This window comes from Dendrobium catenatum, unplaced genomic scaffold (genome assembly GCF_001605985.2).
Source record: "Dendrobium catenatum unplaced genomic scaffold, ASM160598v2 fragScaff_scaffold_211, whole genome shotgun sequence".
Classification (NCBI taxonomy): Eukaryota; Viridiplantae; Streptophyta; class Magnoliopsida; order Asparagales; family Orchidaceae; genus Dendrobium; species Dendrobium catenatum.
The window spans coordinates 287,161-359,249 of record NW_021318673.1 but is presented as its reverse complement, the minus strand read 5'-3'; the positions used below and the strand labels follow the sequence as shown (position 1 = coordinate 359,249).

The window sequence follows — 72,089 nt, the reverse complement described above, 5'->3', positions numbered from 1 at the left end:
AAAATTTAATATGACATTAGCTTTTACTCCAAACAATTGGTATACTTGGACAAAAACTAAAAAAAATATAGAATTCAATTTGGACAAAAGATTATGGTCTTCTATTAGAAGTTAATGCCACGTATACAATTGAAATTTCATGTAATGGAAACAAATTTAAATTATCACAAATTTGACCAAAGACGATCTCACTTTCAATCATTAAAGAAAACATAGAAGAAGAAAAAGGATAACAAAAAATACATAGATTCACTAGAAAAATAGAACTTATGCTTGAAAAAATTAGCCTCCCCCAAAACTTTTAAGTGTAACATTTGATTAAGGAATTGAATCCTGAAGGTAAACAATTTGCACATCCAAGTAAAAATTCTACTCAGCATTCAATGATTAGTGTACATACCTCAATCTAATATTTGAAATCACACAAATCAGATGTGTTTTTCATCTGACTTATCGTTGTCTTCCATTGTGTTCTACCATGCTATATAGTGTCACAATGTCTTGTGTTGTTAATGAATGTTTCATAAAATCATGTTAAAATTGTTGAAAGACTTGTGATGGTTTAGTGAAAATTTTTGTTGATTGATAAGAGTAGATAGAATGATTGATTGAATGAATATATTATGAATTTTATATAATAATAAAACTGCTATTGTTAAAAAAGTTGAAGCATGCAACAGCAAGTTTCAAGAAAAATCAGGAAAAAACCTATGTTGGAGATCTTGGTGCCCACGCCCTATGCACGCACAACCTCCCGCCCATCCCACACACATCATGCTCTTGGTGGGACCCACATGCCAAACAATCTTGATAGTGATCTTTGAGGATTAAAGGTTCTAACCATTGGATGTATCTCCTCATGGACCTAGGATTGCAATACATTTGCTCCCTCTATTCGTCAGCCCCTCTTTGTTTATTTTTTTCCCTTTTTTCTAATTAGCTAATTAGCTTTGATTTATTTCCAATGTGACTCTTGAAGGGGTATATATATATATATAGACCTTCATACTTGGTATATAAAATAAAAAATCAAAGTAATTTTAACATATTTTCTATTTTTCTGCATAGTAACAAGTGATGTTAAGGCTTCCATCTTCCCATATTTATTCTTTTTTTCTTCTTCCTTCTTGTCGAGATTCTTCCTTATCTTCAAGATATCTAGTTTCTTTTACTTCTCTTCTAAGGAGTCAACCATCATAAATGATGAAAAAAAATAGAACTACAGGGGTTATAAATACATTTTACTATTGCAACGCTTCACCAAACTATTTGAATAGATCCTACTAATGTAATTTTAGTAAATTCAACTATTTAGCTATCAGTTGTATTACATATTTCAAAAAAAACCTTTAGGTTATCTATCAAATCTGAAAATACTACTGAATTATGCTTCCAAGCCAAGGTTTAAAATTGCAATTTGATATTGCGGCATTAAGGGAGGCGAGGCATAAGCCTCGAGGTATTTTGAGATATAAGTTTCAAAATCAACAAATTGCATGAAATAAGAAGTACAGTACACACATCAAAGTATGAAGTAGAAAAGTAACATATCAATATCCTAACCTATTATCATATTAGAAAGTAACTACTAACATCTTAGTATAAGAAGAAGTAACAAACTACAAAAAGTTTCAGTTAACAAATTAACATCCAAGCATCAAGGCGCGAAGTAAGAAGTGTTATATAAACATCAAAGCAAGAGTTCCTTGTGGAGGAAATAGACTTAGCATGTCGTCGACGATAGCTATGATGGAGACGACCAGCGGTGTGAGTGAGAAGCGGAGAAGGAATTGCGTGAGAGAAGAAGCGCTCATATAATGGCAACCACATGAGACCGAATGTCTATGTGGTATTATTTGGGTAAGTGGAAGTGTTTCTTTAAATTTATTTAACTTTATATATATATATATATATATATATATATATATATATATGTATATTCATATAATTGATTGTATTTTATACATGCTATTCCATTTGAAGATAGTTATAGATGAGACAATGTAAATTCTAATACATGCATTAATATCGAAATTATATGAATGAAACGAATGAAATATTATAAGCATGTGGAAATTTATCAATATATGTGAAAGAAAATATATGCAAAGGAAATGGAAAATAATTGAAATGCCTATCTATACATCTAAGAATACTAATACATAAACATTAAAGGAAAATGACATAGTATCAAATGAAACAAAAAAAGGAAAAGGTTATGCATGTAAAGTATACAGGAGTTCACCCCCGTATGATACTGACTGGGGAAGCAACGTACTCGTGCACGTAAAAAGGGAAAAGGTAATGAAAATGGATTAAGGAAATGGAAATGGTTGTACCTTTGAGTACATTTAGACGGTGCTCCTGTATGAATTTAAAAAGGGAAAAGGAATATAGATTAAAAGAAATGTTATGAATGAATATAATGTTATATGATGATATATATATGATTGAGAAATGTTTAAATGAAATTCATGAAAAGAAATGCATAAAGTGAAGCAAAGGTACACTAATGTAAGTGTTGAACTTTATTTTATCTTAGTGATTTTCATGTTTATTAAGTGAAGATGAGAATTATCCACTGAGTTTACTTAGTAAACTCAAACCACGAGTTTAAATGTTTCAGGTAAGTTCCTAAAGAAATAATGGCTGAAAGAGAAGAACATGTTTACAGAAGACGAGGTACAAATGACAACAAGTAAAATATATTTTGTGTTTTTAATGGCTCTTTATCATGAATGATGTAGTATTATGTTTAATGAATTTTATCGTCCAACTTTTCGTACCCGCCTCGTTAGATCGAGCATCCGGGCCGAGTCGTGACAATTAATAAATGAAAACCATAAACCCAAAAAACTCAAGCTATAAAGAAAAAAACTAATATATTAGGAACTAAAATATTATTTTCACTTTTAATGTATATGATTATCTCCAGTCATGTGTGTATGACAACACATGATACATTTTAAGAATGACCATATATTTATATGATTTTAACTAACATTTTTTTAATTATTTTTTTGCAAATAAGCAGCATATTGACCTCCATATATATTCCACAATCAATTGAAGTGTGGAACGAAAATAATGTTTGAACAATAACTCATCACGCAGGTAGCAAGTCCCAATGCCACGACGGTGGCCAACTACCTCAACATTGCCCATATTTAGTTTGAAATGCCTCAACCTCAATAAAAATCACCTAAATGTCATCGGTTTACAAAATGGAATGCATCAACTCGTTCGGAGCACCGAATATACCCAAGGAGCAACTTTCACACACAACTTGATTAAGCAACCACCAAAACAACGAACTACAGGTACAACATTGTGCTCAAAATCATATTAAACATCGTTCATTCATGAGACAGAATGTGTAATTGCATTCAAAATGTCGAATCTGCCAAGGAAGGGCCTTCTGTGCTCAATTCTAGTGAACACGATCAAAAACAATGGTCTACAAATGCAACATTGCTCAAAGTCACCGAACATCTTCTGTTTATGTGACAGACTTCGTCGATGCATCCACGAGTCAAATTAGCTAGAAATAACACCTATACTGCATTGATCGCTACACGAGTTGAAAAATCGAAATTGGCAACACACAAGGCGACGAAATGAAAACTATAATACATGAAAAGCTATGAAAAGTAGGAGGGGTTGATTTACACTTTTTTATGTTATTTTAAATATAATTCCTTATCTAAACCATCATCCCTAAACAATCACCACCCAAATCCTGCTGAACAAGCTTCCATTCCATCACATCTCAATATTTTTTTTTCCCAAAAGCGCACAAAATCCCACTCGCTTATTTTTTTGCAAGCAACAAGCCACAAGTTAGCATCCTTCCTCCTCACAGCCCTTGACCCCAACCCACAAACCCCCACTCTCTGCTCACACACCGGCTCCCGTCATAGCCAAGCCTCATAGCAGCCTTAAGTTGTGCAAGCCACCTGTTTGCACACACCTAGTGTCAGCCACCACTAGCCCCAACTGACATTGTCCAACCACCTACTCCCAATCTAAGACATGACCCTCCTCTCTTCTCGATTTTGCACCAAAAGCTACCTTCCTTGGGCCAATACACCCCCAGCCAACATCAACACACATCCACTCTCCTGAGCACATCATTGCACTATCCATCCCACAATACCCACGCACATCGCATACAAGTCTTCCCATGCCACCGGCCAACCTTTAGATTGTCGCCAACACCTAGCTGCCATGTAACCATGTCGTCGATGCCCTAGCTCGCTGCCGCCAACCACTCAACACCCTCTTTCTTGCACTCTTTATACCTCCCTCTCTCTTCCATCTCTCTCCCTTCCCTCTAGAGAGAGTACATAACATATCCAAAAAAAGTAAAAAAAATGAAAAAGAAAACGAAAAGAAAAAAGAGAAAAGAAAATAGCTTCACAAAAATTTTGCATTTTTGCCATCGATGTAATCTCGTTGTCGCCACCACCTCACACGCAAAGTTATAACCCACAAATTCAAAAAAAAAACTCAAAAAATGTGCAAATACATTGAAATCGTGCCAATACGTTATACAAATGCATCAGAAAGTATATAAGAGAATCGCATGAGCGCACCAAATAGCGCATAAATACAATAGGAATATACGAATATGTTGTGCAAATGCACTAAAAACTGTGTAAGGGCATCATGCAAATGCATCAAAAATCATGTACGCCATTTTGAAAATACATTCAAATTCCCCATGTGTGCTCCAACAAATATGCTAAACACGCAAACACAAAATTCTAAGAATGCTACGCAGGGTTAAAAAGGAGCTAAATTAAATCTCTTTCTCAAATTAAACACCCATATGTGCTCTGACCAGTAAATTAAATTCCTACAAAGCTACAACCAATGTTCAAAATACTATGCGGGTTAAATGTGAACTTAAATTAAAGTCCAATCCTCCTCCTTGATAGAAATAGAGTCAACAAGACTTGAATTAATAAATTAATATACGATCGTAAAATCCATTAACATATTTAATTTATATTCGCATTAGACCTCCAATATATTTTTCAAAAGAAATTTATTACAAAATGTAAACTCTCGAATTCAATACTCGTATAACAATTCACAAAGTTGACATTCAAACCTAATCCTCTACCAACAAGTGGGAAGAGTTGACAAAATTTAAATAATAAAATAAAATTACGCAAAACTCTTGATGATGGTTTTGTTGAAAGTAAATCTCAACCAAAGAAATTAATTCTCAAAATTGAATTTTCTCAATTGATTTTAATATTACCCTGATGATAGTTGCGTTGACAAAAATCTCAACCTGATAGAACTATATGATTTTAAAAAATGCCCACAAATTCTAAATGTTAAGCTCTTGTGACTTAAATTCCAATAAAATCAAAAGAATTTAATAATTATCAAAGTCCAAAAATATTCAAGTGAAATTCATCTCCTAAACTTAAAACAAAATCTATCTGTTCTCCACAACCATTTGTCGGGAGTGAAAAATTTGATAATTTTAATTCAACAAGAGTCAATATCTTATCGAGAACATCATAGATTTATTTTCAAACTATTTCATGTCGATAAGGATATGGCATGCGCCCTCTAACCAATGGTTATGCCAATAAATAGCACCACATGTAAACAATTATGACAACCATATTGTTTTGTCACGACAAGGCAACATTAACTTACAGCCACTAGTAAAGCTCGTACGTTCCCCATTGCCTAAAACCTTAAATAATGAAATATAGAGTACACTTGATAAAGCACAAAACCTTATATTAGCTAAAATCGACCTGAATTTATCCCCTTAAACAAACAAACAACGTGTGTCTACAAAGTAACTTTGGATAAAAAAACTCATGGCTAGCAACAAGAATCCTTCAATGAATACGGGGCCTAAGAACCCGAGATAATAGAACCATGGGATCTTATTCAGGCTCGTCGTCATTCCTCCAACCATCCACTTTAAAGTACAAGGTGGTAAATTTCAAATCATAAATACCAAGTCTGCTACCACTATGCGCTTGATTCTTAGTGTTTATCTAACAATTAGCCTCAATCGAAAGTGTTCTCCTATCATTGTGAGAGGTAATTAATTATAGGGGCTTGAACATATGAGAAGAATGAACCCAAATCCTAAAGTCCTCACAAAATGAAGACAAAATCTCTAGATAATGCCATATCTTTAATTTTTTCTGTCTTCTAAAAAGTTAACTCGGAACATCAAAACTCTCCCAACGTAAACATAGTAGGGTGCAAATTTTCGGAGCCCACACAACATATTTGGTTGTAACTACTACTCTTATTTTGGTATATTAGTTCCAAACATAGGACTTCATGCTTCAGAAAATTGAGAACCGGAACATGTTTATGTTCATCATAAGAATTATCCATTCCTGGAAAAAGAAAGGACAACAAAGACAAAGCAAGCCAAAGAATCAAAAACCATAATCTCGATCATAGTATCAGGGTAAAGTTGCAAACACTAACCAATTTCCATGCATGATGATCAATAGTAAGAGTCCAAGAAGGCCGATTGATCCAACGATCAGATAAAAGACCAGATTCACATGAAAACTTGTTTTTAATCTTTCTTTCATAGTGAAATCTCCAGCATCTTCATAACCCTGAATAGCAGGAACCACAGCCCTGCTTAGAGAGATGAAAACAACTTAAATAATAGGTCACAAAACCAATTTACATGATAAAACAATAACTGCCAGCTGTCTCTACAAGTTATAACATAGACACACTGCAAATCAATCTAAATGTTGAAAGTTGAAACTTCTAAGGTACTAGCATTGACAAAGTAATGTTATTAAAATATGATACAATGCAATGCACAGGCAGATGGGGCAAATCAATCTAAATGTTGAAAGTTGAAACTCCAATCAGTCACGGCATTTCTTGGAGGAAGCATTGGTTCGGCAGAAACTGCAGGAAGCATTGGTTCGGCAGTATTCTTTCTTAGTATTTATCTGATTTCACTGTCTTCATACAAAACTTTCTTTTATACCTTGACCTTTCTTTCTTTTCATTCTTTCCTTATTCCATTGGTCCTTCCTAACCATTGTTTCCCTTTGTTCAATCTTACCTTTCATGCCATACCAATCTTTCAGTCCCTCTTTTTTTCCTATTGCCTCATATAAAAAAAAATTAGGATTCTCGCTAGTTTCATATAAACATAGATCATTGTAAACCCTGCAAATGTTAATATCAAGGAAGCGAAGCCCACTCATAAGCATAGAGCATACCACGTCAGTGCAAAGGTACTCCAATATGACCAGCTCCAGAAGAAAGTGATTCCTGCCTTATCTTGCCGGGCCATTGTCTGTATGAAAGTAGCGAGGAATTAATTGAATCATCGGAAGTGGTCGGCCAAAATGAAAATACTAATTAAATGAAACTGAAAAGCAGTTCAAAACCAGACAAATTATCAAGAAAAAAAAAATGAGTTTAATAGGCAGAGAATTTGAGACGAAGCAACTATTCAACTAAAGCTTATCACAATGTTGTTGCTAACTTATGAAGGTTAAAACACACAGCCCAGCATAAAGAAGAATATGAAAACCATGCTATCAGTCTTTTTATAAAGAATGCAGTTACAATAAAAACAATCACATGGAGTTACAGAAATCACCACCTAACATCGTAATTAAGACTGAAATTAACAAAATTTCATTAGAAAACCATTTACTTTTGATTAATACCAACTCTATAAATAATTCACAAAAAACTCACTATCATGATCTCATTTGACAGCCGAAGGGCCATCTTATATTATGAGAATCCCTTAATATTCTCACAAACTCCTTGAAATAGCATATTTCTGATATATACGAGACGAACTTGAGAAAAACCCCTTTAAACAAAAAATGACTCAGTTAAAAAGTACTAAATTAGTCAACTGCTTTAGTTTTACAAATTAAACAATCCATTTAATATCATCTCCTCATTTTTAACTCTTCTATGGAACCACCTATCACCCCTGTTTGGGTCAATTTCCTCGGCTCCATTTACATTATTTCAACAAATCCAATTTATTCTTCTCAGGCTCTATGTTTGATAAACCTTTGCAAGCGTATATTCCTAAAGCTCATCCGTGAGACCGTCCATGGCTAGAGTTATGGTCAAATCAGTAGACACTAGTCCTCCTACAAAAAGATATGTTGACTGATTCCTTGTCTTGTGGCCATTGGAAAAAGGTATAAATTGAAGGCATTCATTCCTATTGTTCTTCTTGCAATTTTGGAATCAATTTTAGACATTTCAATGGAATCAGAGTCTTATGAGCTTGCCCCAGCTAGTCTCAAGGATATGGGCACCTCATCATCCACAAGCATGAAAATAATGCTAATGCTTCTAATATGTACGCAACTCATCTTTTTCTTATAATTGAAGATGTTAATAACCATTCTAAGAGCAGCATTATAATTATAATAAGAATCTTAAGAGTATTGATGCTCAAATGGATAAGAGATTTCAAGCCTTATTTACCAAATGAGGTAGAAATAAGACAAAATTGACCATCGCTGTCTAAGATTCACCAAGCTACCAACAAGACATTGCAAATGAGAGTTTATGTAATTTTCCTTTTTTTTTGAAGAATTCATCATCCTGTCATCATGTATAACTTTGTTTTGTATTTTCTACTATTACTCTAGAAATACTTCGTAATTGCCTAATATTGCACTCATATAACTAATTGATTATAAAATTATTTTTTTAGAAGAAAAAAAAACCATCACAACTTTTTGGATTGTAGTACAAAAGTAGGTAAGATTAGGACGTCGACACTAAGTAATATGCTATAATTTTATTGTGGCGAAAAGCAATGGTTGATGAAGTCTAAAACTAAGCTTAAATTTGAAGATTTTGAATGAAAAGGCAAAAGAATCAACGGACACAGGGATTAGAAGCATAGTTTAAAATTGCGCAATAAGAGGCGCACCTCTGCGCAATTCGGACCTAAAACGCCTCATAGCCTACGCAATTCTGGTTCCTTATGAGGCGTACGCCTCTTGCACTGTGAGGCGCGCCTCAAGGCGGAATTGCGCAATTATGTCTGAGGCGCACTCCTTTAATAAATGGGACCCACCCACTTAAGTTTAAGTGAAATAAGCCTCTCCCTCCCCTTTCATACACCCTACCCGAAACTAAGCAGGCAAAAAACCCGCACATCCACTCGGCCTCCCCTCTCGCACGCTCGACCTCCCTTCCCGCCGGCGCCGCCTCTCTCCGGCGAACTTGAAGTGTCCGGCCGCCCTCTAGGAGAAGTCCACAAAAGAATTTAGGTTTTTTTTTTTTAAGTTCAACAAAAGATTTTTCAAATGAAAGAAAATCTAGGGTTTTAATTTTTTTGAGATTTTTGTTTTATTTTGCATTTGTGCTTTAGGAAATATGGTTAGGAGCAAGGAAAAGTCTAATACATCATTGAGGCGTGATCCTTCTTGGAAGTACAGTGTAGAAGTTGATGTAGGAGGCGGCGAGAAGACGTATGTTTATTTAAAATGCAATTTTTATGATAAAGTGGTGAAGGGAGGAGTAACTTGCATGAAGGAACACTTATCCTGCTCACATAAGAATGTAGCGCCTTGTGCGAATGTTCCGGATAACGTGAAGGAGAAAATTACAGCTTATATAAAAAAAGTACGACGGCCAAACCTTTACAACATGAGCAATTTGATGAAAGGGTCGAACATGGTGCTGATTTTGGGAGCGAGAGTGGAAATGGCTCTTCCTCCACTATACATAATAGAGGTGCACGAGATCCTATAGACCAATATATGACTACTCCAGGAGAGGATAGAGGACAAGCACAGATGATGCCTGCGGCTGGTACCAGAGAGGGTCGACAGTAGGTTTGCATGGATATTGGCAGATTTTTTTTTTTAAATGTCATACCATTCAATGTTGCAACATCGCCAGCCTACTTCAATATGTTGCGGTCTGTAAGGTTGTATGGGAGAGGGTTGAAGGCACCTTCCATGTACGAGTTGCGAACATGGATTTTAAAAGAGCTGCAGAACACAGAGTATAGCATTGATGAGATTAAACGGACATGGATTGAGACTAGTGTTACTATTATGTCAAATGGGTGGTCTGACATGAAGAGCAGGAGCTTGATTAATATCCTTGTCAACAATTCCTACGGCACTGTGTTTTTACGATCAGTTGAAGCTTCAAATGAGGTTAAAAAAGATGAATTCATTTTCAATTTACTAGATGTGGTTGTTGAAGAGATTGGGGAGCAATTGGTTGTTCAGGTGGTGAGAGAAAGGAGGTTGAGGAACAAGGGGTTGAAGGATGATGAGGACCCATTGGTGTGTGATGATGTGGCATCTGATAATGAGTGGTTCATAGATGTTGAGATAGATTTGTCATTATCAGACCTGCAACTAGAGGATCTAAGTGTGGATGTCTTGAGAGGCGAAGCAGATCAAGTGGGCACATCCACTACTACCACACCACACACATCCACTAGTTCTGCATCACAACATCCAAATAAAGGTATTCAACATCTTCTTATATGCTAGTAATACATTATATTTATATCAATTGGGCAATTAACATGATAATGATCATTCCTATTGAACAAGGAAGAGAAAAGTGAGTCACATTGAAGATGATGAAGATATGACATTAATAGATATAATTGGAGAAGAAGATTCTCTTAAAGACCCATTTAGTGATGGGACATGATTGGATTAATACATCATTGAGGCGTGATCCTTCTTGGAAGTACAGTGTAGAAGTTGATGTAGGAGGCGGCGAGAAGACGTATGTTTATTTAAAATGCAATTTTTATGATAAAGTGGTGAAGGGAGGAGTAACTTGCATGAAGGAACACTTATCCTGCTCATATAAGAATGTAGCGCCTTGTGCGAATGTTCCGGATAACGTGAAGGAGGAAATTACAGCTTATATAAAAAAAGTACGATGGCCAAACATTTACAACATGAGCAATTTGATGAAAGGGTCGAACATGATGCTTATTTTGGGAGCGAGAGTGGAAATGGCTCTTCCTCCACTATACATAATAGAGGTGCACGGGGTCCTATGGACCAATATATGACTACTCCATGAGAGGATAGAGGACAAGCACAGATGATGCCTGCGGCTGATACCAGAGAGGGTCGACAGTAGGTTTGCATGGATATTGACAGATTTTTTTTTAAAATGTCATACCATTCAATGTTGCAACATCGCCAGCCTACTTCAATATGTTGCGGTTTGTAAGGTTGTATGGGAGAGGGTTGAAGGCACCTTCCATGTACGAGTTGCGAACATGGATTTTAAAAGAGCTGCAGAACACATAGTATAGCATTGATGAGATTAAACGGACATGGATTGAGACTAGTGTTACTATTATGTCAAATGGGTGGTCAGGAGCTTGATGAATATCCTTGTCAACAATCCCTACGGCACTGTGTTTTTACGATTAGTTGAAGCTTCAGATGAGGTTAAAAATGTTGAATTCATTTTCAATTTACTAGATGGGGTTGTTAAAGAGATTGGGGAGCAATTGGTTATTCAGGTGGTGAGAGAAAGGAGGTTGAGGAACAAGGGGTTGAAGGATGATGAGGACTCATTGGTGTGTGATGATGTGGCATCTGATAATGAGTGGTTCATAGATGCTGAGACAGATTTGTCATTATCAGACCTGCAACTAGAGGATCTAAGTGTGGATGTCTTGAGAGGCGAAGCAGATCAAGTGGGCACATCCACTACTACCACACCACACACATCCACTAGTTCTGCATCACAACATCCAAATAAAGGTATTCCACATCTTCTTATATGCTAGTAATACATTATATTTATATCAATTAGGCAATTAACATGATAATGATCATTCCTATTGAACAAGGAAGAGAAAAGTGAGTCACATTGAAGATGATGAAGATATGACATTAATAGATATAATTGGAGAAGAAGATTCTCTTAAAGACCCATTTAGTGATGGGACATGATTGGATTTTATATGTTATTTGTACTTTGGGAGTTTTGTTAAACTAATATTTTGTGGTTTTGTACTTTGGGACATGATTTTATTGCATCTATTTTCTAATTTTCCACTAATTTCACATATCATTTAGATGTTTTTATTGTATAATAGAATCTTGTTATTATTTACCTGCTAAAATCCTTAAATTCTTATTTACGCAATTCTGCATCCGTGAGGCTTACGCCTCACACCGTCTCGAGGCTTACACTTCGCCTCACGGACGAAAAACGTCTCGAGGCTTATTTACGTAATTTTAAACATTGATTAGAAGGACAAAAATTTATTGACTCTAGAAATGAAAGAAAAAAGAAAATTTTATGGGTATTTAGAAGGATTATAGGTGTTGCATGTTGGAAAGGTGAAAAATTGGAATAGCGTAGGAATAATAAAGGATAAATAGTTGAAAGCTAAAATTGATAAGGTGAATAGACTTAGTAACAGAGGATAAATAGTTGAAAGCTAAAATTGATAGGGTGAATAGACTTAGTAATACTGTAATAGAGTGACTGTTATTAACATAATTATTGTCAAAGTTTTATAAAGGTGGTTAATACTTATGCTCCTAAAGTTGAACTAAATCTTTTTTTTTTTAATAATAAACTTTCTTTTTACTTGGAAGGACAAAAAAAAAATCTTCTCATAAAAATTATAAGGTGATTCAAGGAGAAAGTTTAACCATATAATATGTAGTAATAAATAGTTATAAATTTATATCATTTTGTTTTTCTTTTTTATAGTAATAATTATGGTTGCATGTCTTAAGAATATTTAGAAATAATAAATATAAATAATTATCCTAGGAGAAGGCAGAGGAATTTGAAAAGTGAGAAACTTATAATCTTTTAAAATAAAGTAGCTAAGATTGGCAAATTGAAAATTTTTAATAGAGCCAAATTTGATGCAGAATTAGATAGCTAGTTCCATAAAAAAATGTCAGAGAAATTTTAGTAGAGTCTGGAACTAGATCGTACACTGATAAAGAAAGTACAAAAGGTTCAAAAAGAAAATAATATGCTATTAAAGAGTGACAAAAAACTGAATACTATGTGTCGAGACTGATAATGTTTATAAGAAAACTATAAATCTTTCAAAAAAGTATAGTGAGCAACAAAAAAGTTACAAGTACTGATAATCTATATAATAAGCTTCGTAGTAAAAAAAGTGAAAAAAAAGATATATATCACAAATAATGTAAGAGAAGAGAGTTCTAGAGACTTTGATCACATCAAATGCATTAAAGGCAACCATAATAGTATGGGTGTCAATATTTGACACGGCACGAAAATCCGACCCAAACCCGACCTAAAAATTTTGGGTTATGGTCAACCAGTTTGTCAAAAGGGTCGGGTTTGGGTTCAGAAAACCGACCCGTTTCAAAAAAGGGATCTGGAAACCCAAGCTTGACCCGGACCAACCCAAAACAATTCATGCCTGCACGCGGCACTCGCGACTCAACCAGGCCTGAAAGACCTCGCCGTCCGCCTGTCCCCCCCCCCCCTCTCCCACCGGCCTTGCCGCCGGGCCGTCCGCCCGCCCCATCGATCACCATCCCGCGGCCCCGCCGTCCCTTCGAGTCTCCGACGACGTTTCTTCCTAGGCTAAACCCTAAGGGCTAGGCTCTCCCCGCAGACCGTCGTCCCTTCGAGTCTCCGACCGCCTCGCCGGCTCTCCCCACCATTTCGCTAGCTCCGCCGACTTCGCCTGAGTCGTCGCTTAACCCGTGAACCGAGTCTGGTCGGGTCAACCTGAAAACTGGACGAGTCGGTTCGAGTCATGTCAAACAGTAGCGGACCAATGTCGGGTTTGACCCGAACCCGACCCGTAACCCGATTTTGACACCCCTAGATAATAAAAATGTGGTTAAAGATGAATACCAATGAAAAATAAAATACTACTTTAAGAAAATATATTTAACAAGATTTTCAAGAAAAAAATTGTGGAATAGCATAATGAAAAATTTAAAGAAATACATTATTTACTGAACAAAAAAGTAAAGCAAAATTAACCTTAAAAAAGATGCATAAAAATAAGGCTTTAAGTCCAATAATTACATTAATTGTTTTACCAATTTTTAAGAACAAATGGGATACCTAAGATTGTTCTAAGTTCTAACTAAGAATCTCACATATGAGTCAAGCAATACAACCATAAGAGAAAAAAAAAGGAAACATACTCTAAACTTTAAAAAAAAATTGAAGGATCAATTTAATTTCATGGCGATAAGATCCACTATAAAAGAGATATTTGGTATAATAAAAGTAATTTAAAAAAAAAAAAGTAAGTATAGAGTAGAAATGGTCTTCATATAATTTTTATTGATCTTAAGAAGGCATATAATTAAGTACCATAACTTGGTTCAAGACAATTTTTATTGGTTTTTTTAATACTGAAAAGGCATATACTATAATCTTTATAAGAATAATTTCACCATGTTATGGATTGAATTGACTTGAACCAAGGGATTGATAAGAATATAATTTGTATTGTGATATGCCTTGGTATCAAAAATAGCCAAGGAACAAGGACAAATTCAAGAAGCAGCTGATTTTTATTGATAAACCCAAAAATATGTAAAAACAAGATATAGTGTCCCTCTTTCGAGAGGATGACCTTCTCTTCCAAACCCTAGACACCGCTAAGATCCCTCACAAAAATAGTAGACAGCAATCACTAACAAAATTTTGCATACAAAACATAATATAAACCCTACTACTTAAAGCAAATAATAAACAACAAATTTCATAACATCCCTCCCCAATTCCCTATCAAATCAGCCCCCAAATATGCCCTCTCCAATTAGAGAACATCTCCTAATTAATCCCCTCCAAATTAGCCCCCAAATCAGCTCTCTTTCCCTAAATAAAAAATTCCTAATTCCCTCCCAAATATGAATTCAAATTAGCCCTCTTTCCCTAAATAAATATTTCTTAATTCCCTCTCAAATCTGAATTCTATGGTAAGTAATTAAAGGTGGAATTATTCCCCTTGAGCCCGTTTCTCTTCTTGCCTGCCGCCCACACTAGTGGAGCCTAGTAGCTCAACCAGTCCATCAATACTCACCTTCTAAAGTGTCATTTTTTCCTCAAGGTAGAATGAAGGAAACTGTTGTTGAAGCACTGGACTAATAGCATTGAACTGAAAAATGGTCTGACATTGGGTGAAATGATCCTTGGCTCCAGTATCCCTCTGATCAATCTCTCAATCTCATACCTCTGGATTTGGAGATAATGGTATAGACAAACACTGACAAATGAGACTTCTTCCTTCAAGATGATAGCATGTTCTTGTTCCTGCAAAAGAGGCAACCCTTGAACTAGCTGGAATGCCTCTCGATACTATTGTAGGAGTGGTTGAATCATATATGATTCTTCTATCTTCTCTCCATCCTCTTCTCTTTTCAAACCTTACAGCTCCACCAAAAATACCTCTCTTTCACCCTTTCCCCTTAGAAATGGCTCCAAATGTGGCATCTCCTCTTCTTCCACTAAAATTTTCACCTCCTGATCCTCCCTCATCGTCCGTATATTAGGGTTTCGGGTTTCCCCCACTTCCTTGTCCAGCCAATGGTTCCCTTGCCTTGGATTATGTATTCTCGGCTTGAAACTCTAACATCATTTTCATCATCTCTCCCAGATTTGAAAGTCTGCCCTCAATTACTGAAATTAGCTCTCTGAATTCAAATTTCCAACTTCCTCATCAAGCCTATTCTCACATGCATTAACCTTCTTAGCCTCCATAGGTCCCAAAAAAATGCGCTCTGATATCAATTTGATATGCCTTGGTATCAAAAAATAGCCAACGAATAAGAACAAATTTAAGAAACAGCATATTTTTATTGATAAACCCAGAAATATGCAAAAATAATATACAATGGTCATCTTTCGAGAGGAGGACCTTCTTTCCCAAATCCTAGACGTTGATTGAATCCCTCACAAAAATAATAGACAACAATCACTCACAAAATTCTGCATACAAAACATAACATAAACCCTACTACTAATAGAAAACAATAAAAAACAAATTCCAAAACAGCCCTCCCCCCATTCCCTCTCAAATCAACCCTCAAATATGTCCTCTCCAATTAGGAAACATCTCATAATTAATCCCCTCCAAATCAGCTACCAAATCAGCCATCTTTTCCTAAATAAAAATGTTCTAATTCCCTCCCAAATTTGAATTCAAATATGTCATATTTTCCTACATAAATCTTTCTTAATTTCCTCCCAAATCTAAATTCTATGATAAGTAATTAAAGGTGAAATTATTTCCCTTTGAGCCCCTCTCTCTTCTTGCCCGCCGCCCACACTAGTGGGGCCCACAAGCTCAGCCGGTCCATCATATTGATCTTGAGAAGGCATATACTTCAAAAAGTTATAGATTCCTTCATCCTAGGTGGTCCCAAATAGACAAGGGTAAAAACATGTGCCAAGGGCACGCACTTTGTGGAAAAATTGAGTTTACTAACATAGAGCGTTAGCTAGACCAATCGGCCAAAATCATGTCCAACACCATTGCATGCCTTAAAATGACATGAGTGAACCCTAATGTACCCCAAAAATGGTTTCAGTTTGATATCATAATGGTGCAAATGTACTGAGCTAAGTATCTCCTTGCATATCAAGATTCGCATGTTGGCATGTTCAGAATGAATGCGTTTAGATAGTTCAGCACAATTATATAGGATTTTAATTTGAAAGAGTTAGTGCTCCGCCTTACTGAATACTTTGACAATTGGTGTTGCCAGTTTAATGCTCATAGGTATGAAGTCCTTCAATAAAATTTGTCATAATTTTATGTTATGTTATGTTTACCAATAGATTTAGATTGAAGAAAAGAATTTCGCATTTACATTTCTGAAAATATTAAACCCTATCCACTGCAGAGGATAATGTTTGCATTCAGGCCAATTCATCTACCTTGGATCAAACCTAGCTCAGAATTCAACTGAAACCAAAGAAATGATCCCTAGATCATCCAAACTTCAAAAAAAAAAAAAAAAACGTGTAGAACATAAAAATAACTGGCCTCCCACCCATTTTGAAACCCATCCACCACCTTCAAGTACCAAAAGCCAACATTCACCGCCAACTTCTTAAACCCAACCAAATCCCTCGTGAAACCCACTAATCCCATTATGGAAAAAAGAAAATTGCACGGAATTTCACAGCTAACTACTTTGAATAAGCAGTTGAAAAAGAAAGAGAGAGAGAGAGAGAGAGAGAGCGAAAATATCGTACCGTCCAGATATCGGCAGGGACAAGGATAATGAAGGAGAGAGAGCAGAACCAGGTGTATCCGACGGTGAAGAGGACGTAACGTGGGACATCTGGCCCCGCGAAATACCCTAGCGTCACCATGACCATGCCAAGGGTTAGCGGCAAAGATATCAAATAAAATACCCACATTTTTCCTTCTCCTTTCCTTCAATTCTCTTCTCCGATTCAAATCGATCGCAGAAGAACCGAGAAAGGGCAATCGGAAATTCGCCGAGCAGCTAGAAGAGGGTGGACAGATTCGACGCCGGTCAAGGTTGGTGGTAGTCAGGAGAGAAGAAAGTTCAGAACCACGCGGTTCACCTGTAACCCGGAACCCGTGAACCTGAAGGAAGTTAACGATTTGAAAAATAGAAAAAGAAATACGAGTAGCAATGTAAGCGCGTGACATGCACGTGAGCTCGCATTGAGCTTTTATATGGGTTAAATGGGCCTAATCATAGGCCTGAACCATTGGGCTAACTTTACTGTTTAGACATATGGGCTTCAAAACAAATGACTCCACCCTGGGCGCTATCGGTTTTCTTTATAACCTCTTGTATTAAGGGGACCGTTTGGTCCTTGTTGAAAAGATGATAAAAAATAAATGGAATTTATTGAAGGTTTGATTTCTAAAAAATTTGTAAACAAAAGATGGGCATAAATTAATTTTATCTAATTTTATTAAGGGTCTGTTCGGAACGACCGTAACATTTTATAAATTTGAATGTGAAATTTTTTTGATAAAAATTTACTCTAATTAAAAATAAATAAATTTTCAACATATTAATTTTTAAAAAATAATGAGGAAACAACAAAAAAAAGCTAAATTAAAGTGTTTTATTTAAAATACTTATCTTGTGATTGTTCCAAAGTAAATTTTACTCATTATTTTCATTAAATATTATTTTACTGATACGGACTGAATGAATCCAAAAATGACACTACCTAAATTCAACCATTTGTGATTTAATCAATTATTTCTATTATTATAAAAAATTCACTTATAATTCTTCTCATATTAAATCCTAAAATTTCAATTTCTAAGTTGATAAATTGAAATATTATGAGTTCAATTATAACAAAAAGCCTTATTCTAAATCATTAATATCCAATTCTTGATAAATTAGCTAATATATATATATACACGTTAGGCTTACATTTTTTACTTATATTTTGTTATTATTGTTTTTTTTTTTTTTTCTGCATAGAAATAGTTAATTGTTGTTGTCTTTTACATGAGAAATTATTTTGTGCGGAGGCTGGACGCAGCTCTACGTTCGGAGACGAATTAGGTGCAACCACATCAGCGGTACCAAGCAGTACCGAGCTGCAGTTGGGGGTGTCAATATTTGACCCGACCTGAAAACCCGACCCGAACCAGACCCGAAAATTTCGAGTCTGGGTTGACCAAAACCCGAATCGAGTCTGGTTCGGGTTGATCCGGGAACCCGGAAATGACCCTGAATGACCCGTCTACCCGCTCTGCCCGTGTCATTCTGCCCGCATGCATCCACCCGCTGTCCGATAGTGCCACGCGTGACGTGCGATCCAGCCGCTGTGGCGCTGCCCAGAGCAGTAGTGCGCCAGATGCCAGTGCCCCATGACTCGCGTCTGCCCAGGTGCCCAGGCCTAGCCGTTGTCACAGACTACTCACGGACACATTCGACGTCCACACATAATAATTAATCCGTCTGCATACGATCTATCATTGCTATCAAATTTTAGTGTGTCACAGTGTTCAGGTTGGCATGATCAATTGTTAGGGTCTTCAAATAATTATTTCCAAGAAAATGGATGAGCCTTACGCACCAATTTTCAACCAACATTTATAGTAAGGACTTAGGACCCAACAACTACGAGCACCTAATACTTTATTAAGCACTTCTTCGATTGGTGGGTTTCTGTTAATTTAATTGATGCAGTTAGGCAACCGTTTTTGCAGCTCAACTGTTAACAGTTTATTAACTCAATATCATATATTTGTCTAAGGAAAAGTTTAGTCATCTCTGTAAATTCTGCTATTAATGAAGGTAGACTTCTCTAACAAAACCTAGACTTGGTGGTGATCAATGACGATTCAAGCAAGGAATAATATTTCTTCATGTTTAAAGCCTTCTTATTTTTAGCCAGCCATTTTTTTTTTTAGTAAGTGGATAACATGCATGGAATTATGGGAGGAAAAAAAATGGATAAGCATAAAGCCATCGATGTTACAGCATTTTTTTTATTTTTTTAATATTTTAATTATTAAAATGATATCACTAATGTTTTTAGGGTTTAGATAAACAATTTGGAAGTATACTACACATCTCCTAATCTTTATTATATAGTTTTTTAGGTCATTTATCCTCATCCATCTATTTTTTAGTATTTATTACAAGGATTTTTAGGCAATTGCCCCACTAAAATTTTTAAAATACTTTGATCTTTAAGCAATTGCTCCAGGTCAAACCACGCAAGGGGCACTGCTCCGTTGGACCCCCTGAGAGTTACTTATAAGTTTGCCCCCTTGAAAATTAAGGCTATTTCAGTCCTTGAAGTATATAATTTCAGAATAATCAGAAATATTAAGGAGCTGTTTAATTTGATAAAAAAGAAATGTTGAGTAAAAATAATATTGTATAAAATAAAAGTGATGTATTAAAATATTTTTGAGTTGTTTGGTTGAGTACGCTACAAATATGGGATTTTACTTATTTTATTTCGTTGAAGTAAGGGATTGGAAAGCAAATTGAAGTGCATTTGGAATAATAGTTGATAAGAGGTGGCCGATAGTGACGGCGGCAAACGATGAGTGGTGGTAGTGGCGAGCAGAGCCATACAGGGATTTGCTACAGACGGCAGATCGAGGCAACAACCAATGAATGTGTGGTGGCTACAATGGTGGGCAATAGAGGCAGCCTCAAAATTATCCCCGATATAATTTTGCTTGGTAGATCAATTCCATATAAGCTCAAAATGACGAGACAACCCTTAGATAAGTTATATCATATCATATCGAGTATATGGATGATCAAACTTTTTAAATGGGGGCTTAAAAAGTCTTTATCCATGCAAGGTCGTCATCTTCTCTACGTATGAGCACTTTGCTCATACATGGATTAGCTGTATATTGGGCCTATTGGCCCCACCATTGTTGAACCTATATATAGCCCCCTCCCTTCATATTTTCCCAACAAGGCATACTTTGACAACCTCTCACTGTCTCGGAAATTTATTACGTATGGCGTCCGGATTTATTCGGAGGTGAATCCAGACGCGCCACGTCACCCAGACAGCAGTGCATCTGGGTGGGTCCGGGTGACATGGCGCGTCCGGATTCGCCTCTGGACGGTTCGGACGCTGGATATATGTAATAATTTGCCTTCCACATTGCACTCATCTTTCAGCAGTTCGTTCATGAATGTTCAAAATTATCTAAGTTTTTGTTTGGGATTGCTATCTTACAGCTTCTTAAAGTTTTTAGTACAATTTTTTTTATTTTATACTAAAAATTTGCATTAAGAAGCAGTGACAAAGCCGCCCCAAACGAATCCAAAATCACATCCTTTCACCATCAAATTTTTCAGTCATTCATCTTCAAAGATGATCCCTTAAAAAAGTAAAATATTACCAATTAGTTCTATAAATGAGTTCAAGAGGTGTTGAAAGATTTTTCACAATCATAATAGCTAATCAAACGTGTTAACCTTCAGTACTATGGCGTGTTCAAATTTATGATCCCAGGCATCTTTGATGGTAAAGATGTAGCTTAATATGGGACGTACATTCTAGTCGAACAAAGGTACTCACCTTCAAATTAACTCTTCGTTTGGAATGATTTTCTTACGGCTTTCTAAAACAGCTTCCTAGCATAAAAAATTTCTAGTCCAAGAATTTTTTTTACTAGAAAGCCGCTTTAGAAAGCAATTAAAAAGCTGTCCCAAACAAAATCTAAATTTTGAACATGAAAGATGTATCTAACATGTATCTCATAACCAACTCCGTGGCTTCTCTCACAAACCCTAAGTTAACTATCATAATTAATGCTAAATAAACATTTTTCGTTTATGTCAAGGCATCATTCATCACAGTTGCCAAGATGGCCTCCCTTATCAATGTCAAAGTTTGAATACACTAAATTGGTTGACATGATACAATTTAATAAAATAGCTAGCTCCTTCATTATATGGAAGATTCCAAGCCGTCATAATTAGCTCAAAAACTTTGATTATTTGTGACATATTTGTAATTGTTAAAAGGAGGGGAAGACTTATAATCACACATTACTCCTAATGAAAGGCAATTATTTGAATTTAGCTATGTAATTTTACTTCTATGAATTTGAGTTATATATTTAAAATACATTAAAAATATGAGTATTTATAAATGTTCTGCATCATTTTTTCCTAAATTTTATGATTAAAAATTTAAAATAACACTTCTAAAATAAAGAGTGGCTAATGCTTAGGCAACTAAAATTTTATTCATAAACGCTATGATGATATCAATATGGACATTCTTTTGATGGATTGAACGAGTGTCTGAACCCAACGCCAAACTACTCAAAGCATGACACGTCAAGAGGAATCCACTACCCATTTGCATTCATTCATTTGATTAATATTTTGTTTGGGATAGCTTTCTTACTATTTTCTAAAATAATTTTCTTTATATACATTTTTTCATAAAAGTAGATTGTCAAAAGTTGTCCCAAACGAAATTTAAATCATCAAGATTAAGACAAAGTCTAGACATCTCAAAGCATTACTTGGACACATATGAATGACCTGAGAAGAATATTAGTCAATAGTGATCTTGATTATATAATGCAATGCCAAAATTATAGAATCTAATATAAATAAAATAAAATAAAAAACTATCAGAATTAAAGCATATCATTTTCTATTTCATAAGGAATTCAATCAAATAAATGTTTTAAGCCATAAAGGTGAGACAATTATGACTATTATAAAAAAGTTTTATACTTAAGAAACTAAATTGCTTAATTTGTTTGAACAATCCAACTTAACAATATGCTTGGTTAAGCCTCCTCTCTAATGTCATCTTTATTATTTGTCAACACTTTACATGGAGATATTAACAATAAATTGAGATATATTAAGTAGACGATTGGTCCGTATAAAGTCCAAGGTGAGACTTGGCATTCAAGTATTTGTGTTTTACATATGGTTATTATTGATAAAGGTGCTTAAATAGAGGGTTTTGGTGTCCCTATACTTAAATAATCATCAGTAATTAGCTTATTAGTAAGCGACAATGGTTTCTCACAATTGGAATTAAACTATTTAGTGTTCTAAATAATCTCAAGCTGGTTAAGATCATTGATGGGTATTATCTTGAGAGTGAGTTTCACTTCATAAACACTTGTAATTAAGAAAAGGCGAGTTTGCCATCCATGGATGATTCCCTATGAAAATAGAGCTCCAACATATAAATGAATGAGCTAAGCGAAGAACGTTAAATAAATCATTAATACAATCTAATTATAGGGTGATTTTATCTTTCCAACATTTATTGGTTATTTATAAGATTTCATATTAATGGCACTTCGGTACATTTATGAGGTATAAAATAGATTTATCAGCCCAGCCATTTCAAACCAAAATGTCCCTCTATTAATCTTATGGTCAATAAATGGATAGAGAATAATGATATGTTATCTATATGATTTATGTTAGACTATTGTTCCCTTGATAATGATAAATAGTTTGATAGAGGCACCGGACCTAAATATTTGTTTCATTGATAATCTAAATCGGTCAAATTAAAATCGTGTGATTAATGTTGACTGATATGTATATCATCATGTCAATCAAATAGTTGGCATTAATCATATTTTGACCTAGCAGTGTAAGAGCTAGAAGCCCCCTCTTTTTTTCTTGTTTTTACCCTTATTATGAGGATCATGGAACATATATAAATCTTAGTTTTATTTGAATGATTAGAAACTTGGGATGGTTATTAGAGTCATATCAATTTTTAAGCATAATTATTTTTTGCCATATATAATGAATTTTATGTATATACTAAACATAAATGTAATCACATTTTAACAAAATATATGTTAATATGATATTTAGTCACACTAATTTAAAAAATAAAATCTAGCATTAAATTCTAATAATGATTTTTTCCTTCTAAAATTTCATGTAAAAATATTCTGCTTCTATCGCTATTTATGCGTATAATATTCCAAAATTAAAATAAGCATAATATTGTTTCACTATTACACCAGTATAAATGTTACTGGCATGCTTCAAGGTTTATATATATTTTAATTTTTTGAAAAAAAAAATGAACATAACATCTTGATTAAATTTTTAACTATAATTAATCTTAATGATATTAAATTGTTTTTGACAGTGTAATACAAACTTTGATTTAATATATTATAATTTGTTTTTTGTGATGATTTGTGTACAGGGCCACTTTATACCAACTTGATGTCTGGATGAGTTATGGGAAACTAGTAGCCTCACATAAGCATTGGAGATCACTGATCAGATTGCCTCAAAGGAGCTAGACTTAGAGGAGCACTCAATTAGGAGATGGATTAAGAGAGAAACTAAATCCAAAAGCATTCTGCTCTATGATAGGTGAACTCTGAAGAACTCACGATCATGAGGGATTATTTGTCAAAGGTGCTCACTATCAGTAGGAGATGCTCACCTTTTCCAACTGAAAAGTGGCGACAAAATCTACTTACTCACACCTCAAACTAAGGAGCTATTATTCTATGCGGACACCGGATGGTTCTTCCGTCCGGTTATGCGCTCGGTATAGAGCGGTACCGAGTATAGGTACCGAATATACCGCTCTGCAATGAACTCGATACCTAGCGCGATACATTTTTGGGTGATGTGGCGTATTTTTATTGGTCTACAGACTCCGCACAGAATAATAAATCCAACCTAAGGGATTATTTGCTAGAAGCGCACACTATAAGCAATTGCTAGGGTACACGCCAAAGGAATTTGCCAAAGGCTCCCTAAGCCACTTCACAAAATTGTTTTAAGAAGTAGAAAGAAACATATCTTAAACGAATTCTAAATTTATCAAAATGAACACATCAAAAAGCTTATAAATAAAGCACTTCTTTCAGAAAGGGAGGTTCAAGTGCTAAGAGAACTAAAGAATTATCTTGTGTTCTTGACTTTTACTGCCAACGAGTATCACCATCTCCAAACTCCTATCAACATTTAACTTTGTTATTGGATTTTAACTATCAACTTGTGGGCACCAGATTTGTGTAAAGCATATAAGAGAAATCTAATGATTGTACTATAATTAATCCATCTTCTTCAATATGAGGAAAAGAGGATTATTGTATCTTCTACTACATAGTAGATTATTGTAACTAGACAAGCTCCACAATTTTTCTCTTTCAAAATTTTTCACATAAACAAATTGTTGACCTCCACAACTGTTTATATATATGCTTTCAAGCTAAAATATTAAACACAAACTCTATAGTCTTAAATCTTCTATCACATAACAAATACTAATTTATTTAAAATAAAATATATTGTTCATGCATATATTTTAATAATTTAGATATTAAAATAATGTATAAAATTTTAAAAAATAAATATTAAATACATAATATCTTTGTAAATCCCCTCTTTAATAATATAATACTGGCGGATCCGTCGCACTCGACCAGTCTCGACGTGAATCCCTCTATGGACTTCCGATACGTAAGCAATTCCGCAGAGCCTTCCTAATCGCTCTTAAGAGAACGCAATTTAACATAAATTTCAATGGAAAACCGCGTTCTAGCCTTCTTGGTCAATTGGACTGACTGGTCAACATCCTGATTCCCACAAGCTGCATAATGACATAATAGCTCAGGTATGTGATTTTGATTGCACGAAAGATCACCGACACGGACGTTCACTGCATTTTTGGCTTTTGTTAACCTCTTTATTTGTTTATTTATTTTTCGTGTAAGAGGATTCAGATGTGCCGCATTGCAGCCTATTATTATAAACCAAAAGGCAATATAATTCATGTTGTTATTTAGCTTGAAAAATTATTAAATGGGCATTTAATTTGCTGAAGAGAATGCAAGGCAGAATATGTTTAATAATTAAAATATTTTTCTCGAAAAAACTTCAATGATCTTAATTAGGAAGTTTCTTTGTTCACTTGTTATTATTATTCTTTTGATTTCTAGGTGGGTGTGACCTTTTGGTTTGGCCTGAGCTTTCTCTTTTGGTGCTTTTGTTGGCTAATGGGTGTGGCTTGTTGATTTTGGTAGTTTAGTGGTGTTAGCGCTGTTGTGTAGGTGCTTATGCTGAATGGTGGGTGTGGCCTGTTTGTTTTGGTAGCTGAGTGGTGTTGGTTGTGTTGAGTATTTTTTGGAGTTTCTTTTTGGCTTTGTGCTTTAGGTCTCTGTGCTGATTGGCTTGGGTCTTGTTGGAGTTTTGGACTTCGTGTTGTCTCTATTTTGGTGGTGGGCTATAGTGGATGTTGTTGTTCTCAGGCCTGATTTTTACTGCCTGATAGGTTTCCTTTCATTTGCTTTGCAAATTCGAGGCTAGTGGACCATGATGAATGATGGACATCTCATATTTAGCTCCGTCCTCCCGTGTGACTTTCACGGAAATCAATCTAGTCTCTATTCGTGGAAGGCCTTTGGGTTACCAAGGGAACCATTGCCAATTTCATTTATGGGGATCCCCATCTCTGGAGCATTATGAGTATTTTTTTTTTTGGCCACCTTCTTGCTTACCTGTCTTTTTGTCCTACACTTTGTAGGTTCTTTTTAGCTTTGATATACATATGTGCATACTTTCTTTCTTGTGATATACACTTGGGTATACTTGAGGCATTTCTTTTCTTCATAGTTTGTAATTATTTTACATAGTGAAATGAATTTGGTCTTTTCCCTCTTCTTACCCAATATATATATACTTGAATTATTTGGATGGTATAGAATAAATGAAAGTAATTATTAATTTTTTTTATTTTGTTTGAAGTAAAATGAATGTGATATGAAATTTAATAATGTTGGTGATGAGGGCCGGTGATTGAGGACAGCGGTGATGGTTGGATTTTTTTTCTATATAGTTTCTTTAATATAATATTTGTTTTCTGCCTAAAAAAACTAGTGTAAAAAGCATGATGGATAAACATTATAAATTTTCTTTTATGGCATTTAAAATTCATTAATTTGAGGGATGTGAAGGAAATTTTGTAAAATATTCCTCCATCCTTATCAATGGCATGGTTTTTCGCGAGATGAGCTCAAGTCAATTTAGACTGTGCCTGTTGTTGAAGGTGTGTCGGTAAATGATGTTGTGGTTGGACCGAATGTGCTTGGGGCGGAAAATGTTGTTGTTGTTCCGTGTGGGGAGTTGGTTGTTAATCCTCCTGTTGATATGAATTTGGAACCTATTCAGGATGGCAATATGATGCTTGATGTTGGTACTAAGGGTGTGGCTGAGATTTTGATGTCTCCTATTGCGATACCTTTTTTTCCTTCGTGTGTTCCTACTGGGCAGACGGCTGAGTTGGGGGGTAGCCCGATTGTTGCTTTGGTGACGGATGTTAACGAGAGGTTGAATTCTATTCCTATTGGGGTTGTATCAACGCCTGTTGTGGATGTTGGGTTGCTGCAAGGTGATCCGTCTGTGCTGGGTATTGTGGAAGGTTCGGATAAATGTCAGTCTTCTATTAGGAAAGTTCAATCATCAGTGGGGGGCCAGGTGGATATTTCTAATGTGCAAGGCAGTTTGATTAATGTTCCTGTTAAATTATTGGCATCCCAAACTATGGTGGGTTCAAAATCTGGAATGGATGTTAGATCACATGGTGATTGGTTGAAAAACTCGTCTGATATTGGATCTGAATCTGATTCTTTTTCAGATCCTGGTTCTGATTTTGAAATGGTTCCTGAAAGGCATCTTAGGGCTGGCTTGCGTGGGAAATTGTGGAAGCGAGGTGGGAGAAAAAGATAATTTGTTTTTTCTTTGCTTGCGTTTGGCGCTATCATCGATTTGCTTATCGAAGGTTTTTTTTTTTTTGCAGGGCTATGATGTGCTGGGGCTCGCATCCTCGTCATCGTTCTTGTGGCAATCGTTGTCTTCTGGATGGTCCTTGAGTGGTCTCGACGTGCTGGTAGTCTCGGTGTTCTACTGAGCCCTCTTTTGGGTAGTTTGGTTCGTCGTTTAAAAATCTCGAGGGTGTTTTGTCAAGTCTTTTATTATGTAACTCGTTTTATTTTTTTTCGAAGACTGTTTTAACCTTTTCATTATTTAATATATTTCTTTTTGTTAAAAAAAATGACGGTACAGAATAGCCAGGTCAAAGGTAAAAAATGTGCACTATCCTAAAATAGTAAAATTTGTTAAGAAAATTCTAATTAGATACAACTTTAATGCATGGCCTACTATTTTGTTTACTGTAATATGAATATATTTGGTAATATTTTTTATTAATTTCTTTTATTAAAGACATGTTTTATTTTTTAGGTAATTTTTTTAATAACACAAAAATTATTATTATTTATAGAACTAACATTCAAATACTTTTCTTGATAAGAATACGGTTTAAATTTTACAGATGACATAAAATTCAAATCAATATTTATTATTTTTATTAAATTCTTACTAATTTGATTATAGCACACAATAGTGAAACTAGAGGGCTGGGGGAGGCTATCGCCCTCTTATATTTGACAAATTCCTACATATTTATGTATATATGAAAAATTTTATTTTTAAATTCTCTTGTAATTATATATTGATACAAACCTCTAATTTTAAGTTATCAACAAATTCACTTGAAATCTTAGTCTTTGTTTGAGACGATTTTTTTTTCTTCTTCTTAAAATAATTATTTAGTTCAAAAATTATAATTTTTTATTAAAAAGTTGCTTTGAGAAATAATAAGAAGTCGTCTTAAATAAAGTCTTAGGCTTCGTTTAGGACGACTTTTTGTTGCTTATTAAAGCAGTTTTCTAGTACAAATTTTTTTTACTAGAAAGCTGCTTTAAAGCTTTGTTTGGGACGACTTTTTTGTCACTTCTTAAAGTAATTTTTATTACAAAAAATTAAAAAAATTTATACTAGAAAACGGCCTTAAGAAGCAACAAGAAAATCATCGATCCCAAACAAAGCCTAAGAAATAGTAAAAATATTATCCCAACCAAAACCTTAATTTCAACATTGATAGATGTATACATAAATACACAACTTCTATAGCCCATTTTACAATATGGATGCTAATTAATTTTATCAAGCATAAATTGTCCATTTAGACAAATAATAATATTGATATTGTCAAACAAAATTTAAATTTAATTAAATATTGCTTTACGCTAATAACTAGAGATCAGGCATGGCTAATGCACATGTAACCAAGACAAATGATAAAGTTTGTCGATGAAGCTTCTCTTAAGAATGCGAATCCAGTCACTGCATTGTTGACTGCTTTCCTTAGCCTTGCACTGACTCTCATGTTAAGCGCACATGCGCTTAATGAACTCGGTAGTCGGTTCACAGTAACACCGTAACCGTGAGTTCGGGAGTACTGCACACTCATCGAAAAATTTGGGAAAAAAATTATGCGGATCTTATATATGATAATGAATTAAAAATTTATGTATATCTTATGTATTGAAATGGCTCAGATCCCTATCTCTCTTAAAGCTCAGAAAAAATCATCAGCGTTATTATTTTTTTATGTGGGAATGATAATATATAATTAATTACAAATTTCGCCTGATCTACTTATCCTCCACTGCCTTAACCATGGATAGAGGTGATCTCGGGCTTCCATCAATTGACACTCTTGGCACTCTTTCTGAAGTTTAAATTATTTGGAGATTCTACAACACTTAAGCCTCCTTTTTAAGAATGGTGTCGAAAGGCCTATGGGTTGACTCTCAGAGGGATCGTAGTTGAGCGACAATGGTCGGAAGGACCGTAGTCGGGCGATGATGGTGGGAAGGACCGTAATTAGGCGATGGTGGTTGGATGGACCGTAGTCGGGCGATAGTGGTCGGAGGGACTGTAGTCGGGCGACAATAGTAAAAAAGAAAGAAGTCTGTGGGCAACGGTGGTCAGAAGGATTGTAAACGAAAGATGGTGGTCGGAAAGACCGTAGTCGGACGACATTGGTGGTTAGAAGGACTGTAGTCGTGCGACGGTGGTTGGAAGGAACGTCAATGCCTACTAGATGGGGATCCGATGGCAATGATCGAGTGGAGATTTAACAACGGCAGGCTAGTGACGCGGATTTCCCAGAGTGGAGCTTCATAATTCTCTAAGCCCAAAAGCCTTTTTCTCGTCTCCCTCCTCCCACCATGTAAGAAATGAAGGGTTTAATTATTATTTTATAGGAGTGGCATGCCTCATAAATAAAAAGAATATCAATGACATGTTGGAAGTGCTCCAACGGACGACTCATGTTGATCCCCTTGATAGTAGAGTGTTTATCAAGCATTTATGTGCCCAAATGATGTCAGAGTTAGAATCGTCTCGTTAAGCCTCTTGATTTGACTTAAGCATGCTATATTTTGGATATCATTTGATCATCCAATTTATGATTTGAAGTTTCCATTTGTATTTCGCGCCCATAATTTCGACCTATTTAGGCTTAGATTGGATCGATTTTGGTTTCATTGGGTTAGTCTCTTCGAGATGTTTAGTTTGATTATAAATTTGCTGAAATCAGAGTTCAAATTGCCCCAGATTTAATTTAGAAAATTTTCGATTCATATTTACTTCAAGATTCGTACTTGATTAAGATAATTTTTTTATAACATATCAATAATATTTCATATTGATGGTTGGGGAAAGATTCTTTCTTTAACAAAAAGCTTATTACAATATTAACCAGGCTATTAATTCCTAGGTTTCTTTTTAAGCATAAACACACATGGTTTAAAGACATGATTAGCCTATCAACCATGCTTTTCTTGTTTGAAAAATCATTAGGGGATCTTTCCAAAAGAGGAATTATTATTGATGAAACCTGCGGACTTTGTGCCCATTTCAAAGAAAGTCATCATCACCTATTCTTTGACGGACAGTGTTAAGTTTGCCATGAAACATTCAATTCAGTGCTTGTCGAGAAACATTCAACTGTTGTATTTCTCTTAAGCAGTATTTCGTTCCAACTGCGTTGTAATTGTTTGTTTTCATTCCATCTATGACGCTCCTATTTCGGTCAATTAAGTCATATTCATACACACATCATATATATAAAGTCAAATCTAAGACATATTTGTTGATAGCCAAAACTTTCAACCAACAAACTAATATGAGACTCATGAAAGGCAATTATCAGTGATATTGATTTTTTTGATGTGACTTTGTGGGTTAGTCTGAGCCTTATAAGTTTGGTTTTTGAGCATCTTTTTCTTTCTTTTTGATCTACTAACATGCTATCTTTCTTGTTTGGTTAGCCACTTTTAGTGATATGTTATTCATGTTGTAATTGTTGTTAATTATTTAATGAATGATGGGCATGACCTCGCCCAAACATTTTACAACGGTAGAGTTTATATTTAATATCTATGTTTTGAACAAAATTCTAATATGCGTAAAAAAACTATAAGAAATTAAAAGCTTGTTATATGCAAAACCCAAGAATGGGAAAAATCATAGGGCCTCTTGGTTGCAATAAGTTCGGCTTGTCAAGACTTAGGTTCCGTTTGGGACGGCTTTCTTACTGCTTCTTAAAACAGCTTTTTAGTACAAAAATTAAAATTTTTGCACTAGAAAGCTGCTTTAAGAAGCAATAAGAAAGTCATCCCAAACAAAACCTTAATCTTCGATTGGAACAACTTTCTTATTCCTTATTAAAGCAGTTTTTTAGTACAAAAATTTGTACTAAAGAGCTACTTCAAATTTTTGTACTAATAAATTGCTTTAATAAGCAATAAGAAAGTTGTCCCAAAGAAGCCTAAATTTGTTAAAATCATAGTTTTTTTATCATAGAGTTAATTATTAAAGTTTTCAATTCAAATATCACATCTAGGTTCGTGCTAACCAAAAAAATTATATAGAGATGAATTAAATATTATATATATACATATATTATTTATAATATAAATTTTAAAATAATTAATAACTTTTAAAGTTATCCTGAGTTAAATAATATCAAGATATCCTCAATTTTCTTAAAAAAATATCTAAAGAAAAATTTTAGTTGGGATTTTATTTTATTTAAATGATTCAATTAAAAATAATAATAAATGGTCGGATAAATTAAGAAATAAGTGGTTGGATCATATAATTTTGAATAATGCTATATTCCTCCAATCTCTAATAAAAATATCTTTGATGTACTGAAACATATGAATAAAGCTATCGTTATATTATTAAAACTATTTTTTTATTATTCTTTTTTTTAATCTTATCATATGAGCACTATGCAAATTATCAGAAAATTTAAAATTTATTTTGAATTTTGAGTAAGCTTTGTAGATTTTTATTTTTATTTTGGTGAATTTGACTTCTCAGCATTAACTTTTAAGTTCGGCACAGCCAGCTAAAATTTAGATTTTTTTTTTCTTTGAAAAGCATGTAAACCAACAAGGCAACATGCAAATTTTTTTTTTTTCTGCATTTATGTTGTGGGCCGAAGTATAATTACTTTTATTTGTATATGTCTTTATTTGAATTTAATTATTGCCTTCTAAAATAAGATCCTAATTAAGCACCAACAATTAGGTCATCAGGAAGAGAACTCTAACAGGAATTTTGTTTGGGAAAAAACTTGTATAATAACAAAACTTCCTGATTAAAAAATATGCATATAAAAGAAATGGTACGTTTAATGAACAATTCGACTCATTCGTATATCAATATTATTGGTAATGTTATGAGGCAAAGTCGTGTGGCAGTGATCAGATAATGATAGTCAAGTGATAATGGTTTGATAATAGTAGTTAGAGAATTATGATCGGGTGATGTTGTTAGTTGATGATGATAATGATTGACATGCAATTGTGGTTAGATGATAATGGTTAGTAAATTGTAGCTAAGTGACGATGGTTAGCAAGATAATTGTGATCAGATAATTTGTTAGATGATTGTAGTCGCACAATTATAGTTAAGTTTACTTTAATTTTCACTTCTGAATAATATTTGAGTCAAAGTATTTTGATTAAATATTTGGGAGAATTACATGCATGACATCTAAAATTTATTTATTTATAAACTAGCACAAAAATTATTATGTTTCACTATTAAACTCATATATTTATATATAAACTCATATATTTATATATGTTATGATCAAATTATTAGAAATTTGATAAAAGTGAAAATAATAATTGGACTTTATTGTAATTTAAATGTTTGATAATTTGAGAAAAGAATGCTTGTGAGTGTTAATATTGTAAGCAACTCAGATTTATGATCTATTTGGGATGACAACATTGTTTTACTAAAATGGTTGTAAAGTTATTGTTAAAAAATGTATTTTTGAAAGCTATTGTGAATATTATAAATATATTTTTTAATTGAACAATTTTTTTAAACTATATCATATATTGATAATTCTAGTTATAAAATGTAACTTTCAATCATAAAAATTTCTAAAAAAATAGAAAAAATCAATCAGAAATCAATAATCAAATGACACTATAAATGTAGTTTGAAAACCAAACTAGCAAAAAAATGTTTCAAATAAACGTCATAGTATGTGCATATTTCTCCCAATAAATGTTAGTAAGAATTTAAAATAGGAATAAATACTATTGAATTTGTATTAAAATAAATATGATATAATAGAAATAATTCGTATTTATATCATATTTATTTTATAAAAAACATAATAATTTAATAATTTATTATAATCTTAAATTTGATCAGCCATTTTTTTTTATTTCCCAAAATTTCATCCGTCCACTTGCCCGTTTTGCCACGCAGTCGGCCAGTCGAGGAACTTTTATTTTATCCGGTGAACGTACGCTCCTCTACGGTACAACTCGGTACTCGGTATTGCGCTGTTTTGATCTAAAACCGAACGTAGAGGAGCGTACGTTCACTGGATGTAATAAAAGGCAACGGCTACAGCGGACGAGGGCATTTCAGGAACAAAGCCGATGGAGGGCATATCGGGAATAAACGTGTCGATTAGGGAAGTTTCGACAACTAGGAATTCTGGATTCTTAAAAGCTGGCCGAAACGCAAGTGGGTCGAAAGGCGAAACGCAAAAAGAGTTCCTACGCCGCTGGATTCTCCCGTTTGCTTTCACCGTCGTCGTTCTCATTTAAGACCTCTCTGTAAAAGGAAGAGATTTGAGAGGAAAGATAAGAGGGGAGGCTGTAAGGGATGAAGAGGCGCGGTTTAACACCGAGCGTTCTCACCGTCTTTCGGCAGTGGCTAACCTGTGCCATCGCGTTAATCTGCCTAGGCTCGCTTTTTGCCGTACATGTGTTCCCGTCGTCGAGGGTGCCCGTCTTTCCTGATGCATTCAAGCTCTACAAGGTTGCGACATGGGCTGTACTATCTCTCTCCCTGACGGGTTTAAAATCTGCTTTTCTGTGTATTCTCGATTAGTCTCTGTTTTTTCAGGGTTGGGGCAATTTTTCATGGATTTAACTAGGGGTTGGGAGGTTTCATTGTTGTTAATAACGTGGGTTTTGTGTTGATTGGCAGCCGGAGAACGGATTTCGGAGTTGGAAGAGTGAGCTGAGGTGGGTACAGGAGCAGTCGCCGCCGCAGCTCTCAAAGGTGCCGTCTTCACCTATGATGGTGGGTGATGCAAGCGGAATACCTCTTGTTGTTGTAAATGGATGCTTTTTTTTTTTTTGGCACTTGACGTTTCTACTTTGAGGTTGTGGATTGAATTTGCCGTTCTCAGCTTCGAGATTTAATCTTTTTTTTACTAAATCCGCGGTTGCGTACGAAGTTATTGTAAGTTTATCTAACTATACTTGTTTTTTTCATGCCTCACTATTGCAGATTAAAAAGGTGGACAATTTGAATGAAATTTCGGATTTTAAGCAGCTATGGCAAGCACCATCAAGCCGTGATTTTGTGCAGTGTGTCTCACCTAACCCATCCTATTCATGTAAAAAAGCATTATCCTGTTTGATTTGTGTTTTTTTTCCAAATTGCTTTTATTTGTGCATTTTTACTGATTTATCATTGTGCATCAGCTCCCGGGGAGTCAAGGGGCTACCTTGTTGTTTACACCAATGGTGGATTAAACCAAATGCGTGCAGGGGTATGTCATGACTTACCTACCTTATCCCTTCCATTTCTGTTTTGCAGTTGCTTTCATACGCCTGATGCAGTGTCTCAAGGTAAGAATGTAATTGGCTTGTTAGGGAGTAAGAAACCAAAGGGAACTGAAGTAGCCAAATAGCCATTGATTTAATTTGTTTTAAACTAGAAAGTTTAAGCTTTTGGATGAGTTTCGATTATTTTGTATTTTTACCCCTATATATTTTTCAAATGTCATATTTGTGATTGAACCGAAGTATTCATTGTTCAAAATTATTTTATAAACACAAAAGCTTAAAGTTATGAGTGAAGGCCAACCATTTGGTAATTATACACTAAAATATTTTTTAGCTATTTAAGGTTGAACTAAACTCAAAGCTTTAGGTGCCTTAGTATTTGGCCTTAGCCTTCATGATAGGATGGAAGTTTTTAGATAGTTTTTAGACTAGATTGTAGTTGCTTAGTTGATCATATGAATGTTATCCTACTCAAGTTTCCCTGTTCCTGTGGTTTGCTCTGCAATTTTGAGGAATGCAGAAATTCTTCGCAAGCTTCTTCTTTTGTGAAAGCCCTCAGTCTGCAAGTTTGTATTGTTCAGTCACTTATTGCTCTTCTAAATAACAATCTCAGAAATAAAACGTGCAAACTTACCTTCCCAGATGTAAGATCATATGCTGTTCCATTCATGGCACTAGATGCATCATAATGACATTACGCCTAAGGCCTTCTCCAGTCGAATGCCAAATGCCAAATCTTCCGCTATTTGCTTGCGGGTGAACAGTGCGACCCCAATATTGGCGTCGCACTGATCACCCAGTATATGTTTTTTTTTTTTAATTCAAAAAATTGGTTATTAATTTTAAAATTTTAAATATGAGAAAGAATATACTAGGAATATTCTCTTTTTGATGTTAGAAAATAGAGTTTTGTTGAAGATAAGTTACTGCATATTAGTGTATTACTATATTTTGTAGTGAAAAATAAGTTTTTTCGGTTGGAGATGCCCTAATACATTCGTCTGATTTATATGACCAAATAGTAGCAGCCGTCCAAATCTGAACTCTCTAGAGGTGATTTGATTGTTTTGAAGAAAGTCAAATTATTTATTTCTATTTGAACTGTTATTAAAAAATAGATTTTCAAGTAATATGTTCTTCAAATAAACACAAACACATGCGATGCTTGAACTCAAAAGTTGGAAGAGTCCTATGAAACCTTTTAATGAACTTATTTATTTTCTTTTCATAGTTCTTGATGTTTTCATTGTCATGATATTATTTTTATTTCAGATATGTGACATGGTTGCTGTTGCACGAATCATAAATGCTACACTTGTTATCCCTAAACTTGATAAAAGATCATTTTGGCAAGATTCAAGGTTCTTTGCATTTAATTTTTCCATCTCATGTTTTTTTTTTTTTTTTTTTTTTTTTTTTTTTTTTTTTTTCAGATTTCATCCTATTGTAACATATAAATTTTTTTACCACAGTAAATTTTCAGATGTATTTGATGAGGACCATTTTATCAGTGCTTTGGCAAATGACGTTCGAATTGTGAAGAAATTGCCAAAAGAATTGAAAGCAGAAACCAAAGCGTTTAAGCATTTCATAAGTTGGTCTGGGATGGACTACTACCAAGACGAGATATCTCATCTTTGGGATGATTATAAGGTTTGACATTACTAGATGTAGAGCTCTAACTTCCAATGGTGTATTCTATAAATTAACTTGACGCAAAACTTTCGCACGTAGGTTATCCAAGCGGCTAAGTCAGATTCTCGTCTTGCGAATAACAAATTGCCTCTTGACATTCAAAGACTCCGTTGTCGTGCTTTCTATGGCGCTCTTCGATTTGCTCCTCATATTGAATCTCTTGGGAAGGTAGGGAGCTCTTCATATACTATATCTCAAGCATTTTGGGTTATTTTGAGAAGCATTTAATGCTGATGATGCATTTCTGTAGTTATTGGTTGAGAGGATGAGATCACATGGTCTATATATTGCTTTACACTTGCGTTATGAGAAGGACATGCTGGCCTTTACTGGGTGCACATATGGATTGTCGACTATTGAAGCTAACGAATTGACTTCGATGCGGTAGAATTTTCCTGCAATTTTTTCATTTAGTATTATATTGGTTTTTACGAAAAAGATTCATGTAGCCGACCCCACATAGTGGGACAAAGGTTTGATGTTGTTGTTGTTGTTATATTGTTTTTTGATGTTTAAGGTTTATTAGTTTATACTGACAAAGTTTATTCCTATTATAGAGAAAACACATCATATTGGAAGGTGAAGGATATTGACTCGAAAGAGCAAAGGAGCAAAGGTTATTGCCCATTAACTCCAAAGGAGGTTGGGATGTTTCTTTCTGCATTGGGATATCCATCAAACACTCCCATCTATATTGCTTCAGGAGAAATATATGGTGGTGATTCTCAAATGGCTGAACTGAAGTCCCGCTTTCCTTTATTGATGAGTAAGGTACGTTACATGATAATATCTCGTTTTTTATTCTATTTTTGTTTCTTTCTTGGCCATCTTTTACATTTCGTTTGTTATGCTGTAAACCAATATGTACTTGATCATGTTCTTTGATTAGAAAGCTTTCACTGTCTAAAGCATGTTGTTTATAAGCAACCAAATGGCCCCTTAGCCTGGCCTAAAGCCCTCGATCATTCATTTATGTGCCACTTATTGTTCCAATCAACCAAGGATGCAAACCACCCTTTAACCTTTGTCTACAAGGCCAAACTTTTCATTCTCTTAGTGTTCCTGATTGCCTATCAAGACAAAAAATTAATTTAGAAAGAACATTTTAGAAGACTGAAATTTGCTAATTTTATCATATGATTTCACATAATTAAAAATCAACATGAATTTAAGCTCTATCTGTTCAAAACACAAAACTGAGTGAATGAAATCATTATTTTCTTAAAATATTATTTAAAACCACAGGCCACCGAAGGAGCAGTCAGAGAAGTGCTTTGAAGCCTAATGAAGCTGTTGAAAGCTCATATTTTCTTACTTTGACTACTACTTATGTTTGCTGTTTAGTTAGAAATATTGTCATATGTATTCTTGCAAAATGACTCTTAAGTGTTGTTGACATCATATCATTAAAGAGAGGCTAATTTGCTATTCCTTCATTCATTTTCAGTCTGAGTTTCTTTTGTAAGATGCCCATTCTTCCATGAAGTTGATGTCTTACCTTTGATTTATTATTCTGTGCTGAGTCCGAAGGGCGTCCGAAGTCTAATAAAAATGCACCACATCACCGCTTAACCGGACGGGAGAACCGTCTGGTGTCCGCACAGAATAATAGCTCCTTTCCTTCAATTGTTCTTACCTTCAATTGTTTTTTCAGGAAACAATAGCATCGGTTTCTGAGTTGGAACCTTTCGTTCATCACGCATCACAAATGGCTGCCTTAGACTACATTGTGTCAGTAGAGAGTGATGTTTTTGTTCCATCATATTCAGGGAATATGGCGCGGACCGTGGCTGGTCATCGCCGATTCCTGGGCCACAGGAAAACAATATCCCCTGACAGGTTGGCCTGATTTTATGTCCCCAGCATTTGCAACCATACAAAAAGTATACTTCAAAACTTCTCAAATGTCTAAATTTTATTCCTATACAGGAAAGCACTTGTCCAGTTGTTTGATAAGGTCAAGGAGGGCAAACTTGTGGAAGGCAAGAGATTCTCTGACATGGTTATGGAAATACATAGAAGAAGGTATGATCAACATTCTATGTATTCTTATTTATTTGTTTGGTTTCTTCAATGCTTAATCTCCATATTTGACTGTGTAAACAGGCAGGGTTCTCCTAGGAAGAGGAAAGGACCCATATCAGGAACAAAGGGTAAGGAGAGATTTAGATCAGAAGAGGCATTCTATGAAAATCCTATACCAGATTGTTTATGCAGAATAGGAAGCTTAGGTGCGACGAACTCGGTTGTTACCATGTAGATATACAAACACGAATAGGTCGTTTTTGGTGGAAGATACAACAACAACATCAAGCCTTTATCCCACAATGCGGGGGTGGAAGATAGAGTTGCAAAAAAGAGTACGTTGGACTTAAAAACTATTGAATTTATTATGAGATTAGTTCAATATAAAATTATAAATTCAATAGTTATTAAGTCCATTCTGACACAATTTGTATTGAAATATCCTCACATAAAATTTTTCCTATAAGAGTGAGCTTCAAGATCTCTTGTTCTTTTTGTTGGATTATATTAGAAGCGAGATGCCGTTGTATATTGTTGAGTGCGGTAGCTTGTAGATGAAAAGGTATTATAGATGAATAATGATGGGATCACATGTATTCCTTCTGTAAGTTTTTTGAATGCAGTGATATGGAATAAAATAAGAATACAATTAGTGAAATATGTTCTCGTGAAATATTTTAGCTGTTTTACTCGCATATTGTTCAATCGAGCACTTCTGTCAAGATGGGAAACGTGAAGGAGATGAGCAGTTGGCATTGAAGGGATTAGTGCATGCATGTGAGCTTTTCTTTTGAGATGGAATAAAGGCATTTGGATTTGAATGCCTGAGGGCATTTCTTTTGTTTCAACGCATATTGTAGTTGATAGTTATATCACAAAGAATCGAAATACTCTCTCTCTCTCTCTCTCTCTCTCTTTCTCTCTCTCTACAATAATAGCTGATGCTGACTTGTTAATCATTGAAAATATAATGTAATGGATTTTTGTATTTATAGACTTCGAGTTCAATTGATATTTGTTTGCTGGGGATAAGACATTTTGTCAGGTATTCTATCAGCATCCGTTCAGGATACTTAAACGACACAGCTCATCTTGGCTTGTTGGTTGAGAGCTTATGCTTCCAACTAAGAGGTCTTGGGTTCGAGTCTTTGTGAATGCGTTGTGTGTATGAGTTTGCCTTAAATGGCCTAAATGTCCAAAAAAAAAAAAAAATACTTAAACGAGTTGAATTGAAGTCTTGTCCAATCCTTCAGTTAACTCCAACAATTGAATCAAATGATAAGTCTTTTTCATGTAATGTCAAATTTCATTGACATGATTTTTTTTTTTTTTTTAAAAGCTGTTATCAGATGAAGTCAAGAGCAAATGAAAAGTCTAAAAACTTTACTCTGACTAATCTCTAAAGCTTATAGGAAATAATTGAATGAGAATTCTCAAGAAATTCTGACCGGATCAAGCATCGATTGATGCTGTCATTAATAATTTATTGAGTTACTAGCAACTATGTCAGCTCAACACTCAAAACCTAAATGCGAGATGTCAGAAGGTGTTGCTACTTCATCAATGATGAGCATTAAGACCCCGATGAGTCAAAAATTGTATCTTGATTGGGGTGTTTGGTTGCCTCCAAAGGAAGGATAAAGTATTTCAAAGATAGGGGTTTTGAAAATATTAAAGTTTGGTTTGAAATAAAATAAATGCAAAGTAAAATTTTGATGTATTTAAAATTCAACATCTAGTTTATTTTGCATATTTTGAATTCCTTCAATTTGGAAAAGTTTCAAATACATAAAAAATTCATTGCAACCACCGGCGCTCACCATAGCCCCACACAAGCACTTGACCACCACCGCCCACCTTCTCCAGCCTCAGTTGGCCACCATTGATGGCGGCCCCCATCGATCACTAATGGCTATCGTCTGTCGCCATCAACCACCACCACCACCTGTCGCCACCGATCATCGTAGTCTGCCACCACCACTACAACACCCACTGCTGTCCACCATTGCCGGCGCCAAACATTTTCGTCGCTGTTATCGCCACCGCTACCGTTGCTCACCACCACCCATTACAATCGTCGCCGTCGGCCACCGCCACCGTCAATGTCAGCCGCCTACCACCACTCTATTTGCATTTTACACGACATTCATTTTACTTCTAATGAATATATATATATATATATATATATATAATACATTCATTTTACACTCATCCAAACAATTTCAAAATATTCATGTTGCGTTCTGAAGTATTCGAGGCGATAGAGAAAAATAAAGCTTAACATCTTAGCATTGTACGAAGATCCAGTACATACATAGATATAGAGATAGGGTGCAACATTTAAAGGAGACATAAAGATTTTTATATGGAAAACCCCTGAATAGGGGGAAAAACCACGGGACTAGCCCAGTTTAAATGAATCAACTAGTATTGTAGTTGATTACAAATGAGGCACTTCCTTAGGGGAAGGCTTTAGCTTGATGTACATCTTATAGAGTACATTACATGATAAGAATACAAAGAATCCCAGTTGATGTGTTCGCTTTGTTGGAAGGACTGTAGTCGGTGGGCGACGTAAGTCAAGAGGACCGTAGTCGGCTAGTGACGGAGGTCAGAAGGACTGTAATCAGTGAGCAACATAAGTCAAAAGGACCTAGTCGGCTGGAGACAGAGGTCAGAAGGACTGTTGTCTCGCGACGAAGGTCAGAAGGACTGTGTCAGGTAGAATCCAGCAATGGACGGAAATCCAACATCAGATATATGTCTGGCGAAAATCCAACATCAGGTAGAAGTCCGACGTTGGGTAGAACTTGGCGACGAGCAGAGGTTTGACGTTGGGTAAAAGTCCAACATACGTTGGCGGTCGAGGAGAACTAAGGCGTTAAATGGCATTCGGGCAGAACTCCGGCGTCACTTGGAGTTCTGGTGAAACTCCGGCGTCACTTGGAGGTCGGGCGGAATTCCGGCGTCACTTGGAGGTCGGGCGGAATTCCGGTGTCACTTGGATAGAATTCCGGCGGTGGTTGTCGAGGAGAAGTTCTTCCCTCCTATCCTTCTTCTCTTCTCCTTCTCTTGCTTAGGCCCCGCTTCGGCCTCCCTCTCAAGAGAAATGAGGGGTCTATTTATAGATTTCTGGAGTAGCATGGTCTATCAATAGGTGAGAGATCAGGGGCGAATCGGGAGTGGTTTGAATGGATGACTGATATTGAATCCCTTGATTGTGGACCATTCGTTAGACATTTGAAGGTCTTAATGATGTTAGAATTCAGCGATCTTAGGCTCATTGGATTCGTCTCGTCGAGCCGCTCGATTCGACTATAAGCACATCATGTTTGGAAACCGTTTGGTAACTTAAATTGTGTTTTGAACCTTCCAACAGTGCTTCGGGTCCTTGATTTGGACTCATATTGAGTCGATTTTGGTGTCGTTGGGTTCGTATTTCCAAGACGATCAGTTCGACAGTAAGTTAGCTGAAATCGAAGTTCATATGATTCCAGAATTAATTTTTGAAGTCTCCAACTTGATTTTTGCCTCGAGATTCGAGCCCGATCAAGATAATTTTTTGAGGATATATCAATTCCATTTACATTGCATTATTTTTTGCTTAACCTGATAGCCCCTAAAGAAAAAACTCAAACCATGAACATCAAGATTTCAATGGACATTAATTGAAGAAAATTTTGATTTGGAGTCACTAAATCTCATGTAAATATGTTTGATGGATGTTAGTAGAATATCTAAGCACAAAATTTATCATACCATTTGTAGTAGGAATATATATTTTTGAATACTTTATTTATCATGATAATTAACAAGTAATGTTTGTGTCTAGAATTATCTATGTAGAAGGCTTTCCTTAGTTTTTGGGTCAAATAATTGAAGATTTAAAGGTGATCTCATCTCTAGAGAAAGTATGGACTCTTTGCTCTTACAATGTGAAGTATGATTTCCTCCGCTCCAAATCTTGAGGGCATGCTTCATGTATTTCTTAAGAGTTTTTCTTGTCTTTGGAGTTAGAACTTGAAGGCATGCTTGATTTTAAAGGTGTGGAAAATGATAGGAATATGCTAATACTGATAATTATAAGGAGTAATTTGAGTTTGGTGGGTGATTATTGCTTAGATAATGGATGCTTGTTGGTGCATATGAGTCATTAAAATCCATAAATACCCCCAATTAGGGAAGAACATATGTGAATGAACTAAATTAGCTCCTTTTGTTATATTATTCTCCTAAAATTTAGGCATTAGATTCACATCATAATATCCTGATATATGATTGTCTAATTGTTCTACTAGGTGATTTCACTCTCCTGAAAAAAATGAGAGTTAAAGACAATCTAATCTACCTTTTTAATAGAGTTAGTTTGCACAGTCTAAATCTAATAAAAAAGGATTAAATTGCTCAATAACTATCTATATGAAAACATTTTAGACTTCAGTTGAGACAATTTTTTACTGTTTTATAAAGCAATTTGATAGTATACTTTTTTTTTAAAAGTAATGAAAAAATAATGATAAAAAACTATCTCAAACAAAACTTTAGTCTCAATAATTTAATATATTCAATTTAATCATTTTAAGTCCTGAAATATGATCTAAAATAAGATATACTTAAGAAACCAATGAACTATTTTGAATCAATTTTTAAAACCAATGAATTAAATTAAATATATAAGGCAATTTGAGACAAAAATGACACTCATAAACTACCTACAAATTATTTTAACCTTTGAACACATAGCCATCAACTTTTTTACATAATTTTTTTTTGGTATGTTGATTGAGAATATTAACAACCAATTACGATGTCTTATGTTCAAATCTTTTGTGTATATGATGTGTGTGTAAATTTATCTTAATTGACCTAAATATTTACACACACATCATATTCTCCTTGTTGATAAGACTAGAGAGGGAGTTGAAGGTAAACTTGAATTATGGAGGTCAACCTTAGAGTCTAAAGGTTTTCGCTTGAGTAGATCTAAAACGGAATATATGGAGTGTAATTTTAGCAGTAATAGTCCTAGTGAGGGGATTGTGACTTTGGGCGATCAAGTCATTAATAAGAGTACACATTTTAGATATCTTGGATCTATTGTTCATGAGAATATTGACAACCAACTACGAGGTCTTAAATTCAAATCTTATTTATATGATGTATGTAAATTTATCTTAATTGATCTAAATGTAAAAAAAAACCTTCTGAACACGGTTGATGCATTTTACATAGAGATACACTATTTTTCAGAAAAAAAAGTCAAAATAAAATTTTCTGAAATTTAATGAGTTTTCAAACCATAGGCAATACTCATGCATCGTTATCATATCTATTTCATCAAATATATTGCGATCTTCCAAGGCACCCAATAGCGAAAAAAATTATATCCAGGGGCCCCAATGGTCATAGAGTAAGGCATCATTTGGGACGACTTTCTTATTGATTCTCAAAGCAATTTTTTAATACAAAGATTTTCCTTTTGTACTAAAAAACTGCTTTAAGAATCAACCAAAAAGTTATCCCAAACAAAACCTAAGATTACATTCACAACTCCAAAGTTGGGTAATATCTCACATAACACTACATATATGAAGAATATATTGTTCTGAAGCAATCTGTAATAACATTCGTTCTTCTCAAGAATTATAGCAAATCTGAACTATTGCCTCTTCAAAGTTCGGGAAACCAAGAACATATTTCAAGTATTTCACAAATGCGAGAACAATCTCAACAGTTTACACTTCACAAAAGAAGCCACATAAAAAGTAAATCAGAGATAAATAATACTTATTAAAATGCTTGCATTCAAATGTAGGCATTGCATCCTGCAAACCATATCGAGCATCATAGCTAAAGGTTTATAAGATCGAAAAAGCTAAACAGGCATGGAAGCAATTGCAGTCATTGATGTCTTAACCCTCTAAGCCTCAAAAAGATTAAGAAAAAAAATATTTAGCCAATAATCTGGAATATAAGCCTCAATTGGTTTGACTATCACTCCATAAATTTATGTCTGGTGGGGATATTAGAGGCCATCATGCTTATCTGCATTGAAGTCATCTAGAGGGGACCAGGGAAAGTTCCATTCTCCCTCTGTTCATTCCATCGATCAATCTGCAAACAAAAGGCAACTGATATCACAAGTATTTTCTACGCCAAAGAGACGTTTTTCTTTTTTTTTTTTTTTTTTTTTAACTAAGACTAAGTTTGAGACTGACTTTTTTGCTATTTCTTAAAGTAATTTTTTAGTACACTTTTTTTTTTACTAGAAAACAGCTTTAAAAAATAATAAAAAAGACGTCCCAAATAAAGCCTAAGAGTTAAGCTAACAGGAATTTCTTAACAAAAATAGCTATCAATATCTACAATCTCCCCAATAAAGCAGGACTAGAAACAGTGAGAATGTTTTTGGTTGGGGGAAAAGAAATATGAGCATCACAGTAGCACAATGAGAAATGAATCATGGTCTGATTTAAAAAAAAAAACTGTTCTCATATAAGAAAAAAGAATATGTAAAATATTTGAGTATGTAAGCCGTTAGTTTTCAGTTCTGCAACTTATAATGCCTGTTTTACATCCTTTTCATAAATATTTTTCTATTGGAAGGTTCTTCAACTAGTAACCAAAGACTAAACTTCTATCAATTTCAAATGATCAGATATCAACCTTAGGTTCATTGGTTAGCCACTGAGACTGCTAAAATCAATGTACTCAAAAGTCCAAAATATAAGGAGACATTAAATTCAACAATGCTCCTTCATAGTGACAGCCTCATCGCAATTCTTATATTATTTAGGTAATCTTGTGTATCTATTTTCAAATGATAATTCTAAGGGGCTGTTTGAATGCAAGATTTGAGCAAGATTTAGCCTAAATCCTAACAAACAACAAAAAAGACAACTTTAAATCCTACAGAATTATAAATATCATTTCTTCTCCATTTTGTTAAATCCCGGATTTAGTAAATCCAATGATTAGGTAGATTTATAGGATGTAGCCGAAAAGCCAAGCAAAAGGGGAGAAAGAACATTATCTTCGTGGTGAGCTCCCATTGTGACTTATGATCTGGCATGAACGTCGTCATCAGAGGCAAAGAAGCTTTCTTTAGCTACTCTTTCAAAACTATACTTAACACGAAGCACACAGTCGAAGCAGCAATGAAGAAATCGAGAAGAGGAAAAGCAAACCCTAGTCAATCATAAGGCTATAGGAAGAGCATGGATAAAGCCCAAAGAGAAGAAATTATAGAATTTGACTAGCACTGGCAGAGAAGAATACTGTTTACGCTCTTTGTGCTAGTATCAGCATTTCTTATTTTTGATTTTCTTTTTCATTACAAATTACAATAATACAAAAATAATATGGGGAAAGAGAAAAAACATTGGATAATAAGGAAATTATTCAATTTATATGGCTAATATTTAGGTCTTCATTTAAAGGTTAGAGGTTAAATATTTTTTTTTTGTGTTTCATTAATTTAATATTTATTAATAAATATTAAATTATGATATTAATATATAATAAGTATGATTTAATTAATTTAATTAAGTTTGGCTAAAATTTTTAAATTAGAATTAAATATATTTAATTATGTAAATTAGGCATTGTGGAAAAGCTGTTGGACCTAATGATATTCCAATAAAGATGCAGAAATGCTTAGGAGATGCATAAAGAAGGCTTTATCATAAAGAATTTCACTGAAGGAATTTCTTGGCTTACTAAACTTTTTAATACTATTTTGAAGACTAAAAAGATGTCAGATGAGCGGAGAATGAGTGTGTTAATTCCAATATGAGCATCACAGTAGCACAATAAGAAAGGAATCATGGTCTGATTAAAAACAAAAATGTTCTCATATAGGAAAAGAGAACATGTAAAATATTTGATCAGATCATGAGATTTAATCGGATTTAACCTTTGTCATGTCAAACTTTTTTCATCAAGATTTAATCGGACTTAACCTTTGTTGAATTAAATCCTCACTACCCTAAAAAGACTTAAAACTTAAGGTAGCCAAATAGTTCATCAAGATTTAATCGGACTTAACCTTTGTCATATCAAACTTTTTTCAAAATTTAATTGCCTTAAGATCTGATAAATCAGAATTTACAGGATTTACTAAATCTTGCTTGAGCTAAATCCTATTTGCAGCCAAATAGGCCCTACTAGATGAGAAATCTATTAAAATATGACTAAAAAAAAAAAACACATTATAGTATAAAATGATTTAGGACTACTAAAACAACAACAAAATGTCTTATCTGAAATTTCAGGGGGCATTAAATATATGATAATTAGTCATCAATATTGCTATAAGAACAAGATAAGTATGCCTTTTTGATTAACTTTATGTTCGTCATAACCTAGAGGCTTTTTCATGGAGTTTTCAACATTTTTTTTATGTGCCCTTTCTTACAATATATGCATTATAAATAAGCCGGTTTCGCATCACAGTCTTTTTAATCTTACTATTAGCCAAATAAAGAGATAGGAGTAGTGAGGATTTAATTCAAGTGAAGTGCGTTAAGGATGAAAATAAAAAAGTGTTTTTATTAGGATATTTAACAAATGTGGATGAGATATTTTGCTAAGTTTTTCAATGAAGATTGTGAGAATATGATTGCCTTGAGTGGTCTTACCATTCTAAATAAAAATAAATATTTTTATTTTTACCGGCTTATTAGTAAAATCGAAGTTAGAAAGGCTTTAAAGAAAATAAAATGTGGAAAAGCCGTTGGACCTGATGATATTCCAAGAGAGGAAATGAAATGCTTAGGAGATGAAGGAATTTCTTGGCTTTCTGAACTTTTTAATATTATTTTGAAAAATAAAAAGATGTAAGATTAGTGGAGAATGAGTGTATTGATTCTTACTTTTAAGAATAAAGGTGTTGCACAAGATTGTGCAAATTATAGAGGAATTAAGTTAATATGTCATACATCAAAACTATGGAAGAGAGTTATGGAGCATAGGTTACGACGTGATACTAATGTTTCTCAATATCAATTTGGATTCATGCCCTACTATGGAAGCTCTACATTTATTGAGAGGTTTGATGCATAAGTGTAGAAAGAATAAGGATGATCTATATATGATATTTATTGATTTAGAGAAAATATATGATAAAGTTCTAAGAGAAGTTTTATAAAGAGTTCTAGAAAAGAGGGGTTAATAATGCTTATATTCAAGTCATTAAAGATATGTATGCAAGAGCTGTTACCTGTGTTCAAACAGAAGGTGGTTTGACTAAGCATTTTTCTATTTTAGTTGGATTACATTAAGGATCAGCCTTATGCCCATATCTTTCTGCTTTACTCATGGATGTTCTCACTAGACATTTGAAAGAGGTTGTACCCTGATGTATGCTTTTTGCTAATTATATTCTTCTTATTGATAAGACTAGAGAGGGAGTTGAAGGTAAACTTGAATTATGGAGGTCAACTTTAGAGTCTAAAGGTTTTCATTTGAGTAGATCTAAATTCGAATAAATGGAGCGTAATTTTAGTAATAATAGATCTAGTGGGAAAATTGTAACTTTGGGCGATGAAGTCATAAATAAGAGTACACATTTTAGATATCTTAGGTTTACTGTTCAGAGTGAGGGTGAAATAGATGAGGATATTATTAGTAGAATTCTAAGTTGGAGGGTTGAAGTGGAGAAATGCATAGGACTTGTTATGTGATAGAAAAGTTCCCCTCAAACTTAACGGAAAATTTATGAGATGGTGGTGAGACTACAATACTTTATGGTGCAGAATGTTGACCATTAAAAGAGGAACATAATCTTAAGTTAAGTGTTGTAGAGATGAGGATGCTTAGGTGGATGAGTGGCTTTACTCTTAAAGACAAAATACGAAACAAACATATAAGTGAAAAGGTTGGAGTAGCTCCACTGAAACATAAGATTAGAGAGAGTCACCTTAGATGGTTTGGTCATATAAAATGGCGGCCTTCCGATGACTCAATTAGGAGAGTAGATGTATTAAATTGGACTTATGTTAAGAAATGTAGAAGTAGATCTAAAAATAATTGGTTATAAAATATTAGAAATGACCTTTCTTTATTAGATTTAAAAGAGAATTTGACTTTTAACCAGACACAATGGAGAAAAATAATTCATGTAGACCCCATATAGTGGTTGTTGTTGTTGTTGTTGTTGTTATACCACTTAAACTGCAAATGAAGACAACAGTTTTCAACACAAAAAGACAATAAAAACAATTTCCTCATACATTACACAATATAAACATTGAGTTCAATGTAGCTTGTAATGGATGCTGGGAACATACCCATTCACCAGGGCAAAGTGCACGATAATACTTCGCAAACTTGTTACATTCAGAAGTATCATCTCCTTTTGCGGTTACGCACCTGGAAGCAGATACCATTGAAATTAAATACTCCGTAAGTAGACCAGAATCTCACATCCATGGTGTAATAGTATAACAGATAAGTAGACAAAATTTACTCATACAGCCACCTATGATTCCATTACCTGTGGTATTCAATATAGCGAGTAAAGCAATGCCGAGTTTGATTTGTTGTTGGGAAACGGAAATCCGCTGGGGCAGTTTCCAACTACAAAAATATAATATTCTATCAAGGTTACCCTGTATGGCAGAAAAACTGCAGTATCCATGCTCAACGAATGTGAAAGAAAACCAGAATAAAGATGATGACTTGGAAATTTTAGACCTTTATCACTGGTTTATCCTCTTCAGCAGCTTCTTCTCCTTCTAATTCTTCTGGCTCCGGAGCTTTACTATTTTCCTCTGCGGCATTATTGTCATTCTCAGCAGCAGGGTCATCATTAGTCTTCTGTGTGGAAGCTGGAGTAATGGTAACAGGTTTTTCATCATTAACAATTTCAGCAGCAGCTTTAATCTGAGTTGGCTCCACGGCTTTTAGCAGTGACCATTGCTGCCACAAAACACACTCCAAGAATAAATTATAAAGTTTGATGACGCTGATTCTTCTGGTAGGATAAAAACAGTCATTTCCAAGTTCCACGAAAATCTACTTCTAAGCTGACAAAAACTACTCTTCATTGCTTCATAGATCTTTTTACACGACATATCTACCAAGTAATCCCAGAATTAAACGAGTTCATGAACATGCTAAAAATTTTAAGATAATCCATAGGTTTAATCATTCATCAACGAAGTACAGATTATGCAGAAGAGCTCTGTACAGGTTCTGCCTCAAATCAAATCTTAAGGTCAACAACCAAACAGGACAAATGGTAGCTGAGAAATCTGTAATCCAAGTACAAAAGGCCTATTGGTAATGAATGTTAGCAACTAAATTATTCCCTCAAAATAACATTATTGTTCTGAGCCGGTGAGGTGAGGATAGATTTAATCGCCTTCACACAGAAAAAGAAAAAAAGAGGAGAACAAAAGATTTTTATATGAAAAACTCTTGGAGGGAAAAAACAGAGTCTGGCCCAATTGAATAATATCCATTATATCAAAAAAATTGGTCAAGGGTGGTACAAGGGCGGCCCACTTCTAAGTCAATGGAGGGACTTTAGTATAATACATCTCGAAGTATTTCCTAAACACCAGCGGAGTGATAATCAATAAGATAAGGCAAAGTTGACACCAGCGGAGTGATAAGAAATACTTGATTTCAAGTATTTCCTAAACACTTTGGAAGCAATAATCAATGAAACCTGCTGTCCACAGCAGAAAATGACAGCAAAACAGTGGAAGAAACAGCAAATCTGAGAGAAATAGTGAAGAAACAACTTGTAGTTTACTAGTAGATGAAAGAAAAAAATAGTAAAAATACAAGAGATCCTCTATTCGAGAGGAGGATCACACTCTCCCAATCTCTAGATATCAATCTAGAGCCTTAGCCACAAGAAAACCCAAGAGAACTTTCAGAAAAACCTCACATAACCCTAACCCTAGCCTTTTCTCCCTACTTAATGCATACAATTTAAAATTAATACAAAAGGACCTAATTGCCCTTGCTTCTCCTTCTTTTGGCTCCAAGATTGTATTTGAATCTCAAGTGGACCCCACCCTTTCCCTCCTCTTTGAAGCAGAGCCTTACATGGGGTCCTGGTTGGGTACCCATTGGGTACCCACGCTCTGCGCTGGCGGGCTTTGCCCACCTACGCCCACCTATGGTGACTTTCGGGATGTCATATCCACCCACACCATCCACTTTCCATACTTCTTGAATGCAGTCTGCCACATATTAATGACCTTGAGGTTTTTTGCCATTTTCTCGGACTGCAAACTTTCAAGCCACATATAAAAATTTATCGTGGTCGCGACGCAGTTCAATGTTGTGCACTACGTAGTAAGGATTACTATAAAATACTGCATGCATATGGTGATTAGTAATGTAAATCAGATTGTTCTCTGATGTTGAGTACCCACCCATACCCACCCACGAGGTCATGGGCGTACCCATACCCACCCATGCCCATTGGGTATGGGTGGGTACGTGGGTGGGTATGAGTATGAGTACCCAATGTAGGGCTCTGCTTTGAAGCTGCCGGCCCCCTTCTGCTGTAAACAAGCCGGACCAGCCCAGGGGGCTGGGCCGGCTGGACTGGTCCATGGAGGACCGGTCTAACACGGAACTACAGTGGGGGACCCACTGGTCCATAAAAAAAATCCAAAGTAATTTATAATATTACATTAAATTTCTTTTATGTAAGAATAATATTGCATAATACTAATATATATAAAACCAAAAAGGCGATTCCGTGGATGCAACAATGACTATGACACAAGTAGTTAGGGTATATGTTTTGAGGAATATGATACTAGCACAATTGATTTGTGCTGTAGTTCTAATCAGTTGCAGCACAAACAAGATAGTAATGCAAGCCTTGAAGGAGATATTGTAAGGTTCTGGCATAGACATAAGCAAGGTTGCAACACAGGTCTTAAAAAGTAACTATTATAACAAAAGAAATATTCTAGCATAGATCTTAATTCGCTGATGACAACAGTACAAGTAGGCTTGTCATGTACATCATGAAAGAGAATAATATTGTGCAAGTGAGGTTGTGACATAGGTGTGGAAGAGCATAATTGTTGCATAAGTGATGTTGCCATGCAGGTTTTGAAATAAAAGGTTGCAATGCGAGCAAAGTTGTGGCAAATCTCTTGAGGAAAACAATGATGTTGCAAGCAAGACGCAACACAAGTTTGGAAAGACATGATTGTGTCACAAGCCAGGTTATGGTGGAAGTCTTATTGATGAGATGATGAAAGCACAAGCAAGGTTGCAGCATAGACCAAGATGGATTAACAGCTACAACACAAGTCTGATTGAAACATAAGCCTTAAATGAAACAATGACAACAATGCAACATGGATTGTGGCATTAATCTTGAAGAAAATGATTAGGACATAAGTGAGGTCACATTAGAGATTTAGAAGCAAAAACAGCTATAAAGCAAGCAATTTTACAACATTTATTTTAATTGAGATGGTTGCGGCACAATTGTGGATGGAAATGACTTTTTCAAGTAAAACTATATTTATTTGGTATTAAAAAAAATCAAATAATAAGATGCCACCACAAATGCAATATGGACAATCAACAAACGACAAGTTTTCTTATGGAAACAACTTACTTAGACACCAAACATGATAAAGGACAATCAATGGGTTCACTATACTAATGGATGAATTCTACCAAGTTCAGATCTTCATAAGAAAATTCAATTAACTCTTTCATAATTAGGAATAGTAAATCTAAAATTAAATATTTAGAATACGGAAAGAAACATTACTACAGACTTATTATATTATCTAGATTCGATAAATTATCCACAAGAATAAACAAGATACATCACAACGATCACAAAAAAAAAAATTGTGATTTGTAAACATAATTATTAATGTTAATTAATTTTAACTGAAATATAGATAAAATTTTCATAGGGATTTTGAATAAAGAAAAAAAAAATATAGATAAGAATGACATTGAAATAACCAAAAAATTATTGTTGCAAGCAATCCTTCATCATAATTGTAATATTTCAATACTTGGAAATCCTTCACTGAGGATAAGCACTTCACTGAAGTATTCCTTTCCTTTAGCAAAGAAAGAACACAAATCCAAGAACAAATAGAGAAACTCAAACTTATATTTGATCATTCATTTTTTCATGCTTAAAGAGGCAAGCAAGCCTAAGTGAACAACTCTCAATCAACACCATTCAAAGATATGCAGTAAGGTAAAAAAAGGCAGTGGAGAAGTCAACATATGGCGAAATTTTTGCACACCTACCACCCATCATCATTCTAAACATGTTGATTAGCAAAAAACTTACTAAATCAACAATACACAATACTCAACACATCACATGGTCCATGATGAAAAGTTCAAAACACAAAATAATGAATGACACAAAAGGCCCAAGGTACATCATGAACTAACATCAACACAAGAGCTTAACAAGATGAAAAATGCAACTAGAATTTCCTAAGTGCAAAAGCTCTAAACTTTCTGCGATGGAGATGATGCTGATGATGATAGCTATGATCCCCTACGCTAGATTTTCTCAAAGTTCCAGGCTCCTTAGAGCTTGAAAAATCCTATGTCATCATCCCTAATGAATTGAAATGAGAAAATGCTTATAGATATTAAGAAGCTATGATGCACCGACACTTCTCCTCAAAGAGACATGCAGTGTCCGACACCGTATCCGACACGACACTCGTTCGACACTCCTCTGACACGTGTCGGACAAGCCGAAAACATGTCCGATTAAAAAATATTAAATACAAATTGGACACGCGTGTTCGATACGCGTATCTTAAAAATTTTATGAATTTGTTTAAATATAATTTCTTGTATTTGGCGGGATTTAAACTAAATTTCTTATTCCTATCCACAACACCAAATCAACGTCCGCACTTAATACCAAATCATCGAATATTCTCATTTTCATTTCTTTTTGACAGTGAAGGTATTTTCATCTTCTCTCTCGGTGATTGATAAACGACATCGACGTCTGACTCTCGACATCCTAATACTAATCATTTTAAGCACAACTTCTAGTTAAATAACTTATTATTTTCAAATTATTTTTAAAATTATACTTATTTAATTTTTATACAATATTTTTTAAATATAAAAATTATAATACCGTATCCAACCCTTGTCCGTATCCTATATTTTCAATAACTGGCGTGTCCCGTGTCCGTGTCGTGTCGTATCCATGACGCCGTGTACGTGTCTGTGCATCATAGTTAAGAAGGTTATTCTAGTCTTTATCTGAAGTAATCTAGAATAATGATCATAATTATCAATAAAAAATTATGTTCATTATGTCTTGCCATGAAAAAAATATGATGTGATGATAGCACATTAGCACTTATGATGGTCCAATAGAACCATCAAAATCGAGTTTGACCCTAGTGGTCAATGATGGTCAAGCAGTGGCAGTTGCAGCAACAGATGGTATCTTGAATTTGCCAAGAATATAACACTTCAGAGATATTGAAGCTGTGAGGGCAATAGGTTATAGATCAAAATTTTCACAATTAAATTAACATTAACAATTCAATGAAGATTTATCGCTCAATTTTGGGAGCATCGAAATATGACGATAATGCCTTGTCCTTTTTTATTTGACTCTTTGAGAGAAGTTATATGTTGGAAATGGCTCGTGACATGAAGGTCTATGGGGGTCACAATGGCTTTGAGAAGTTAAAAAAAAATCCCAACTATTTGCATAATAACAAACGGGCCAGCACGATCGAATTGATATTATGTATTGCTCTCACTGAGAGCTTTTTGGGGGCCTATTATGAAAACAACATAATTGTTCAAGGGTCAAAGACCACAAGGACCATTGCCGCCCCTTCCTCACATGCAGATGATTGCTGATGCATACAGACGGGGATGGTCAGCCCGCATCGGTCTACACAACCCCGTTCAATCAATCTTTGAACAATTTTAAGCCCCAAATCATGTGATCTTGGCATTGATGGATTCCTTGTAACGAAATGGTCCTTTTGTTGGCTTTTTTTTTTTTAATAAAAAAAAAATTTGGCCTCTGATTTGATTTTCTGGGTATGTTGAGCATTGTTAAGTCATTTTGAGTTTCTCTACGATCATGCTTGATCATACAGGGGTTTTTAGGATCCTAAATAGATCTTTAGGACCCTATAAAGCAGCATTTCAACAAATTTACCCCTTTTTCCTATGACTAATACATGATAGTTTTTATATCTCTCTCAAAGGCTTTGGATTAGGAAACATGATTTACTTTAGCCCAAATCCAAGGGTTGGGCAAAATTTTAAACTTACGGGAAGCTACGGAAAGAGCTTAAAATCTCCCCCCAAAAAAAAATCCATCACTAGAGCTAGACAAACGAACCTGTAGTCAATCTCCGCTCAACGAAGGATGTCAAAAAGATTTTGCCCTAAAGATTTATCATCTATGGTTTACGATCATCAGATCCACAACACAAATTCAATCCACGAAGGGAGAGGCAAACAAAATAGCAAGCTATAGCACAAGAGAGAGAAAGATAGAACATTCAACCTCAGCAAGATAAGAAATTGTTGGCTTTTTTAATTCTGCCATGGCCGGTAACTTCCAGCTATCCGGATCCTGGAATCGAAGCGGCGCAGCCTAAGTGTTGAAGAAATTAGTTGCCCCTTCGATGCAGGCAACGACGTAAATTGGCGAGGAAGAACCGGTAGACGCCGTCTGTGTGCCTTCACCCGATCCCGCATTTCTTTATCATCTCCCCCAGTCAATGGTTAAGCGGGCCTGGCCCGCCTGCCTTGGGAACGGCCCAACCACGTTAGGGGCCGTTTGGTTAAAGTAAAACCAGAGTAAAGCACTTCATATATAGGAATTTTTAAAATAGTGATATTTGGTTAGAAAAAATAAATAATATATATATATATATATTGTAAATAGAAGCCCCTCTCATATTTCTAACAATTTCAGTAATTTCTTGCTCTTAGAGCCTCTAGTTCTTTTCTTCTCCATGAGGTCTGCAACCTCTCTGTAATGGTGCTTTCCAACATTTTGCAGTTGAATGCTTGTCTGTAAAGTACATGTGAAATTATTATATGGGAAAAACTATATTGTTTAAATTACTAATAATTATAATTTTCTTATATTTACTACATATTATAATATATCTAATTATAAAAAAAAAATATTTTTCACAACAAAAAATACTGTAAAGCACCGAAAAGAAAATATATAGCTAAATAGATTTATAACTGTTTTTTGAACAAAAAAAAAGATATCGTCAATAGACCATAAATCTCTATGAAACAAGATTTTGAAAATAACTCCTCAGACCATGCAATTTAATACCCCTAAACATACAGAACAGACAAAAAAGAAATGTAAAATAACTTATCTTAGTCTCAATTAAACTCTCATTTTTCTTTACAATTAGTTAAGTTCTGCTTGAAAGCTGAACTTTAATTACAAATAGTTAAGAGAACCATTTGAGCTGCTCTCCTTTGAACACGCCAATACACTAATCTCCCTTTAATTTCAAGCCCTTCGGCTGAAAAAAAAATATAAGAGGATTAATTAATTAATTAATTAAAAACTAAGCAGAATTAACCTCATGGAATAAAAATGAAGGTCCGACGTCGGGTAGAAGTCCGACGTCTGTTGGTGGCAAAGAAGAAATCCAGCTTCACTTGGGCGGAGTTTCGGCGTCAGGAGGGAACTCTGCTGTAAATTGGTAAGAATTTCCGCTTCCCATGGAAGTTAGGCAGAATTATGGCATTCTCTCGAAAATCTGGCAGAGTTCCGGCGTCTTCAGGCGGCGGGAAGAGCTCCGACGGTGGTCGAGGAGGAGCTTCTTCCTTCTCCTCCTTCTCTTCTTCTTCTCTCTCTTCACTTGAGTCCCCTTTGTGTAGAATGAGGGCTCTATTTATTGTTTTTATGGAGTGGCATAGCCTGTAAATAGGCGTGAGATCAGGGGCGAATTGAGAGTGGTTTGAATGGACGGCGGATATCGAATCCTTTGATCATGCACCATTCATTGGACATTTGGAGGCCTTAATGATGTCGGAATTCGGTGATCTTGGGCTTATTGGATTCGTCTCGTCCAGCCGCTTGATTCGAGTATAAGCTCGTTAAAATTGGAGATCGTTTGGTAACTCAAATTGCGGTTTGAACCTTTCAACAGCGCTTCTGGTCTTTGATTCAGACCCATTTGGGCTCGGATTGGGTTGAACTTGGTGTCGTTGGGTTCGTATTTCCGATACACTCAGTTTGACTATTGGTTCGCTGAAATCGGAGTTCTGGTGCTTCCGGATTTAATTTTTGAAGTTTCCAACTAGCTTTTTGCCTCAAGATTCGTGCCCGATCAAGATAATTTTATGACGACGTATCACTCATATATACAATAACAACAAGCCTTTATCCCACTATATGAGGTCACCTACATGAATTTTTTTCTATATTGTCATGTTAAGAGTTAAATTCTCAGTTCCTTTAGTAAAAGAATAGAATTTTTGTAATAAAAAGATGCTTTAAATAGTAAAAAAACCACCTAAAACGAAACCTAAGTAGAGCTCTTCTTATCAAAGAAAAGCAGTGGTAAGCAAGTGTTTCTTTCTCACACAAACCAAAAAAAAAAACAATTCTAACTGAGAATCCATATGTTTGAATGCATGTTCAGAGTTTTTTTTCCTTAATTAGAATAATCAAAGGGACATGCCATTCATTTTCATCTTGCAGCAATCTAATTATCACTCAAATATGAGAAAATAAATCAACATGTCTTGTTTAATTAAGATCTTTAAACAAAATAAATAAATAAAACTGGCCACAGTGGAGCACTCGGGCCTCGTTTGGGACGACTTTTTTATTGCTTATTGAAGCAACTTTTTAGTACTAAAAAGCTGCTCAAGAAGTAATAAAAAAACCGTCCCAAACAAAATCTCAATCACATATCAGAGTCATTCCTAGTGAATCTCTAGGCAGAGATCATTGATTCATCCATATGATGCATCTGAGACTCTTCCCCTGAACCAGTAAATCAAAAGCTTTGTTTATGTCCATGAAATTCACCTCATGAGTTATGAACTCATCCAAATGCAGTTCCTGTGAACAGTAAAAAAATTACATTCAGTATTGTCATTTCTTTTAAAAAGATGGCTCTGTGCCTAAAATACCTTGTTTAAGTATTGTTTTGCTAGGATTGGAATGTCAGTCTTCGCTTTGATTCCACCAAATAAAGAACCCATAATACACTTTCCCTTCAAAATTTCAGCTGAATCTATTGATATTGGGTTTCCATGCATTTCCACTCCAAGAATGATAGTTTTGCCAACACCCTGAATACAGTGGAGCAAAACATATAAATTATAATTATATTCCTAAAACACAAATTATGGGGAAGATAATAAATGAAACCTCAATATTTTTTTTTTCTTATTTTTTAACTATCATTTTGCTGGATTATTTCCTCATAAGATAAGAAGTATTTAAGTTGCAAGTTGAGCTTCAAACACTTTACTTGATCTGTAAGATTATAGAGGACAACTAAATTAGGGGAGAGAGAGAGAGAGAGAGAGAGACCAATCGGGAGCAATTGAAAGCATCACTCATCAAAGAGGCCAAACCAATGCACTCAAAGCAGTAATCAGCACCTCCATCAGTCATCTCTTTGATTATCTAAATGGGAAGTAAAAGAAATATTAGAAAACTATAAGAATGTGTTAGGATGTCGGAACTTTAAGGGGAAAAATGATAAAGAAAAGTTTGGAAAGCTTAGCTAAATGATTAAATTTTAATCGATCAGTAAATTACTGGAAAGCTGAGTAAAAAGAGAGATGTAGCAAAGTCCTGTAAAGAAGAATTCAGACCTCAACCACAGATTTTTCCCCGTTATCCTTTGGGTTAACAAAATGAGTAAGCCCCAATTTTTTTCCTGCATGAAAAAATGCAACGAATAGTAATAAAGAAAAACTTGGCATGCCTTTTAATCAACCTTACTTATCCGACAGTGATTTATGCTAGTAGATAGCATGCCTTAAAGAAAAATGGTTTAGATTATTGGATTCAAAGTTGTTCATGTTAGATGATCATGATTTTTTTTTTTGAGAGATGAATAATGCACAATGTGCTAAAAGAAGAAAGAAGCTAAGACTTCGTTTGGGACGGTTTTCTTACTGCTTCTTAAAGCAGTTTTTTAGTACAAAAATTTTACTATAAAGCTGAAAGGCTGCCCCAAACGAAGCCTAAGGTTTCGTTTGGGACAGCTTTCTTTTTGCTTCTTAAAGAAGCTTCCTATTGCAATTTTTTTAATTTTAAAAAGCAATAAAAAAGTTATCCCAAAGAAGCCTAAATCTCCAAAATTCTCTTATAGTGGCCAATTGGTCCAATTCTTTCAAACAAAGGACAGGTTTAACTTAGTTATACAAAAATAATTTAGAGAATTGCAGATATTCATTTGAGGTCTCATGTGATTTCTATACAAAATTCTATTGATGCGCGTTTGATCATTGATCTCCTATTTACAGATGGGGGCCAAGGTCAAGGCCACAAAGTCATAAATAGTTCAATTACATTGAAAATGAATAGATTAAACATGTTTTAGTTGGTTATGTAGTGAGAAAGTCATGTTAGAAATTGGAGGCAACTCCAACCGAATTATTCAAGTTGTATTCTATAAGTGAGTCCATGCAAGAACTAGTGGGTAAACGAGTACTCAAGTATATTATGTTGAGTTGATGAGTACTTCAAGCAACTACTCTCAATGAGTTGGGGCTTTAATAGGCCCTTTGGCCAAGCTCAACAACTTAATATTGAAGGGTGAGCATTAGCTCTTAGGTGACTTGAGGCTTCAAGAAACTTCAAAATAAATGAGTTCCTAGTTATAAGCTGTTCAAACTTTTTCAAAATTCACTTTATTGAATTTCAGGTCCTCAATATAACTTGATTAATCCAACCTAAATGAATATGAATGTGCGCCAAAAAGATTTTGACAATGGCATTCACTTTGTTGAATTTCTAATGAAGTTAAAGAAATTTAGTCTTGTCATTGTCGACAAACTTCATTAGAAATTCAATAAAGTGAATGCCAATTAAAAATTTCCTATATTTTTCAAGCGGTTGTCTTCGGTGGAGAATCACTACTGAAGACAGTGAATGGCTAATAGAAAGAGTAAAACTAGCAGAACCAAAATTTTCAGTTGAGAAAGGTAGCTACAGAGGAGATTGTAGATTCAAAGAAGAGTGTTACTGAGGGAGCAAATTTAGTAGTGAAGGTCTCATAGGGCACTATAGTGACTAAAGGCAGCTTCCACCCCTTTGATTAAAAAGAAAGATAGCAGATTCAACAATCCTAACCCATCTACACTATAGTGACGGAAGACAATGCTTCCATTTGATTAGCACTTTCTTAATCCCTCCTTGTTCCTGTCGCACCCCTTTCAACTCCAGTGGTTCTAACATCCCCTCTAGATCCTCCGTCAGGGTTGTCGGTAACTCTGAACTAGCTGCATGCTCCCCAATAGCTCTCCCCAACTGGGAGATGTGGGACACTGGGTGTGTGGTAGCGGTAGGGGGTAAGTTCAATCGGCAAGACACAGCTCCAATCCTTTTTCACTGCCATATCACATCTTTCCACCATCTTTTCCACATATTTATGCATCCCCTCCCAATATAGCTTTGCCATCAATCTCATATCACTGACGTTTGAGGCAACACAAACCTCCCTTGGTACAACAGTCTCTCCCCCTCTAGAGAATAGCTATAGTGGATATTCTCATCCTTCAGTAGATCTGCTTTGAAAATCCTCACCTCCTCATCCTGCACACTCTTTGTTTTAATAGCCTCCCAATAGCATCAGTGGTATCGACATAGATAACTCTTGGAACTCTCCCACGCATCTGGACAAGGCATCCGCCACCTTGTTCTCCAACCCTGGCCTGTAGTGTATTTCAAAATCTTAGCCCAACAACTTTGAAAGTAACCTTTGATGTTCCTCGGTAGCCAACACTATTTCCATCAACTCCCTCTCGTAGACAAACTTCAACATGGCTCCGGCGCACGCACGCACGCACACACGCACGCACGCATTCAGGTCCAGCTTTCTAAACACCACTACTCCGTATAACTCATCTATCACCATAATGGGAAACTTGTAAGGCATAGTCTCCTTATTTAAGGCCCGATAGTCAACACAGAATCTCCAGCTTCCATCCTTTTTCTTAACTAGTAAGATTATGCTAGAAAAAAGGATCACACTTGGTCTGATAATCTCTACCTCCAACATCTCTTTGATCAGCCTCTCAATCTCATTTTTCTAAATTTGAGGATAGCGATATGACCTGACATTAATCAGTGACACTCCCTTCCTCAAAGTGATGGCGTGCTTCTGCTCCTTGGTGGTGTCAATCCTTAAGGTGGATAGAAGGCCTCATTGAACTACTGTATAAATGGTTGTACTGAATGAGGTACGCCTCCCACCTCTTCCAATATGATCCCTTATAAGCTCTACAATTCCATCTAATATCCTCCTCCCTCCTGTATGGCCCTCACCATGATTTTGAGTGACATCATAGCTTTAGATAACCCTGCATAACCTCTAATAATCACCCTTCTTTCCTTCACCACCAGTTCCAACGTCAGTGTTCCTCAATTAACCTTGGTATCCCCTAATAAGGTATGTAGCCATTTCATTCCCAAGATGTCATCATTGCTCCCAACTCTAATGGGAGAAAGTCTTCTCTCACCTAGATTCCCTATATGGTTAAAACCACCCCCCTACACACTCCTCTACCCATCCTACCTTTTCAGTGCCCATCATCACTCCATAACACCTTGTGTCCACCAATTTCACCCTCAATTGGTCTACGACCTAGTTGGAGATGAAATTGTGGGTCGCCCCGCTGTCTATCAACACCACAATCTCCCTATTTACTATTACTCCTTTCACTTTCATGGTGTGATTTGGAGTGAATCCACCACTGATTTCAAGGAGACTTCCGCCATGCCAAGATGCAACTCTTCCTCCTCTACCACTATCTCACTCCCACCTCCCTCCTCAGCTTCCTCGTCATCGCAGACGGTGAGAACCTAAAAAGTTTGATCCTTACACTTGTGTCACGGTGTATACCTCTCATCACATCTGAAACAAAGCCCCTTAACCCTCTTATCTACAGCTCCTTCTCAATGAGTTTCTTGAAATTTCCCTCGATCCCCCTCCTACAGGCTTCTCCTGTGAAGTCTCTTACAGGCTACCCGGTGTCGGCCCGTTTGGTGCTAAGAAAGTAGTATTCATCCTGTGAGTACCTCCTGACCTGCTGCCTCTTCCACCCCCTCTTCAGGTGCTTTCGGCCCTTACCAACTGTGTCAGTTCTATAGTTTCTCCCAAGTCACGAGGCCTTATCACTCTAACTGCCGTCCGGATCTCTGGTTTGAACTCCTTCATGAAGTTCCCCCCTAGATTAGTCTAAGAAAGTCAGTCTAGTTGGTTAGGAAGGTACTCAAACCTCTCACGGTACTCTACAACAGAGCCTTCCTGCATCAGGGCAAAAAACTATTCATAGAAGTCTCCTCCCTTGCTGGTTCAAAAACGTTCCAACAAACAGTCCATAAACTCCCTCCAGCTCTATATGGGTTATCTCATGTCTCTCCATTGATTCCAAGCAAAGGCCTTCCCCTCCAAACATAGACTAGCTGCCATCAGCCTCTCTTTTGCCAGTCCGTTGACGATGGAGTACCTCTCCACCTTGTAGATTCACCCATATAAATCCTCTCCCTCGAAGATAGACATCTTTAGTTTCCTCACTCTCGGATCGCCTTCGTTTCCCTTGAATCCTCTATAACCTCCCATTCCACGAAGGGGTGGTCCTCCCCTTGTGTCATGATTCTCCCTTTTGCACTCGTACCCAAACCCCTCTTCATAATCATCTCTCCTATCCCCATCCACACCCCTATGCTCAAAATCAGCCCCTCGTCTTACAAAATCAACGCCTACCCTTTGATACCTACTACTCAACTCCTCCCGAAAATTAGGCTCTAGGGGAGGCATCCCATCTTTCACCTCCAAAATCTCCACCTCTTGGCTTTCCACTCTCCTTAATTGATTAGGGTTTCCACCACCCCCTTAGCTACTGCTAGCTCTCTTTGCCTCTGATATTGTCGTTTTGGGTTGGGCCTCAAGAAACTTCCTCAACATTTCTTCCACGTCGGCAAACTTCTCATCCATCTTCTCATGGATGGTTAAAAACTAATTTTTAAATTTAAAAATTTTATTTGCAAAATTTGATTTTAACGGTTCCATTTCTCCTTCCAATACTTCCACTTTTCTATACCAATTTTATAGAAAACATATGCGGTTTATTGTAAAATCAACAAACAAACACAAGAATTTGGGAAGAAGAATGCTCACAAAACAACTTTTATTGAAAGGAAATGTAAGAAAAAGCAAGATATAATAGGATCCTCAACTGGAGAGGAGGATTCGGCTCTCCCAAATCTCTAGCCACTAGCTAGAGCCCAAACACCCTGAGATAACTCTGATTTTAGTAAAACAAGCGATACCCTAACCCTCCCAAAATTTCCTCCTAAAAGCATACAATTCAAAAGGAAATCCCGAAATCCCAAAAACAGCCCTCCCATCGAAAGTTCTGTCTGAAAGCACATTAAAAGTTTCGTTTGAAATGGTTGTAGAGGGGGGCCCGGCGACCACGGGGGCGGAATCTCTGTTCCGCCTTTGGTATATTTAGGCCAGTCCTGCATGGACCAGTCAAGCCAGTCTAGTGATAGATCCAACACATATCCTAATGCTTTATTGTGTATGCATTGATCAATATGATTTACTTATTAGATTTTAGCTATCAAACTCGTTATAAAACTTTTCTCATAATAGGTTCTACTAAGTTTTTTAGTAAATCATCATCATAAGAGCAAAATTGTCAGCAATACTATTTTTTTCAATATTTTTGTTATTAGCTTTCGATAGTCTCCGCTTACCTAGTTGTTTCTTCCATTTTTTATATTAGTTTTTACTTTATTTTATTCTTGTTATAAACTCTATTAATGAAATAAAATAATATCCACTTTTTTTTGCTTACTCTCATATATTTACTTATTGTGTATGAAATTTTTGTCTTTTTATTACAAAATATATTTAATTGATCTTGACTTTTGATAATTACTTTACCAGTTAATGTCAATTTCTTCATTATTTCTTCATTATGTCCCATGTTATCATGATGTACCGCCTTTCTGATCAGAGTGTGACAACTTAGAGCAAGCTAATCCTATGTTATACATGGTTCAAATTAATTCACAGCAACACCACGTTGGTCCAAATTCAAATCAATTAGATCCCAATTATGGCTTGATTGCACAGATGTATAAGAAACAAATTTATTAAGGCATTACTTTTTTACCAGTAACATTCAAGTTAATGTGTTGTCCTCATAATGCATTTTACAAAGTTATAATTGACTAGCAACCATGCTGCTAGTCAATAATATTGATTTTAAACTTTTCAAATCCATCAAAGTTCTCTCAAATATACTAATTTCATTTCCAAATGCAAAATAAATAAATCTTAAAATTTTAATTTCTATATAATATTCTTATCTACTAATGAACAGTCAAATAAGGTTTAAGAAAAATGCAAAAGTGGCATACCGATATCAAACTTATCAGGGTTAACATCTACCCCAATTATTTTGGCAGCCCCTTGAAACCTTGCCCCTTCAACAACCTACAAAACAAGCATGACATTTCTAAGAATATTCAATTAACTAAAAATACTAAGCTCATGCTTCATAAAAATAAAAAATGAAGGCTTTAAACCAAATATATCTGTCTTCCAAACAAAGAAAAATTGGGTTGGGATATCCTAACCAAAGTTTGAACAAGATAGGTATTAAAAAAATTTTAATTTATTTTAAGATGAGTATAATATATGAATAATTAATAAACTCTTGTATTACACCAATCTCAAAACAAATCTAAATATTTTAATATATATTATGACTCAAATTTCATCTAGATAACCTTGCCTAAATTTTTATAGAAAAAAATTAAAGCGAAATGAAAAAGGTTTTCATCAAGACATTAAGAATTAATATAAAAATAGAAATGATAAATTTCAATTCACAATTACCGCTAATCCTACTGCACCTAGCCCAAATATGACCACTGAGGATCCTGCCTCCACTGCAGCTATCTTTCGAACGGCTCCGACTCCTGTGTTGTAACATAGATCAAAATCAAAACTTTATAAGAAAAATCATAAATAATTTAAAGCTAAGTTTATTGCACTCAAAAGGGACAAAGGAGTGTAATTAACCTATAAGCTACATCACAGATGATCTTTGTGGCAAGTGTCAATTGTGCGAGAATGAGAACAACTACTTATCGAAATTAATCTTTTTTATGCCTCATATGTTGAAATAATTCTTAAAAATATGCCTATGGTTAAGAAAAAGTTGTGTTAAACTCTCCTTGAGAGTATGAGTTAAAGGAGTACAATTTGGTTACATGAGAACTGCATCTTTTTTTATAATCTGCTCATTTTTAGATTGTTAGCTCAAGTTTTATAGAATAAGAGGATTATTAGAGTTAAAAGCTTATATTGGAGTCTCTTGATGAGGGCTGTGAAGTAACAAATATAATTTTAAAATGCTGTAGGACTCTATCAATCTATAACAATGTTTAAATTTTCTTTGATATAAAAATTATAAAAATCTCACTTATCATGTGCAATTATACGTGCCGAATCAAATAATATAGTGATATATTAGAGTATCGATCCCACAAGGAAGATATGCTTACTTGCAGTTCACTAGTATTGTCTACTAAAATTAAGACAATTATTTTACTTAGATAAAAATAGTTGTCATGGAGATTCAATCACTTCAATAAAATTAGATAAAGATAATGAATACACTATATCGATATATTGTTTTGGATTGTTGAATATAAATAACATATTTTTTCTAATGATTCTCTATTAATTGTGATGCTATTCAGAGCATATGCATTCATAGATCTCTATCGAGCTTGTATGAACAAAGGATGTCTATCAACTTCCTATGATTATTTCATCTCCTTAAGAATTTAATATGTTTCTGATAAGAAACACCTGATGATCTCAAGAATTTCCTAGCAATTTTTGGAAAATAGCGAGAATTTTCCACAAAAATCCACACAAAACAAGGAAAACAAGAGATAATTTGTATTTTTTGATGAAATAGAATGGAAAATACTACAATACAATTGATCCTCTATTCAAGAGAAGGATTTATCTCTATCAAATCTCTAGACATCGCTAAAGCCCAAAAATCAAAGAGATCTCAAATTTCAGCCAAAATCCAAGATGCCCTGACCCTAGGAAAACAAACTATTTAATGCATACAATCCAAAAGGAAATCTCAAAACAGTCCATACTTTGAAATTTCCCTCATAACTCTCTTCAAAGACCTTCATAAGCAGCTTTGTCAGATGCGGGCAGTTGGATTGGGCATACAAGAGGCGAAACTTTTCCGCCTGTTTGGCATGGGCCTATTCTGTAGGACCGGCTGGACCGGTCTAACAGTTTCATACCCTATGCCTAGGCATGATGCATACTAATTCAATATTCCTGGTTATGCCTGCTTCCCTCCGTCGAGGCTCCACATTAAACCCAATTTTAACTACATATGTGACAACTATGTGCATTAAATTAAGATTTGATAACATTGAAAACATCATTTTAATCATTTATGGAATAAGAGAGATCATTAGTGCTTCATATGATACTTCAAAATTTCAAAAATAGAGAACTTAGTCAGATATGAAAAAAAGTTGAAGCAAACTCATTTTCATTAATAATATGATATAAAGAAAATACAAGAGATAGATATCACCAGATAGGTTCAATGAATCTCCTCTACACTTCTTTTTACTTGCAGAATTACTTTCATAAACACCAGTCAAATACTCCAATGATGGTATCAAGTACTTCTATAAATTTTCTTAGTTGTCACCCTAACGGAAATTCAAAGAAGCACTCTGAATTATACTGAAATTATCTAAGTGACTGAACTCTCTTACAAACATAAAACAACGACTACTTATAGGAAAACACAAATAGGCATATGGAGTTGCAGCGCTATAAAGATCAGCATCATTGCGCCTGACAAATGAATTAGCGTAGCTGCACTGTTTTTCTTGTTCCATCGTGGCGCATGCTGACATGAATTATTTACTTTAGTGAATAGTTGTGTTGCTTCCCTAACAGATTTTGTCCTTGGGAAGTTACAACTATTATGTCACAACGCTGTTGACTTTCGGATGCTGCGGCGTCAAAAGGGAAATTTGGGCACTGAGGCATCATTAAGCAAGGATATTTGACATATATGAAATTGTTTGTTAGAGCATTGCTCGATGACGTTAACATATGTAAAAGAGGACTAATCGAATCACCTTGTGATCGATTATATCTTGATTAGATGGGGACGAATGCTGCATGTATCCCAAATCAAAATTGAAGAATGGTCTATCTTTAGACTATTACTACATTTTTGAGGTTAAGGTTAAGGCCTTGCCCAAGGAGTAGAAGCTCAGCTAGGAACTATATAAAGCTTGAAATTTACTAGAAGATTCATTCCATTTGCTAGGAGATGTATAAAAAATAGTTTCTAAAGATATTATCTTGGACATTGAAAATGTTGGAAGATTTTTCTTGGTCACGGCTGCAGTCAAGGTTGCTCCCAGTCCACATAAGATTCTCATGAAACTAATGTAGCAATGACTGATGTTGGACAGACAATAAAACAATACATAAGATTGTCCTTAATAGGGCAATGCTTCTTTCATATCTGATAATAGATCTTGGCAAAAAGACTATGTTGCTTGAATCATGCCCAGGATGTTGACGTGAACTGCCTTACGAGGTTGGAGCAAAATTTGCCTGACATCCAGAAATCACATTCCCACAAACGATGCCAAACAACTGTGTCTTGGAATATTCAAGATAGTAGATAGAAATATAGTTTAGCATCTTAGCTTTATATGAAGATCTAATACACATACAGATAAAAAATGGGGGTGTAGCTTCATAAGAGACACTAAAGTTTTTACGTGAAAACCCTAAAAAGGGGAAAATTATGGGGCCTTACCCAGTTTAAATGAATCTATTAGTGTTTGCAGTTGATTACAAATGACGTACTTTCTTAAGGGGAAGGTCTTAGCTCAATGTAGCAAATATAAATCATATAGAGTGTATTACATGGTAGGAGTTGGAATAATAAGTATTGACATGTTCATTTGGTCAGCAGGACCATAATCGACAAGCGATATAGGTCAGAAGGACTGTAGTTGGGCGACAGTGATTGGAAGGATAATAGTCAGGCGAAGGAGGTTGGAACGACCACAATCGGGCGATGGTGGTTGGAAGGACCATGGTTGGCAGGACCGTGGTCAAAAAGACAGTAGTTTGGTGATGATGGTCAGAAGGACCATAGTCAATGAGCGATGGAGGTCGAAAAGACCGTAAGCGGGTGACGATGGTCAGAAGGACCATAGTTGGGTGATGGCGGTCCGGGAAACCATAATCTGGAGATGGTTATCAGGCGACGGAGGTCGGAAAGATCATAGTAAGTGATGACGGCGGACAACGGAGGTCGGAAAGACCATAATCAAGGGATGATGAGACGATGGTCTAAAGGACCGTAGTCAGCAAGCGAAGGAAGACAGAAGGACTGTAGTTGGCGAGCGATGGAAATCAAAAAGACTGTAGCCAGTGACAATGGTCAAAAGGACCGTAGTCGGTAGGTAATGAAGGTCGGAAAGACCGTAGTTGGGCAATGGTGGTGGGAATGACCGTAGTCGGGTGACGGTGGTTGGAAGGACCGTAGTCGACGGGCGATGGAGGTAAAAAAATGACAGTAGTTGGTAGGCACGTTGGTGTCCAAGCAAAAGTCCGGCAAGGGCCGGTTATCAGGAAAAAGTCTGATGACGGCCGATGACCGAGCAGTGGTCCGGAGACAATCGATGGCTGGACGTAAGTCTGATGAAAGTTGGTGGCAGGTGGTGGTCGAGAAAGAGCTTGGTGGCAAAAGAGATATTAGATTTCTCTTTCTTTCCTATCTTCTTTTCTCCCCCCTTACTTGATCCTCTTTTACTAAAGAATGAGAGGTCTATTTATAGTTTTTTTGTGAGTGAAATGGCTAATAAATAAGGAGAAGTTCAAGGGCATGTTGGGAGTAGTTCAAAAGGACGGTCGATATTCATTTCAATAATTATGATTCGTTTATTGAATATTTAAGTGCCTTGGATTTGTCTTGTCGAGTCTCTCGATTCGACTATATACATGTCACATTTGGATGTCATTTAGTCATCTAATTTTTATTTTGAATCTTTCAAATGTTCTTTAGGCCCTCGATTTTGACCCATTTAGGCTCGGATTGATCAAATTTGGTGTCGTTTGGTTCGTCTTTTCGAGATATTTAGTTTGACTATAAGTTTGTTTAAATCGGAGTTTAGATGACCATAAATTTAATTTTGAAAGTTTCTAATATGAATTTGCGTCGAGATTCGTGCTCGATCAAGATAAAATTTTTATGATGCATCAAAACTATTTAGAATGAAATATAAAAATCTTGGACCTTGGACCTTGGACCACAAATTGAACGAATTTTTTTTTCCCAAAATTCATTGATAAAAGATCTCAAAATCAATTAGACAACAGGACGAAAAATACACCGTTCCACTTGGCCTATTGGTTGGTGGGGGCTTTGGCTACTAGTCAATATATTTTGAGTTTAAAATTTTCATATGTCAATCACTCAAATGTAAATAAATTAAAAAAGAAGACGAAAAGGTACTAGCAAACCTTACCCGTGGACACACCGCAACTGAGCAGACAGGCTTTCTCCGGCGGGAGTGCGCTATCGACCTTGGTCACCTGAGCGATATCAACAACAGTATACTCGCAGAAACTTGACACGCCGAGAAAGTTGTTCACTGGCTGACCGGCTGCATCCGTGAACCGGACCGTTCCATCCCTCGGCATCCCTGGAAACACAGAGAACGGGGCCACCGAGCAGAAATTTCCCTTCTCCGACCGGCACTCCCTACACTCCCCACAGTTTGATAGAAACGTTGGCACCACCGCGTCCCCCACCTCCATTCCATTTACCCCATCACCCAAGCTCTCAATAAACCTACCACACAAATCACCCCCACTCCATCTGATCATTAATTAAAGTCTCAATTAACTTATAAGAAAGAGTCAAAAAAAGAAGTACCCGAAAGCCTCGTGCCCGAGGATGCGCGGAAGGAAGATTGAGAAATCCTTTGGGAAGATTAAAAGAAGAAGTGAGATAAATTAATTAGGATCAACCGACGACAGATTTATAGATATATGCTAACTTGTCTGCGCCAGAAAGTGAGGTCGCTGTGGCAAAGTGAGGTGCAGATGATCTTGATGCGGACTTCGAAAGCTTTGGGAGGAGCCACCTCGACTTCTTCGATGACAAGAGGCTCGCCGGGAGCTCTGCACACGGCCGCTGCATGTTGATGGAGTTAAGGAAGCTCAGGCGGCAACTAACGGAGATTACAGATATGCGTGGAAAGGTTTATCTGATAAATACCTTTGCAGCGAATGGCCTTTGGGGAATTCTCCATTGATGCGTGCGCTAGCTTTTCTGTATGAAGATGAAGATTGCCTTTGATTGACCCGTGGGAGGGACGGTCGGGGTACTAATAAGGGGTGTGTGACAGTTTCTTTCTTTCTTTATTCATTATGATTTTTTGTTTTCTTCTATTAGCCCTTCTAAGAATTTTTAATTGAACGGACAACACTTACAAGAAAGTAATGATGTGCAGCTTAATTCGTATATTTGTATATAGTAAATATACACTGTATATATTGAAAGTCTAGACTCGACATTTAAGTTTCATTTGAGGCTATTTTTTATTATTTTTTAAAATAATTTTTTAGTGTTGTTACAGGCTAGAAATTATGCGGCGATAGAGATTTTATTCTACGTCTTAGCGTTGTACGTATAACTAGCACACACAGAGAACACAAGATTTTTTACATGGAAAATCCTTAAAAGGGAAAAACCACGAGGCCTAGCCCATTTGAAAATGATTCCAATAGACTTTGAGTTGGTTACAAAGAACTGAATCACCTCCAAGGGTGATCAGATTACAATCAGTTACTTAAGTAAGATGTCGGGTTTTCGGCAGAACGTGGGGTCCGAGTGTCAGGCCTTGAACAGGACGTCGGGTCTTCGGCAGGACGTAGGGACCGAGTGTCAGGCCTTGAACAGGACGTCGGGTCTTCGGCAGGACGTAGGGACCGAGTGTCAGGCCTTGAACAGGACGTCGGGTCTTCGGCAGGACGTAGGGACCGAGTGTTAGGCCTTGAACAGGACGTCGAGTCTCCGGCAGGACGTAGGGACCGAGTGTCAGGCCTTGAACAGGACGTCGGGTCTTCGGCAGGACGTAGGGACCGAGTGTCAGGCCTTGAACAGGACGTCGGGTCTTCGGCAGGACGTAGGGACCGAGTGTCAGGCCTTGAACTGAACGTCGGGTCTTCCACAGGATGTAAGGACTTAACGTCGGGTCTTCGGCAGGGGTGGAGGCTTCATAGAGGGTTGCGACAACGAGACAATTGGAGATCGACAATAAAGGCAAATTTGGTCTCAAGCATGTTCTATGAAGGATTTAAGTGATAGAGATACATATCTAAGTGTCAAAAGAAGAATGGTGACTGGCAACATGTTGTTGTTGTACCAAGGCATATGTGGCGTGAAGGCAATGACAGTCTGACGATGATAATCAAGCTAGGATGGTTTGATGATGATTGTTAGCGGTTGTCAACGATGACAATCATAGGACGGCTATTGAATTCTTTAAATATCCAAGTTTTCCCCAAAAAAAAAAAATATATTGGGTAAATTTATCATTAGTATCTTAGTAATTTTAGCCTAATTTTGAAAATGCACCATCATACGTGTATCAATTCATTCGATTATAGGCTTTTTTAATATTTATGTATCTTAATGACATCATAATTGAGTAATATTATACTTGTTGGAATTCTCTCATCAAGATGCCGTTTTTTATTATACATAATATTAAGGGATTGTCTGATCCTTCAATTATGATGATGATTTTAAAATATCTTTTGTGCTTACTTTTGGCTTGTTTAGACTCAAATTAGAATATTTTTGATATTGTTGTGTTCATCTCATCTAGACATTTTATCTGACTATAAATTTGTTGAAATCAGAGTTCAAATGACACTGAATATACTTTTAGAAGTTTTAAATTCAAAGTTTATTTTTCATGGAAGGTCGGATGAATTTTCTAGCCATATTTTACAAGTTTTTTTTGTAACATAATACTTAAAAAATATCACATTTTAATCATATATTTGTCAATATATTATTAAAATATATGATTTTCTATGTGGAAAAAGTTAGGTGAAAATCATTGGGCCTTATTTGGTTGAACGACTTTGAATTCCATAAGATAAATTACATGACAATAATACCCTTTAATTAGGTGAGTATTCTAAGTGAATGGAAGACTTCTTCAGTCTATTGATCGAGTTCAATAGCTTAATATTGATGACCAAATTATATTCAACTTTGAGGGAATTTATTGGTAAAATATAGGGCTTTCCTATTTCAAAGCTTTACCATCATATCGCTTATAAGGTTTCATTTGAAATAATTTTTTGTCATTATTTTTTCGTTGTTTTCAAGAATTTTTTGTACTAAAAAACTGCTATAGAAAACAGTTAAGAAAATAACCTCAAACAAAGCCTAAGCTAATTTCCATAAGTCAATGCATCGAGTTGTAATGATTAGGGCCTCATGAAGGAAAGCATAATGATCCACTATGTTCGAATTTGCTAAGGGTCTAATTGGTTGCTAAAATATCTGTTGTATTACATGTAGAATGCTT

At 35.4% G+C, this 72,089-nt stretch overlaps 4 protein-coding genes across 8 annotated transcripts in view; 1 reads left to right on the top strand and 3 right to left on the bottom strand.

Moving 5' to 3' along the window:
• LOC110102150 (LMBR1 domain-containing protein 2 homolog) overlaps positions 1-17,608 on the bottom strand; it is a 36,498-nt gene extending 18,890 nt beyond the window's left edge. The window contains exons 1-3 of the mRNA XM_028692991.1: positions 17,236-17,608; positions 7,245-7,321; positions 6,481-6,639 (exon numbers count right to left, since the gene is read on the bottom strand). Coding sequence (XP_028548824.1) covers positions 6,481-6,639; positions 7,245-7,321; positions 17,236-17,403 — 404 coding nt within the window. The 5' untranslated portion in view covers positions 17,404-17,608. The remainder of the gene's footprint in view (positions 1-6,480; positions 6,640-7,244; positions 7,322-17,235) is intronic.
• Positions 17,609-33,396: 15,788 nt separating this feature from the next.
• On the top strand, positions 33,397-38,840 carry LOC110102154 (O-fucosyltransferase 7). Of its 5 annotated transcripts, none has more exons than XM_028693009.1 (12): positions 33,397-33,704; positions 33,876-33,950; positions 34,182-34,290; positions 34,379-34,446; positions 35,735-35,823; positions 35,935-36,115; positions 36,197-36,325; positions 36,408-36,541; positions 36,715-36,928; positions 37,812-37,996; positions 38,087-38,182; positions 38,264-38,840. In XM_028693009.1, the coding sequence occupies exons 1-12, from the start codon at positions 33,549-33,551 to the stop codon at positions 38,415-38,417; spliced, it is 1,590 nt and encodes a 529-aa protein (XP_028548842.1). In that variant the 5' UTR covers positions 33,397-33,548; the 3' UTR covers positions 38,418-38,840. The 5 variants fall into 5 exon arrangements, with proteins under 5 accessions (XP_028548842.1, XP_028548840.1, XP_020686002.1 ...); XM_028693007.1 differs by having other exon boundaries at positions 33,397-33,719; XM_020830343.2 differs by having other exon boundaries at positions 33,398-33,704; positions 33,876-33,971.
• Positions 38,841-43,861: 5,021 nt separating this feature from the next.
• Positions 43,862-54,904, bottom strand: LOC110102158 (cytochrome c oxidase subunit 6b-1). The gene is made up of 5 exons (XM_020830348.2): positions 54,711-54,904; positions 48,878-49,102; positions 48,678-48,760; positions 48,472-48,553; positions 43,862-44,296 (listed from the first exon to the last, which is right to left on the bottom strand). The coding sequence occupies exons 1-5, from the start codon at positions 54,750-54,752 to the stop codon at positions 44,243-44,245; spliced, it is 486 nt and encodes a 161-aa protein (XP_020686007.1). The 5' UTR covers positions 54,753-54,904; the 3' UTR covers positions 43,862-44,242.
• A 1,947-nt stretch (positions 54,905-56,851) lies between these two features.
• Positions 56,852-69,921, bottom strand: LOC110102151 (alcohol dehydrogenase-like 7). The gene is made up of 10 exons (XM_020830339.2): positions 69,761-69,921; positions 69,540-69,676; positions 69,416-69,462; positions 69,006-69,331; positions 64,288-64,370; positions 63,807-63,882; positions 58,019-58,083; positions 57,732-57,827; positions 57,326-57,487; positions 56,852-57,254 (listed from the first exon to the last, which is right to left on the bottom strand). The coding sequence occupies exons 1-10, from the start codon at positions 69,792-69,794 to the stop codon at positions 57,138-57,140; spliced, it is 1,143 nt and encodes a 380-aa protein (XP_020685998.1). The 5' UTR covers positions 69,795-69,921; the 3' UTR covers positions 56,852-57,137.
• Between the last annotated feature and the right edge of the window lie 2,168 nt (positions 69,922-72,089).

Bases quoted from the DNA above. Each gene is read 5' to 3' on its own strand.
- LOC110102154 (XM_020830342.2), top strand. From the start codon at position 33,549: ATGAAGAGGCGCGGTTTAACACCGAGCGTTCTCACCGTCTTTCGGCAG. The intron at 33,720-33,875 runs GTACTATCTCTC...GTTGATTGGCAG, and splicing joins ACAAGGTTGCGACATGGGCT to CCGGAGAACGGATTTCGGAG. The intron at 36,929-37,811 runs GTACGTTACATG...TTGTTTTTTCAG, and splicing joins TTCCTTTATTGATGAGTAAG to GAAACAATAGCATCGGTTTC.
- LOC110102158 (XM_020830348.2), bottom strand. From the start codon at position 54,752: ATGGCAGAATTAAAAAAGCCAACAATTTCTTATCTTGCTGAG. The intron at 48,554-48,677 runs GTAATGGAATCA...ATCTGCTTCCAG, and splicing joins CGCTATATTGAATACCACAG to GTGCGTAACCGCAAAAGGAG. The intron at 44,297-48,471 runs GTATGTTCCCAG...TTTTGTTTGCAG, and splicing joins CACTTTGCCCTGGTGAATGG to ATTGATCGATGGAATGAACA.
- LOC110102151 (XM_020830339.2), bottom strand. From the start codon at position 69,794: ATGGAGAATTCCCCAAAGGCCATTCGCTGCAAAG. The intron at 69,332-69,415 runs GTACTTCTTTTT...TTTGTGTGGTAG, and splicing joins CTCGGGCACGAGGCTTTCGG to GTTTATTGAGAGCTTGGGTG. The intron at 64,371-69,005 runs GTAAGGTTTGCT...GTTACAACACAG, and splicing joins CAGTTGCGGTGTGTCCACGG to GAGTCGGAGCCGTTCGAAAG.